Source organism: Anastrepha ludens, chromosome 4, assembly GCF_028408465.1.
Source record: "Anastrepha ludens isolate Willacy chromosome 4, idAnaLude1.1, whole genome shotgun sequence".
In the NCBI taxonomy this organism is placed as follows: domain Eukaryota; kingdom Metazoa; phylum Arthropoda; class Insecta; order Diptera; family Tephritidae; genus Anastrepha; species Anastrepha ludens.
This window is the reverse complement of record NC_071500.1, coordinates 118,059,148-118,124,575: the sequence shown is the minus strand read 5'-3', so window position 1 is coordinate 118,124,575 and position 65,428 is coordinate 118,059,148. Positions and strand designations below refer to the sequence as shown.

General features: G+C 37.3%; 1 protein-coding gene across 1 annotated transcript; it reads left to right on the top strand.

Moving 5' to 3' along the window:
- The first annotated feature begins 16,501 nt into the window (after positions 1 to 16,501).
- On the top strand, positions 16,502 to 52,099 carry LOC128861979 (uncharacterized). Its single transcript, XM_054100355.1, has 9 exons — positions 16,502 to 16,923; positions 16,993 to 17,806; positions 17,875 to 20,431; positions 31,375 to 31,754; positions 31,803 to 32,216; positions 34,563 to 34,704; positions 48,345 to 48,508; positions 48,567 to 48,733; positions 48,810 to 52,099. Exons 1-9 carry the CDS (start codon positions 16,600 to 16,602, stop codon positions 51,882 to 51,884), a joined length of 8,037 nt encoding a protein of 2,678 aa, XP_053956330.1. The 5' UTR covers positions 16,502 to 16,599; the 3' UTR covers positions 51,885 to 52,099.
- The last annotated feature ends 13,329 nt before the right edge of the window (positions 52,100 to 65,428 follow it).

The following is a 65,428-nucleotide window of genomic DNA, read 5'->3' as shown; positions in this document are numbered from 1 at the left end:
GTTCTGACACTGTCTGATTTGCAGAATTGATTCAACAAGTGCAAGCGATCATAGATGAGGATCCTTCAAAACCAATGATCCCTTCAGTTGCCCATGAAGATCTCCGATATAAATCCTACGTTATGCGCAGAAGATAGTTTATGTCAGAAGATAGGTTAATGTTGTTTATGCACATGAAATTTCCAGCTACTGTTATGATTTTAGGTGTTATGAGCAACAAAGGACATGCCATGTCACCATAATTCTTTACTCAAGAATTTTGAGTGAATTCTGCTGCATATATCGAAGTTCTAAAGATAGTAGTGAAACTCTGGGCTGATGGTGTACGCAGTGATAGTCAATACATTTTTCAGCAAGTCTCTGCTCCTTCACATAAAGGGATGCCGACACAAGATTGGTTGGCTGAAAATTTTCGTGACCACATAACACCGAATTTAGCTCCCCAAACGGCGGCCGCCGTAGCCCAATGAGTTGGTGCGTGACTACCATCCAGAATTCACAGAGAAGAGAACAGGTTGGAATCTCGGTGAAACACTAATGGCGGTCGCCCTCGGCAGACAATGACAAACCTCCGAGTGTATTTCTGCCATGAAAAAGCTCCTCATAAAAAATATCTGTCGTTCGTAATCGGCTTAAAACTGTAGGACCCTCCATTTGTGGAACAATATCAAGACGCACACCACAAATAGGAGGAGTAGCTCGAGTAGCTCGGCTAAACACCAAACAGAATTGTGAGCGCCAATTATTTAATTTACTTTTTTATTTATTGCTATGAAATATACGAAATATCTTTTCTCATGTCAATTACTATTCATATCGCATTATAGAGTAGACCTCCTTGTTTGGCCTGCTGGGTATATGAAAAAACACACATCGATACATATGCTGGTATGTACTTGAATGTCATGTGTTGTAAAATCATCATTCGCTTTTCACATTCGTTCAACCCCTGTGGCACAACATTGCCCTTTTCCGCTGCTATCCCATCTACACAAGTCAATAGCTTACTTGTTTTCGCTTTCTACATCCCGAGAATTGTAGAGCTTTTATACTTTTTAACTTTTCCCCCGGCCAGTTACTCGTACAACAACTATTGCTGCAAGTGGCTGCCACATTTTTGCCATAATAAACAACAATTCATTGTGCCGTGCATAACACAATAAAGTCACTTGTCTATATTTGACATTTAATGTTTTACAACCAACAACCACAAGCAACGAGTGTCAATCCTGGATCGCTGGCCCGCAGAAGCTGGGAGTGATTATGTACGTATGTATGTACGTACATATACAGTTACTTGTAGGAGGGTATTGTGTGGCTTTATGTTGGACAAACATAACGTTGTGCTCAAGTGCCACCATATGTACGAGTATTGTATGTATGTGTGTGTGAGCATTGTTGACTGAGAATCGTAATTGAGTTTGTCGCGTTTGGTGTTAATTGAAAAGTAATGAAGAAGTAATTAAATAGGGATAATTAAAAGAAAATGGAAAATGGAAATCTAGAAAAATGGAAAGTTAGAAAATTGATCTCATTTGATACTCATTTTTATGAAATAAACATAAGCTGCAATTTATACTATAAAGGGAAACGAATTTACGCTCTCCGTTATCCCTGAGGTTTTGATACTTGTGCTAAAAGTTATAGTGGGAAATACGACAAAATCACTTGTTACATTTCGATCACCATTAATTTAGTCTGCTTAACACTTTGACTGCCATGGCGCGTGGTTTTGTACGAAACCTAATGGTTCCTGGGGTGCCAAGACGCACGAAAACCCACGACCGGGTTTGTTTCACATTGGACCTTATCATTCGCTTTCCTGCTACACCACCTGAAGTTTTTATGTTGGTCCAATTTTCATTCCGCTTTGATGATTTTGCGATTCCAGTTCCGTTATACAGCGCGTATCATAAAAAAATATGTAATAGTTCAAAATCCAAAATGAACAGCAAGACAGATCGGGGATCGCTCAGAAATCAATATACAGTCTGTCTAATCGAAGTGTGAGCGGCAAAATTCATTCTTAGAGTTCCGTTGTAGAAAAAACTGAAATGGTGCTAAATAGGCGTGCCCTTTTTGCAACACGCGTTGTGTGATTTGTTAGTTTTGCGAGAAATTTAGCGTGCGTTGTGTTTACACATTCCGCGTATGAAAAACGATTTGAAACAGTGTTTCTGTGAACATACCTAAAAATCCAAAAATGTCACGTCTGCGGTAAAAATATTTGAAAAAGTTGAAGACATTCATAAATAAACGGACGTTAACGATTTCCCCGGAGAAGGCTAGACAAATACCTCGCTAAAGAAAGATCGGAAGATCATTGATTTTTTGTGATAAAGCCAAACTAATCGTTGCGTAAAGATGAAGCAGTTTTAGGGAAAATGGTGTTAATGTAAGCAAAGTTACGATTCGAGGTTGTTCACGTGCAGAAGGCCTCACATTTCAGAGTACATTAAAAAAAACCGCTGCTCTCATTATTGCACATGAAAACAGACATGGATTTGCTAAGAAAAATTCAGAATGGAATTGGGCAAACGCGTTTATTCACGAATGAATCTTCCTGCTGAAATACGACAACTTCAACGAACTGTTAAGCAGCCAGTTAAGGTTAATGTTTGGGGGTTTTCTTCGAAAAACCATTTGACCGATTATTTCAGTTTACCGTTTACCGTTTTTATAAATAAAATTTACCAAAAAGTATTATTATCTTCAGCTGAGAAGATACTTGGAAGAACTAGCCAACCTTGAATTTTATAAGAAGACAACGATCCCAAGCATCGAAGCTTTAGATTATAGAGTGGAAATAGGGAAATGGGATTGAAATGTTGGATTGACCTTCACATTCGCCTGGTGCCAATCATATTGAATATTTTTGAGCGTTAGTTAAGAAAAAGCTTGAGGGAAATCAATTATGGAACGCCAAAAAGTTATCAAAATGAATTCGGCTGATTTGGAGCCGATTACCTCCACAACTTGTACAGAAATTAACACAAAGTATGATTTAAAGATGTGCCACCATTATAGCTAATGGTGGTGACTATTACTATTTATAATATATTGGGTATTATAAAAAGATTATAAGCAACTTGATATAATCGAAATGGTCAAATAGTTGCAAGTTATGGCGGTCACGTTTCCATTAGACAATCTAGCATACCATTGGCAAAATACCAACCTGGCAAAAACCCGGCTTGGGCTCCGGTGAAGATTATTGTCAGATACGCTTGGCACTAATGTGTTAAAATTGTGTTGGAAAAGCAAGGCAAGCGCGTCTCAAAATCAACGAGGACAAACCAAAGTGTTGCTGTCGTTAAGCGAATGCAAATAAATCGCAGTTACATCTGTCTCAAAAACGTATAAAGCTTTGCTCATAACCTCTTATTGTTTGGCACAGCAGCTCGGCCGATAAGACATTTTTGGAGTTTTGACAATTAATATTGGAACTGGTGGAACAGTGAGCTGAATTTGTTTATCAAGGCATCGACATATATATATATATATATATATGTATATATACGTTTATACATTCATATACGTAGTTCAGTTTTAATATATAGTAGTCAATATATTACCTGGTGATGCCAGGGAGAGGTTCTGCCGTTTGTTCATTGACTAATTAAATGTCACCTTGATCTATTCAATGTTCATGTAGATACATATAAAAATTCTAAAATTTATTTGAAAACAGCATACCATAAAGATGTCTTAGTATTCCACAACTTAATATCAAACTAAAGTCCCCGTACAAGCGGAAGACGCCGGAAACAATAGCTGCAACTCTCGCCACCATTCCTGTACTAAAATAGTTGAACAACACCCATTTATTTATTTATTAATGTACTGTGTTAAATTAATGTAATGTTTACAGAGTTAAACCTTACAGACTAGTTGAAAATACAAAACAAGTAAAATAAAATTAATTCTGATGAATTGTAATGTCAAGTAGTTTAGCTGCGATACTCTGCGTTATCCCGATATCGTTATAATACCCCGATTTGTGCATTAGTACAATCGAACATATTTTCTTCGGCTCTAAGAGCGATCCACTTTAGAGGAACGATCTCCGTTCTCGCCGACTGTAATGCCGGAAAAATAAGCATTTTTTGGGAGTTTATTTCGGCGTGGGAGTGAAATATATAATATGATAAATTTGCATAACGATCTGTTCTTATGGAAGTCATAAATTGTAAAAACTATAAATTAATGTTAACTTTTATCCGCCGAAATTGTCAACCGGTTACGTGCCAACGTATCCAAATCTAGAACCTGTGCTGAACTAAACTTACTCTTCAATGCTTCAGATTTTGATTTCATGCAATCAAGACCTTTCTTAGTTAAATTTTGCGAATGTTTTTCTCCGCGTCGCATCAGTAGTATTTTATTTTAGCTCATAAACTACAATTTCTTGTAACATTTTTGCGCAAATGGTTTAAAACGGTTTTATGGTCGATATTGGCTTCTGGGCATTGCCATGACTACTAAAAGTACGTTCACACATGCATTAATTAACAATAAATTCACAAAATTAATGTACCCGTTCACATATGGTAGATTACCTGCAAAATTGACAATCAGCTGTCAATACTGTCGGGAAAGCTTTTCCTTCATACAAATTATCTTGGTGGAATATTTCGTTCTTTTTGGTTTATTTAATTATTATTAACAATATGTATAAAATACAAGGAGAAGGAATAGCTTATTTAATTGGCTGCTAATAGATAATAAACAGTTTACTGAGATTTCAAAAAATTATGACAGCAATATGCATACCATATTCGATATTACTTTTTATAATAAGTATTAAGAGGACACACGTTTTATCTGTTATATTTTTATTTATTTTTTTTTTTTAATTTTTTTTTAATTTTTTTTTTATTTTTTTTTCGTTTTTTTTTATTTTTTTATTTTTTAAAGCTTACATGATAATAAAATTAAAAGTAAACTAAGCAAATGCAGCGCTAGCAGCAGAGGCTTTCGGCTGTTACATAAATGCAGAGTTAATACCTAACAAACATTTTATTAGAATTACTATATGTCTACAAACTTTTTTTCTTTTATTTAGTTTTTACTTTGGCGAAATTGCGCTTTTTAATTACTGATTGGGAGTTAAGCGCGAAATAGTAGATCATCTACTTATATGTGAACGTATTATAACATGCCTGTCAACATTGATTATTTCTGTAATTTTATCGAGATTTTCTTTAACATCAAAAACCTCTGAACGGAACCGACGAAACCACAATTGCACGTTACAGTATCGATAGCGTAAACACCATTCACAATTTCAGCGGGTCTCTTGCATTTTCGCCTTTATCAAACAAAAACTGTAAAATGTACCGAATTTTCTCTTTGTTGACTTCCATTGTTAACACATTGTAACTTACAACTGAATGGAACAAACAAAAAATAGCAAAAGAACGTAAATTGTACATTGTTTGATCGATACTTTACGAGATATCAATCACTACAACCATCTACCGAGAAATTAATGGATTTCTCTGGTATCTAAGTTTCCGCCCACGTAAAAGAGGTATCGCTGCTGATACTATTTTTATGTTAGCTCTAGCAATATACTGGTGACTTGAAGGTGTATATGCGTTGACATTCGTTTGAAGTGTAAATATCCTTTTTATAAAATAAATAAATAATTGGCGCGTACACCCTTTTTGGGTGTTTGGCCTAGCTCCTCCTCCTATTTGTGGTGTGCGTCTTGATGTTGTTCCACAAATGGATGGACCTACAGTTTCAAGCCGACTCCGAACGGCAGATATTTTTATGAGTAGCTTTTTCATGGCAGAAATACACTCGGAAGTTTGCCATTGCCTGCCGAGGGGCGACCGCTATTAGAAAAATGTTTTTATTAATTTTGCTTTCACCGAGATTCGAACCAACGACCTCTCTGTGAATTCCGAATGGTAATCACGCACCAACCCATTCGGCTACGGCGGCCGCCAAAAATGTCTACGTTCGTCTCGAAAAAACAGCATTTGCGGGAAGTCATTCTTCATTATTACCTTTTAAAGAAAAGTGCAGCTGAGACGTGTCGTATATTGATCAATAGTTACGGTAATCACGCTCCATCAAATACAACTTTTAAAGAGTGGTTTCGACGCTTCCAAAGTGGCAATTTCGACGTGAGGGATAAAGATCGCAAAGGGGCACCGAAAAAATTCGAAGATACTCACCTACAACAATTATTGTATGCAGACACATGTCGAACCCTTGAACTCCTTCAACCATCTGAAAAAGTGGAGTAAAGTTGTAGCTTCCAATGGCACATACTTCACATAATATAATGTAGGTATTATTTAATTGTTTAAACAATTCGTAACTTTGGCTAAGAAAAGACATAAACTTATTCCCATATACCCACACACCCAATAATTATGGGCACTTTTGGTTTCCTCGATTCCATCCAGGTTTGATGTTAATGAAAATGTCGATAATGCCGAAAAAATTGCAGAAATAATCGTAGCATCGCCCAGGAGATAAAGATCGACCATAACATTTTACGCAAAAATAATACATTCTTTTTTCCCCAAGCTAATATATTCAAAGATACAGTCTGTTTTAAATTTATTTTGAACAAAAACTTTCAAAAATAGAAATTCTTACAACTTAATATACAATAATCTATAGTATTATTTTAAAACATGGCGCTTATTCTGACCAAACTACAACACTAAACTGTATTTGGGCTATTTTCAGAAAAATTTTATAGTAATAGACGATGCCCAACGCCATTTAAAAGAACACTATTACCCATCAAATCAACGAACTTTTTGACACAGATATACATTTTTAAGTGTTTTTTTTTTCTTTGTATTGTATTCTATGTGTGTACATTAGACTGGCCGTAACTTTTTTTTTGTGGAAATCCATAAATTTTCGGGTCTTAAAACATGAGGTTAGGAGTAATGAAAAACGGTGTAATTTTTTAACCCGATCCGATGATGCCTAACCGTGCCCATTTCATCCCAAAGTATGGGCAATTTCAAAAAATCACAATTTTTACAAAAATTTTTTTTGTTTCCAATTTATATAATTTAATTTAATTTAATATGTATATACTTAATATATATATAATTTAACTTTATTTATATAATTTATTTTAATTTAATAATACATATTTTAATTAAAGAATTAGATTGTCTATTTAATGAGAGATGCTTTGGTGTAAGACGGATACAATTGCCTGTAGTGCTCAACAACTTGCAGTAAGTACTGTTTATCTTCTTCATTATAAGTAAGCGATCTGTTGTAGTCTGTGATCAATTTCAATAATCTCTCTGCAGCGTCATTAACTACAGACAAATGCTGACAAATTCGTTTTCCCGCTATATAGTCTTCACTTTCTTGCCATGTTGAAGGATCTGATTCCAAAAAACTTGTTTCAATTCCTCTGCGGGTAAAGGATGTTTTAGTTCTTGATGAAATAAAATCAATCATATTCTTGCTGCCGTAAAGCGATATTTCTGACATTGTTGCAACAACTCTCTTTGGAACAGAATCTTCCTTCTGGTTATCGCTAGTAATTGCTTCCACCGTTTTACGCTTAATATGTGAAGGAATCTGATCATCAAAAAATGAAAGGCCAACCGCCTCTTCCGATAAATACCATAAATGATTTTTAATTTTATGTAACAAGGCATTGTATACATTCTTATCGAAATATACAATCACATATTGAATGAGCTTAAGGTCATTTTGTGGAGCAGCTATTGGATCCACACAACGAAAGCAATATGGAACGAAGATGGAGGTTAAAAAAATACAAACGCTTCTTAGACTCTTTATCTCTGAAGTCGTTAACACGAATTGCTCGCGAAACAGAAACATTTTGTAGCAATATAGGCACTTCGACATAAACCTTGCGTGTGATGTTGCACCAGGTGACCGTACTTGTGAAAAATTTGGTACGTCTTCCCCAACAAAGAGCAACGATAGTTGTAGTAATTCTTTATAATCGGCACGAGTATGGTGACCATTTAATGCAGTTAGACAAAAATTCTTAAATATTTTCACTTCAGCTATTGTAAAGACTTTCCGAACTTCATTTTCCGATATTCCACTTTTGAATGACTTAGAATTAATGTTTTTCCAGCTGTTAGAGAAACGAATGAATAAGGGAACTTCCGGTGCTGATGATTTGCCAAAATTTAGTTCGAACACTGCTTTGACTAGCAACTCACTAACATGGTGACGACAGGGGAAAGAAAAGTAGATTTCGGCCCAACCTTTTTTCAAACAAGAACGCTGCTCCATTATTAACTCCCGTATTAGCAGCTGTTGTATCAAATGATACAACTTCCACTAAATCATCGAGCTTCCACTTGCACAAAAAATTATGTATTTCTGCAGCTATTGCATCTCCCGTTGAACTTTCAATTTTTGGTATCCCCAGCAGTGTTTCCATATTTTCTCCTGCGACAACGAGAGGCAATCTATCTTTCTTTTCTGTGCCTCGGATTTCTGCAAGCAGCTTTCCATCCCAGTGAAGGACAAAAAAGTCGGGAATCTACAAACAAGTAAAAAGAGACTTCAAGAATCCAAAATCTTATAAACATATTCAGTAAAACCATTACATTGAATCCATTAATAATCTTTTGAGCTTGTCTGCGACGATAATCTCTCCTCATCGAATGTAATGTTGTTCGATTAAGAATTAAATCTTCCATTTTTATTGATGGCGTTCCATTAACATTTTGCATGGTATTTATGAAGGCAGCAACCGTTGCACTCACCAAATGCATGGCATCTCTTGTTGAGAGGTTACATTTGTCCATGCATGCAAGCATTCCATCATCAATAAAATTAATTTTTCCTCGATTTGCCTTTTTCGGTAGTAACTTAATGTTACTTCCGTCTGTATCTTCGCCTTCATTCACATATTTTGCTGCATTTTCTTCGCCAGCTGAAATATCCTTTTCAGCATCCTCGGTATCAGTGACTTCAAGAGCATAATTAGCTTCAAATGGGATCAAATATTAAAAAAAAGAACCAGTAAAGCTTAACTTTAATAAACTTACTATGAACTAAATGCTTTTCAACGCGCTTTCTTTCTTCTTCCATTCGTTACTCTTTGCGTTTTTCTTTTCTTGTGAGTACAGTATCGGCACTATACATACTACCTGGACGTCCTCTATTTCTTTGGAGCAAAAGAAAGTCTTTATCTTCCTGCATTTTCATCATACCTAGGGCATCCATGGCTGCAATGTCAAATATGAAGTTTTCAATTTTATCCTTAAACTCTGCTTCATTTTTACGACACTTCTCGTTAGGAGTCTTGGAATGTTTTTGTAAATTTCTCCATTCCTCGTAAAGATTTTTAAGTTTTTTAATACAATTTTTTTCTTGCGCCGTGAGAATTTTAGATTTTTTCCAAAATTCAATCGTGGCACCAATCGTGTATTTCATACTGCTTTCCAAAGTCAAGTTTTCGTGCCTCATTTTGTAAAACAATAATTGGAGCACCTGTTTCATTGATGGCAACTTGGCCCCCAAAATAACACTTTCACATTCACCCACAAGAAATATTTTTTGCTCAGAACGTAATCTTTCTTTCGGAATGCCTGATAATGATTTTGAACTAATTTTTTCACTAACTAATTACTTTTGTACTATTAAATGCATAAGACAACTGAAACTGAATAAAAATGCAATGTCATAGCCTACCAATTCAAATATCGAGAAAAAAATTCTCACTGAATAAGATTGCAATGTCAAAGTCTACTAATTCAAATGTCGAGTAAAAATTCAAAACTTTTACCGTATTCAGCGAACACAACAGTTGACGAATTGTTTAGTGATCACCAAAGTGTTTATTATGAAACAAATTTTTATTTTTATTATTATAGTGAAGTGTGAAAAATTATTTAAAAAGTACCTTTGCATAAACTTTAAAAATAATTATTTCATTTAGCAGCTGGCTCAACACACCGTTCATAAAACACAATTTCTATTACTCAACTGACGGTGACATATTTTCCAAGTATCACTAATCAGTTATGTGTGCTGAAAGCGCCTTTTGTCAGGTGGCTTTCGCGATATAAATTGGGCCATACGGCAATAAAGTAAACAAGATCATTAATTAAAATCGCATCACATCAATAAATATAAGATTCGAACAAAGAAATTGAAAACGAAAAAAATTAGTAAAAATTGTGATTTTTTCAAATTTTCCATACTTTGGGATCAAATGGGCACGGTTAGACATCATCGGATCGGGCTGAAAAAATATACCGTTCTTTATTGCATCTAACCTCATGTTTTACGACCCGAAAACTTTTGGATTTTCAATTTTTATTTTTCTCCATACAAGCTGCGGCCAGTCTAGTGTACATGTATATTTTTATGTATGCAGCCATTATCAAATCATATACACATGGTAGAAAAAGTCTGCGTTCACCCACTGTTATAAAGTATTAAAATAATTTAACGTGTTTATCTTAAAACTCTCAGTTATTTCTTTTCACTTATTTCAAAGAAAATTATTCGTAGAGGGTATGAACAAAATTTTTTGGAGTTTGAGCTGCGTCGTGTTCAGATAACGGGATTGTAGTACAGTTACTTAAATAGGCTGAGCAGAAAAAGTGTGCGTTCATTTCGAAAAGTGACGATTATTTGCATGGCAATTACGTTAAATTTAATTTTAAATCATTCATGTAGTTGACGCGGTTAAGAACAAATCTAAAGAGGGAAAAATTGATATTAGAAATACATTTTTTGTTACTATGGACCAAAGGCGAAAAGAAATAAATATTGGTGAAAGAAAATCATTGTAAGTTTGTGGCAAAATAGTAAGAGCTATCGGGAAATCGCGAAAATTGTTGGGAGGCAATACTCCTCGGTCCAAAGAGTGATAAACAACTTCAAGCAAACGAATTGTTTGGAGTCTAAGCCTCGTTCTGGGCGTCCAAAAAAACTGACGGAAAGAGAAGAACGCAACATAACTATTCTTGTGAAGTCTAATCCACGACTAACAGCAAGCCAAATTTCAAAAGACATAGAAGTAAAATACCAAAAGAAAGTACATCCAGATACAGTAAGAAAAATTCTAAAAAGAATCGGATTTCACGGCAGAGTGACCCGAAAAAAACCCTTCATATCGCGAGTAAATCGACCTAAGGGGGTATTCTAGTCTAGAAATTTGAAAAAATCGAAATTTTTTTTTTTTCAAAATTTGATAGTTTAACTATTCAAAAATATCTCCCTAAAAGGATTTTTCAAAATTCGAATTATTTTCGAAGCTACAACTATTTTAGTGACGCGACAGCTGGACTGGTTTGAGCGGTCGGCGAACTTTAAACGTGTTTTTCTCGAAACTACTTCTTTCGATACGGTCGGCACGATATCTCAAGTTCTAATCAACAGAATTTGTCATGAATATTCCTTAAATATATCTCTATCGTATGAAGCTCGAAAAACTGGAAATTTCAATTTTTTAATATGTGTAAACAATTCGAGAAAGTTTAAAAATAAGAGAAAAATCGACCTCAATTTTTTGAGTAGCCGCCATTTTATGGAAAAAAAATGTTTTTTCCGTTTGTTCTGGTTCATACGATAATGACATTCATATTAATTAAGAATTTGTATTTTTTTTTTTTCAGATGATCACAAGGGTAGAAATCGTGACGACGGGGACACTGCCTTTTTTCCCCTCTTCCACTTCAAGGACGCATAACTCCATGAAAATTCATTTTTTTTTTCAATTTTATTTTGTGTGCTCCTAATATATGAATAAATAAATGATAAAAAAATGTATCGTAGAAATATCAAAAGCTTTTTTTTTATTCATCGTCAAAAAATGCTCGAAATTCGGGCCTCTAGACTAGAATACCCCCTTAAGCGGATGGCTTTCGCCAAGGAATACGTAAACAAGCCACCTGAGTTTTGGAATAGTGTGATTTTTTCAGATGAGAGCAAGTTTTGCATTTTCGGGATAAAAGGTCGTAAAATTATTTGGAGGAAAAACGGAACGGCACTTGGAAAGCAAAATCTGGTACCTACGGTAAAGCATGGGGGAGGAGGTGCCATGATATGGGGGTGTATGGCTAGTTCGGGCGTTGGAAATATACAGTTTATTGAGTCGATAATGAACAGACATGATTATCTCGATATTTTAAAAACGAATTTGAGAGAAAGTGCAAACAAACTGGGACTCGGTGAAAGATTTTTTTCCAACAGGACAACGACCCGAAATACACAGCAGAGATTGTTAGGTTGTGGTTGTTGTATAATGTTCCAAAACAACTTCGCACACCCCCACAATCACCTGACCTTAACCCCATTGAGCACTTATGGGACGTTCTAGAGAAAAAAATACGAGAGCGTACAATAACTAGCAAGGAAATGCTTAATAACGCGCTCAAAGAGGAATGGGAAGCCATAGGTGCAGAAATAACAGCCAAACTAGTTGGATCAATGAAAAGACGCCTTCTAGAAGTCATAAAAAGGCGTGGATATCCAACTAGCTATTAATTTTAAAACATTTCTACGATCTTAAGCCTTTTATTTTATTATTATTGAAGTGAACGCAAACTTTTCCCGTTTAGTTTGAATGGCCTTTTTAAATTTATGTGATCTCATTTTAAATTTGATTTCGTTATTGGTAGCGAAATATGTGTGATAGCTACGTTTAAGTGAACTAAATAAAACTCATTAAAAAAAATTTCTGAAATATTTATTGTTTTGAACTTTTTCTAATGCAAAGAATATTTGCATAGGTGAACGCAGACTTTTTCTACTATGCGTATGAACATGAACTTTGAAAATTTTTTTTACCATTCTTCTTAAAATTTTTTAAAACGTGAAGATCTGTGGAAAAAAATTTTTACTTTTGCAAATCCAAGAAATTTTACGAATGACAAAAAAAAAATTGTATAATTGTGTTGGTGAATGGCACACGACTTATCATAAAACAAATACATCCGAATGGTTTGCACGCGGAAGTGTTATGCGGAGAGGCTCAGGGAAGGCGATTTCTATTGTCTCGTATAAATTTGCAGCTGAGCGAAACCACACTTCCTTTTAGGTTGAAGCGCCGCCAATTTCCCACTACAATAGCCTTCGCCATAACAATAAATAAGGCCCAGGGGCAAACATTATCAAAGATGGGCCTTCATTTAAAGGAGGATTGCTTTGCTCACGGCCAACTTTATGTTGCGTTAAGCCGGGTTAGATCCTGGAAAAATATACGCGTTCAAATGGGCAATAACGAAAACTTGACGTTGAATGTAGTTTATAATGAAGTAATTTAAAAACAAAAATTACTGATTTAACTGAAAAAAGTTTTAAAAATGTTATATGCATAAGGTCTTACATATTACATATGAATAAAAATATACACTTTTCTAATCATCATAACTTTTAATATATAAAAGTGTCACATATGCTGTTTACTTTCTGTGGGAAAAAAGCCCACCCGATTTTCGGGGCATCGAATCGTTTGTGACATTCAACACGCGTTAGTTTCAAGCTGGTTCTTGAGAGTAAAACAATCGTTCGGAGTTTGAATAATTTTTGTTTGCTTTCATCAAATAAAATCAGGGGAAAAGTGAAAAAGAATCTACATTTTCTTACATTGAAAGAAAGAGATGAGATTCTCCAAAAAATTGAAAAAGGCGTTAAACAACGAGATCTTGCATTCGAATACAAAGTTGATTTGCCGAATAAAAAAACAATCCCGTTCATTAAAAGAAAATGCATACAATTCATTTTCACTTGGAAATAAACGGAAAACTTTGCGGTTTGGCAATCATCCAGAGCTCGAGAAGCGTTTGTACCAGTTTTTCATGAATCAGCGGCGACGAAATGCTCCTGTTTCTAGCTAGATATTGAAAAGCAAAGCATTAAAAATATTTGATGAAATAAAAAAGGATGGAGAACAATTAAATGCAAGTGATGGATGGTTTTCGCGATTCAAGAAACGCTTCGGACTTCGCTATTTGACTGTGACTGGTGAATCATTATCTTGTGATCCAGAAGCCATTGAGCCATTTAAGGAAAAATTGACGGAGAAAATCGCTGAAAAAGGATATGTAACATCACAAATATATAATGAAACGGTTCTCTTTTAGAAACTTTTGCCAAATAAAACCTACGTTTCGAAAGATGAAAAGAGTGCTCCAGGCAACAAAGTTTCAAAAGATCGAATCAGTATTCTTTTGTGTGCAAATGGTGATGGCAGCCACAAAATAAAACCATTAACGATCGGCAAATCTATGAATCCGCGTTATTTTAAAAATTTTCGTCTACCGGTGAATTATGCTAGCAACAAGACTGCTTGGATGACGCGGGATATTTTCAAAAATGGGTTCTTGGATAATTTTGTCGAAGAAGTGAAAAAATTCGCCAAAGAAAATGATGTTTCACCCAAAGCATTACTCTTGCTGGATCAAGCCCCATCTCATCCGCCCGAAGAAGAAGTGATGTATTTTCCGACCAATTGCACAGCGATTTTACAGCCAATGGATCAAGGTGTTATTAACTTGACAAAAATTCAATACAAAACATTACTAATGGAAACCATAATTAGTGAAAAATATTCTTCGTTGCATGAACTATTGAAGAAAATTGATTTGAAAACCGCCGTGAGCATGTTGAGCCAAGCATGGGGGAAATTGCTCCCTGAAACGATCGCTAAATGCTGGAAAAGCGTATTGGGTATAAGCCCAACAGTTGACGCGATTATTGAATCTAATCCAGACGATATGCCATTGGATATCGAAATCGACGACCCCCTTCTTGTTGGAGGATTTCAACGGTTAAATGAGATGGTCGAAAACTATGTGGGTGAAGCAGACACAGATGAAATCCGCAATTGGGTTTTGGAATTAGGAATAGATGAAGGTGATAGTGAAGCCAATGAACCCGAAGATCCTACTCAAGAAGAAACAACCGAAAAAGTCCAGCATGAATCGATTTTTGGCTGTATCAATACAATTTTGAAATGGGGTGAACAGAACGATGTACTGTCATTCAATCAGATCGCTTGTTTGCATGATATCCGATCAAAAGCACTTGAAAAGTGTTACGAGAAAACGCAATCGAAAATAACAAAGTTTTTCCAAAAAAAATAATTGAATTTTGGAGCACACACTCATATGTCCTTCCGCATTGATCTCTTTGTATTAATTTCAATAAATATGTGTTCATTTTTCTTGAATATCGACCTTTTGAGCTCATTAATTGCATTGAATAGAGTTAAAATATTTTTCCCTAGGTATTCCTCGATCCACAGGAGAAATTCGCAAAAGTGCAATTTTTCGCTAAGTGCAATCATTGCTGAAATTTTCCAATTGTACTTATCGGGCTTCTACTGTAGTCGGAATGTTGCCAAAAGCGTGCTTTTCATGGAAGCAGGTGTTAGGAATTAAAAATACTATGGTTTATTCTGAGAAACTTTAAAACACAAAAAATATGTGGAAGCGAGTAGGCTTTTGGTTGATTACCATTCGGTGGGTCTTGGGATCAACATGAAACATAAAATCATACGTTTCTTCTAATAAAGGAGCCTCTGCAGTTAACAGCAAATCTCCGAGCATATTTCTGCCAGTGCTCCATCAAGATGCACACCATATATAGGAGTAGTAGCCTGGTTTTTCTTCCTTTAAGTTTTTTAACTTTACGCAGGTAGTGGGCCACATTATGGTATCAAAACGGCACTCTAGTGCTACCTGTAGTGTACTCGGTGTACTCTTGCCATCTAACCTACCTACCTAGCCTGGTACATACACCTGCCACGAATGTTTCTAACCATTTCAGTTATTCAAAACAACAAGTTATGGGATCAACAACCTCGATTAGCAGGTTTAGTATTAAGAATCAAACTAAATAAAATTGCAATGGGAGGGTGGTAAGGTAGTCGAATTACTTTAAACCGGTGTCTACTACTTTAAAACGGTGACATTGCAGAACAAATATAGTCCATCCTCTAGCCTCCTGTCTACGTTCTATTTTGGGTACTCGTATGCCCGCTTCCTTAACTTAACGATTACGCAAACAGATATGCTTTTGGAAAGTCAAAAACCTATTTATTAATATTCGAGTATCTTTTACGTATTTACATGTGTACATACATACATGCAGTGCATGCCAAAAATAGCAAGTCAACCCAAAGATCTTACGCATATAAAGGACGTCGCCCACCACGTACATCGTTGGAGGTTAAAATGTCTCTATTAGCGATAATGTTCCCTTCGTTCGCGACGTGCAATTTACATTCATACATACCTACCTATTGCACTTGAATACGGTCAAACTGGAATATTCTTATATATGCAAGCACGGCGATAAGACCGATCGGCAGTAAAAAGTTCAATGATTTGTAATTGTAAGTGATTCGAGGGTTAAACGAAGTAATCATTGGCATTAATTACCAAAAAATATAGCGTACATGGGTTCTGCAGTGAGATAATGAAATGAACCAAGCCAGCGATACAGCGATAATGCATAGCGAGCGTGCAAATGAATCTTTGGCTATATAAGCTAACTTTTAGCTGAAGTCCAGCACAGTTGTCTCCGGCACTGAGTGGTAGAGCACAGCGGTAAAACTTCCTTTAAAGTTTGTGGCAAAAGGTGTTGGAAACTTTCAAAATGAAGACGTTTGTAATTTTATTAAGTTTTCTTGTCTGCTGCGTAACAGCAGGACGTTTGGGTTTGACTCAAAAACTTTTATGGCTGGACTCTGTACGCCAAGGACAACAGGCTGCCCCACTTAGTGAGACACCATTATCGGCTTATTATGACAACAATAAGAAGCTATTTGATTCTTTAGATCAAGGTTACACATCTCAAGGTACGAACGAGCGTCAACAATTCCTGCTTGATGTCCTGCTTCAGGTTCAAAAGCCCTTAGTGAACACACAACTCATCGGACTCGGTCAGATATTGGTGACAGATCCCAATAAGTATGTATTGGTAAGTATTCAAGGATGTGGTGATTCCAATATTCATTTCTTTACTATATATTTGCTTGTTTTTGTCTAGCCAAACGATGAAATTCTACAGCAGTTTTTGCAACAAACCAGCAATCAGAATATTCTGGGACGCAATGATGTCTACAACCCAGTCGATATGTCAGATATACGTCAATTGGTGGGACTTCAACGTTTCTTTGTGCTAGCCCAGGACTTCACCGTTTTCCAAAAGAATGTTGTTTACGCGCGCCTTTATTTCAACCCCGTCATGTTTGTGGATGCTCTGTCGCTAGCGATACGTGACCGTGCAGATACCCAGGATCTTGTGATGCCACCAATGAACGAGATCTTACCACAGCTGTACTATGACAACTATGTCCTCAACTCTGCACAAAATGTCGACTATTACAACTTGATTAGCCAGGCAACTCGTACAAATGCAAAGCACAGTCTATTCGATGTGTTCGGCTTGGGTGGTTTTGGTTCATTATTTCAAGTACGTAAATATGGGCTGTTCAACCCATGGCAACAAAGACGTGTGGAAATAGCAAACGGCCGTGCTAACAGTGAAATACAGGCTCAAATTACTTTGCAAGTGGGGGAACAAGGTGGAGTCTCAACTGACCTAACAAATGACATTGAACTCAATGTGGCATTTAGCAATATTATCATCGATCAACTGGCGCAAACAGTCACTGAGGTCATTGAAGGAGAACAACATATTGGCGGTATAGGCAGCAATCAACAAAAGTACCAACAAGGGCAGTACTACCAACAAGGAGAAGGATCAGACAGTGGTATTGGAGTAGGTTATCGGGTTCGCCGAAACAAGCAAGACATTTATGAAGGTCAGACCAATGGTGAATCCTTGGATATACTAGAAGGTGATTTAAAACAAAAAAATCAAATCCAAACTAATTTTAATCAAACACTGAATTGATCGTTCTTTTAGGCATCAATGCTGTGTCAAAGCAAAATGTCGTAAACGCCAACGAATTGCCCCAAGTGGATGTTAACAGCCAACACCTTCTGCGTGTCGGACGTAGACATCGTGGAAATACTCCTTATGGTGGATACTCAAATTACGTCAACCCTTTCTATCGCCAACAAAATCAATATAGTTACAACGATCAGGAAAACGCTTATGAACGTGGACAAAACCAAGGAACTCAATATGGTTACAACAATCAGGCATATGGTTCATCTTATGCTCAGCCCAACAGACGTCAACAAAGTCAGGGAGCACAATATGGTTCCCCTTATGGTTACAAGGATCAGGAATACGGTTCATATTATGGTAGCCCTTATGGACACCAGCAAAATCAGGGATACTTTTATGGTCGTGGTCAAAATCAAGGAGCTCAATATGGTTACAACGATCAGAAATACGGTTCTTATTATGCTGCTCAGCCTTATGGACGTGAACAAAGTCAGGCAGCTCAATATGGTTCATCTTATGGTTACAAGGATCAGGAATACGGTTCATATTATGGTAGCCCTTATGGGCACCAGCAAAGTCAAGGGGCCCAGTATGGTTACCAAAATCAGGGATACTCTTATGGCGCTCGTCAAAACCAAGGAGCTCAACACGGTTCATCTTATGTTGCTCAGCCTTATGGCAGTCAACAAAATCAAGAAGGTCAATATGGTTCACCTTATGGTTACAAGGATCAGGAATACGGTTCATATTATGCCAATCCTTATGGACGCCAACAAAATCAGGGAGCTCTGTATGGCTACCAAAATCAGGGATACTCGTATGGTCGTGGTCAAAAGCAAGGAGCTCAATATGGTTACAAGAATCAGGAACAAGGTTCATCTTATGCTAATCCGCTTGCGCGTCAACAAAATCAAGGAACTCAATATGGGTACAAGAATCAGGAATACGGTTCATCTCACGCCAGCCCTTATGGACGACAACAAAATCAAGAAGCTCAATATGGTTACAGGAATCAGGAATACGGCTATGGCGCTAAAGGACCACAACAATTGCAATATCAACGTCAACAACAGCAGTCATATCGTGTGCAGCCATATGGACAGGAAGATGTTGTCAGTGTTAATGATGTGACCGCGGATAATGATGATGAAACTGTGGTGGCTCGTCAGGTACGTGACACTGGTAACCGTGGAGAAAGTGGCAGGCGTAATCGAGGTCACGACTCCAAACGCCACAATTATCACTACACAGAACAGTATCGTGAGCTCGAAAGTTTGCGTGGTGAAATCGTCCGCAGCATTGCTGCAACTCAGCAAGTGAGATACTCTCGTCGCGGGGAAATACTCTTACAAAGCATACAAGAGTTGGCTGCTAGGTTGAATATGCAGCAAATTGTTGAGATCATTGAAGGAGGCCGTAGCCAGCAACAACAACAGCAATACCTGCAGATACAACAGGAAATCGGTCAAATCATGCAGCAACTGCGAATACTCATTGATCAAGTCACTCAAGAGGCGGGCATAAGCGAAGGAAGCGAGGCAACTCTTGATATAGTTGCCAGTATTATTAATGGTAAGATCATACTCGAGCAACGGCAACTGTCCATTGCAGCACAAAGTACATTGCAAGAGTTGCAACAGCAGATACAGCGTGTCGTCGGAAATCAAGTTGCTCAAGTGAATGAGGTAACCCCACTCGTCTTGCTGGCCGGCAACTTACGCAATCCGGTTACTCAACAAACCATTCTTTCGCTTGCCCAGCTGATCGATGAGTACCGTCAGGAATTGCAACCATACACCAAGAACCAATTGGGCGGCAATGGTGATATTGCTGTGCGTAATATTTTGATCGATCCTTTGGTTACCTACACTGAAGTGGTGGATGCCGACCTTGTCAATCTTATCGACCAACAGCTATTGCAGTCAAACACCAACAACCTGCAGCGTCTGAGCCAGAAAGTGGTGGCCCGTCAACAACGTTTGAATTATGAACCATTCACCATTTCAATGAACATTGAATCCGAACTTCAACAGGATGTTAGCATTCGTATTTTACTTGGCCCACAAGTCGATTACACCGGTCGTCCCGTATCTTTGGCACAAAACCGTCAGAACTATATTGTCATTGACGCTTTCGTAAAACAATTGCAGGCCGGCGAGAACAACATCCAACGCTACTCACGTCAATTTAACGGATACAACAACGAAGTTTCCACCATTAGTGAAATTTATCGTCAGGTAATAACTGGACAGAAACAACAGCAACAGTCTGGTACTAATAGTCAGCTTCCCCAACATCTTTTGCTGCCACGTGGGACTACTATTAATGGAGGTTTGCCAGTGCAGATAATGGTTGTAGTGACTCCATTGACTCAGCAAGATCGCTTTTTGCTTGGAGAGGGTGTCAACGCACAACAAATCAGTGGTGTTGGAATCGCTGGAATAGGCGTCGACCAGTTGCCGCTGGGCTATCCATTGGACAGGCAAATCGTAGATGAGCAGAGTCTAAATGTACCGAATATTTTGGCAACCGAAACTGTGATACAGTATGACAGTCGTACTCGGGCTTGAGATAACCCCAGCGAACTTTGATGACTGAAATATTAAGATGGAAAGAATTTTTAAACCGATATATTTGCATACATTAATTTTTTATACTAAAATAACTGCTGATTTAAAATATTTTGACATTCGAAAATTAAATAAAGTGTTGCTATCCAAAGAACAAATGAGTTTTTGATATGTGGGGGGTTATGTTGAATTAACTAATTAAAAGATGGCACCGCTTGATATTTGAATGAAGAGAAATGTAATGTGGCGTGATGGTCGATAGGCTCTCAGTCATGACCAAAGTGTACCCAGAGAAGCCAAGGAGCAAATATAATTTTTTGCTTGCAATCTCCAAAAATACTACAAAAATTTCATAGCGGCTTCACAGGTAAGCATCGATTCGCAGAAAGAATAGATTATTAGTTTTATTTTTTACTCGTACGACTGATACCCAACATGCAAAAGAACCAGTCTCGACGTTTTTTTTATTAGTGTAGTCCCCATTTATTTTATACATCTCTACATTGACATTAAGTATGTTGTTTAATAATTTGGTCAGGATTTATATACCTACAATGGCCAGCGCCAAAAGTGATAAAATTAAAATAAACGAAATAATATGCAATTAAATAATATACAGTACAAGATTCACTTTACATAATTACCATAATTACAATTGTACAACAATATAACAGCATATGCTGTTACATATTTTTTTTACATATTTTTTGTTTTCTAGCTTTTAGGTGCTTGGTCGAGTTCTCTTCAGATGTCTGTTTGTGTTTTTTTCCCATTTCAAGAAGTTTGTTAATTTCTGCATTACTGTGTGTGTGTATTTTTCCAAAGTGCCTTGTTGTTATCTTTTTGATTTCTTCGTCTACTGTTGCTTCATTAAAAGTCCTGTGGATGGCATCATTTTTCATGTACCTTTCAGACATGGTCCGAATTCGAAGAATCTTCGATTGTCGTCGTTTACTATATGAGTTTTTTTAGCCGTTCCCCACATCTGTAGTCCTTATAGCTAGGTTGGTTTAATCATAATTTGGTACACTAACAGCTTGTTCTGTATAGTAAGTTTGAATTTTGTGCAGGCTAACCAATGATTGGCTGCCGCCGTAGACGAATGGGTTGGTGCGTGACTACCATTTGGAATTCACAAAGAGAACGTAGGTTTGAATCTCGGTGAAACACCAAAATTAAGAAAAACATTTTTCTAATAGCGGTCGCCCCTCGGCAGGCAATGGCCAACCTCCGAGTGTATTTCTGCCATGAAAAAGCTCCTCATAAAAATATCTGCCGTTCGGAGTCGGCTTGAAACTGAAGGCCCCTCCATTTGTGGAACAACATCAAGACGCACACCACAAATAGGAGGAGGAGCTGGGCCAAACACCTAACAGAAGTGTACGCGCCAATTATTATTATTATTAGTAATCAAAAGGTAGCATTCTCTTTATTTTGTGAAGTAAGCCTTTGTGCCACACTTTAACAAACGCTTTAGCTACGTCCAAAAATACTGCGGCACAGTATCGATTGTTTTCATGGTCTGATTGGATTTTATTTGTAATTATATGGATCTTTTGGATAGTCCAATTTTTTTTTTTCTAAATCCAAATTGATTATCCGGTATTAGATGTTTTTGGTCTAGAAATTGGCTTAGTCGATCATGCAGTAATTTCTCAGCAATTTTTTAGATATTGTCGGTAGTAAGTTTATTGGTCTATATGATGACACGGGAGTTGGATCTTTACCCGGTTTTGGTAATGAAATAATCTCTGCCACTTTCCAGAGTTTCGGGAAATATTGAAAGCGTAACAGTCTAAGCGAAAGTCTAAACTCATTGTGAAAATAAGTCAGAGGTGTGGCCAAGGATGAAGATTACCAGGTTTGGTTGATCTGCTGTTGTGAAAAACGTAATTTAGCAAGCAACTTCGGCTGCCATGCCACCGGGTACTTGCAAGAATTTTATACTTACCATGTTTAGTTATGGCGAAAAACAAAATAGTGCGAGCAAGTTCGGCGGCGACGTCTGAGGGCCTTCGGTAGCCGATTTCTGCCAGCTCGTTTCACATGTATTCACACATTCCTCCAATCAGTCGTTGCTTAGACGAAGTAACATGAGTTTAGGCTACGTTGTTTTTTTTCGTACATCGCCAACACAACAACTCAGTTTTTTCGTAAACATACCGCTGTAATGACCGTTGAGAGCCGGTTAACAGTCTAATCTTGGCCACACCTCTTGAATTTTTTTTCACCATGGAAGTCCAAAACTGGTAATCTATTTTCATCTTTTTTTGCAAATTCTTAATACAGAATGTAAGCAATCATAGTAATAAATTGTTTAATAATTTAAATACAAATATGATAAATAACTCTTTTTTCTTTTTTACATTTAACAAAACTTTAAAATATTAGATATAATATAATATATTATTATATTATGGTATTTGTCTCTGCTTCAACCAACTGCCCAATACTCCTTAATCCTGTCCGCTCTCTTATGCTACGTAGCCTTCCAATTCTTCGTTTGCCTTCGATTTTACCTTGCACAATTCGTTGCAACAACTGATATTTAAGACCACGCATATCATTAGTAAAGGCTCTTTATCATTAGTAAAAGCTCTCTATCCTTTCAAGTTTCGTTAAGACTTCTTTGTTACTAACTTTATCTGTCCACGGTATTTTCATCATCTGTCGATCGCACCACATCTCTAACACCTTTAATTTGTCAATATTCGTAACATAACATTTACGGTACCGAAGGTGTAATTTCATGTTCAATCTTTTATTGGAAAGAACTTTCATGTAATTGAAGAAAGCTTCCCTCGATACCTCCATCCGACAGCAAATTTCTCTGTCATTTGTCGCTTCGCTAAGTTAACATCCTAGGTACTTAAATCGCGATGCTCTTCGGATCGGAATGCCATTTCATAAATGTTTAAATTGGTGATTTGTTGAGAGCTTTTTGAAACAACCCTGAATTTGGGTGCTAATAGTTACTTAGGCCGTTTTGCCAATTTTTTATATTTTGCAGGGGTAATCCATTATACTTGTATATGATCTATATATTCAAGGTACCGCAAATTAATTATTTGATTATTTGTGTGTTATTTAATAATATATAAAAACATTGTCTTAGAATTACGTTTAGAAACCTCTTTTCTTTGCTGGCATCCATTTTACTTTAACGTTTCTCCTTAAATTTGTAATAATAACACAGGCCGACAAAATTTAACCAACATTCAGACCCAGAAACCAGACTATATATTTCCGAAGGTTTATGATGCGCTGAATCCAAATCTGGCCTCAGAATTGCTCTATTAGTTTGAGTTTTCGAGATATCCTAACCTAAAAGTGCAAAAAACCCCATTTTTGCCCATATTTGAGGTTATGTAGCCTTGCAGATGTTTTCTTTCACCAAAATTAAAGGATGACATCTTTAAATACAATCCTTCTTTTTTCAAATGGCGTTTTGTTTGCTCAAATACCATTTTTTTTCGCAGAGATATCACATTTTGAAATTTTCATGTTTCGAAATTTTCCTACACCTGAAAATCGATTAAGATAACATAGACATGATATATTCGATTACTAATTTTCTTGAATTGAGTCTTATTTTTCTTAAAATTTTGTCTCACACCATAAGTGTGCTGACTCACCACATCCCTACACTATCTAACCTTTGGGTACCGAGTCACACACAGCCCTAACCCCTAGAAACCACCCCTATCATACCGCGAGCAGGCTAACCCACATAACTGCAAGCAGGCTTTCCCACAAACTCCAAATTTACATACTATTAATCCATATATTTCAGGCCCTCAAACCCAAGAAAATTAGTAAGCGACTATATCATGTCTATGTTATCTTAATCGATTTTCAGGTGTAGGAAAATTTCGAAACATGAAAATTTCAAAATGCGATATCTCTGCGAAAAAAAATGATATTTGAGCAAACAAAACGCCATTTGAAAAAAGAAGGATTGTATTTAAAGATGCCATCCTTTAATTTTGGTGAAAGAAAACATCTGCAAGGCTACATAACCTCAAATATGGGCAAAAATGGGGTTTTTTGCACTTTTAGGTTAGGATATCTCGAAAACCAGAGCTGATAGAGCAATTCTGAGGCCAGATTTGGAAATATATAGTCTGGTTTCTGGGTCTGAATGTTGGTTAAATTTTGTCGGCCTAGTTCCATTAAACACGAAAGATACGATTATCGTAAAAACTCAAACTAATAAATTAATTTTAGTTATCAATCCGAATTTTGCATGGACAGAGAAGCAGATGTTAGTTTAAATTATTTCGGATACTTTTCCTTGTAGACTAGTGTAATTATTGATAACACAAAAAACACAGAGTTGTGCAGTAAAAAGTATATTTCGGGAGAGACATTTTGTATGGGTAACCTCGCTTTGTAATTAAGGATTGGGAGATAAGCGTGAAAAGTAGATAATCTAGTTATATGTGAACCTATTATAAAATGTTTTCTATAAAATCTTTTATACATCAAATTATTCAACGTATGATCATTAAAACCGCATGGCTTACAGAACTTACTAAGAACAGCTTTCGGCTCTGCTATAGAATTAACGTAGTCCACTTTCGAAAATATAGCAATCCTATACCGAGCGATCATATCTTCAACATTATTTAAGCTAAGATTTTAAAAGTGTGTACAGTGTTTTAGTAGTGGTTGGTTTTATCGAATTACGTTGATTAACACTAACTACATGTATCTTAGAGTAAGTAAAGAGCTAAAAGTTGTTGCACTCATATAATATTGGGTTGGGGAATAAGTTCATATCGTGCGTTGTTTGGCAAAGGGTAAGTATTCATTCGATAGAACTCTTTCTGCCCTACAAAACATTGTTGATTGTATTTTTGAATCATTTAATTTTTTATTAATTTTGAAGCTTAGAAATGGAATATGCAGGAGGCAAAAATCAACACATGAAATATCGACACCTGCTCATCGAGGTCATTTGCAAGCGAGTCTATAGCAGGGAAATAGTTTGCAAAGTTCAAGTCGATGACACGCCCCGCAGTGGAAGACCTTCTGTATTCGTGAAGAACGTCTCAAATAAATTTTGAAGGACAACGATCGCCAAAGCAGTCGTGAATTGGCGATGAATTGGTGAACTGAGCTCATAAAACGATACTTAATTCCCTTCATTCAATGGGATTTACCGAAAGATTGGGAGTCTGGGTGCCTCACTAGCTCAACGAAAAAAATAAAGAAAGTTGTCTTGAAATTGCTTTTCAGCATCTCGCCCGTCATTGAGCAACACGCCTATACATCAATATGAAGGAAAGAAAGGACTGGGAGTCTTCAGTAGATCGCCAAAGCGGAGAGTCAAGCCGGATCTTCATCCAAAGAGCACTAGGAAATGCTCGAAAATAATGCCACGGTCAATAAGGAGTTCTACATTAGCCAGCTACACCAGCTTCTTTAGCGCCGCACTCCAAGAGTGTGAATGGGAGGTCCTTCAGCATTCGCCGTATTCTCCGGTCCTTGCACCGATTACCATCTTTCCCGCTCTTGTCAAACCATATAAAGGGCGTTTGCTTCGATAACAAAGAGATCTTTAAAAACTGGCTCAATAAATTCATTGACACCCGACCAGGCGATTTTTGGCGGAACGGCATCAAGAAATTGGTAGAGAGGTGGGAAGAGGTTGTAAACAGCAACGGCGAATATACAATTGATTAACTTATTGATATAATTATTGTTTTTTGTTTAAATAAAAGTCTTGGGTAAATAAGCCATTTGGCGAAACAGGGAGTAAGTTCGTCCCTGTTACGCCAAATGGCTTATTATTTTAACTATTAATTTAATTTAATTTTAATCATTATTGTCATAATTTGTTAAATTCCATAATTTCTCATACCTATCAATATTAACCTTACTGTTTTCTAAAAATACTGTTGAATTTTTGTATACGAATTTAAAAATAGCACTATATATGTATAAACACCTATATCACATAAACGTAGCAATACATATTTACTCTAATTACATAAATTTGAACTTAATCCGTTAGTCTAAGACACTATAAAAACTTGAACTCAGGAATAAATAAATCACTTCTAAAGTTACACCGAACGCGCTCGCATTTCATTTAACAGGCAATTGTATTCGCGCATTTCCCACGTAAAATAATTTCTCATCTTAAAAACGCTTAAGATTTTTCATGGCTCCCGAGCAGTGACTAAGTGCGTGAAAACATAATTGAATTTAAAAATAAACATAAATAATCCGTTTGTGCGAAAAAATAAATTTGGGGAACATAGTCAATACGGAAATTATTTCCAAATACAAAAAACAATAAACATATTTATAAAAACAAAAAGTGCTAATTAATAGTGCAACAACAATTGCCTGCGCGTTTTATATTTTTGCAAGTCTGTTTTCGCGTCGAGTGACAAAAGCAAACAAAGAAACAAACTATCATAAAAACCACCCCGACTAAAAGTTCAGTGACTAAATCAAATATATAATAACAAAACAAGAACATAGTCTACATACATACATAAACATATAAGGAGAGAAGCGGTATCAGCGGCAATACAGTGTCGTGTTTATGGAATGGGACATAGTGAAACAAAATTCTTAAATTATAATAAAATTAAACTAATATACAACACATAAAAGTAAAAACCACAAATACATTGACATAAAACAATAAATTAATAAATAGTGGCGGTGAAAAGGCGTGCCAAATTATCATTTGTGCTTAAGTAAAAAACAAAAAAAAAAACGAATATAAACGAAAATACAAAGTGCTAACAGTTAGAACAGTGCGGTATATATATGTATGTATAAACGGTCACAGTGGTACATAAATGTTTTCGGCCAAAAATAAGGCAATTTTAAAAGTTTAAGAAACCCTGTTAAAAAAAGAGAAAACTGTGAGCTTTAAAAAAATATATATATAATAGCAAACCCGGCCCCCTTCGCTGGGCACACTAAAATAGAATAGATATGGTTTAGAACAGAAAATATATGGTTTTCATATTATTTATTTCTTTATTCTTTATTCAAGCGCTTTGGCATAAACAATATTTTTTGTTTTTCTATTTGTTTTTGAGTAAATATAAAATATAAATTGAAAATCAGAAAAAAAGAAGATTGTTTTTAAATTTCAAATCAACGCATATGAATAACTAAGAAACAATCGTCTTTTTTCCTGATCATCCATGAATTTTTCGTTTCAATTTATATGTTTTATTAAGCATTGGAGCTTTTTTAACCATTATCCATTTATATTTTTCAAAAAAAAAACGAAAACAATTTTTTTTCCACGAACACATAATTTCATTCGGATTTCACATTAAATTCTCAAATTTCGTAAGAAGTTATTCACTGTTCCAAAATCCATTCCAAAAAAATTCACAAACAATTTTTACATATTGCACTTACGTTTTTTCCTTATGGCATCCAAATCAGAAAGAAATATTGACACATTGTAACTCACACTGTCAATTTGACAGTTCAGTTCCGCCCCAAGCGATAAAAAAGTAAGCGACATTATGGCTGGTTCAAAAGAACGCTGTACCCGTTGCCAGTGCTCTGAATTACAACCAAACTTTACGAAACCCATTTTCAATACTTACTTAACAATGTGCGTAAGTTTGGTTTAATTCGGTGCAAAGACACGGCGGGTCCACGTTTTGGCATATATTTCCAGACCCTAGTCATCAATAGGTATGAAAATTAACCCGTATTAAAGCACTTATCCACAGCTCTCATTTGATACCCATATTGTACATACACAACCAAATGTTACCCGGGTCCACGTTTTGACCTATATCTCGAGATCCCAGTCACGGAGCGGCATGAAAAATACTCTCTACTAAAGCATTCACCAACAGCTTCAATTTGATACCCGTATTGTACAAACACATTCTAGGGTCCACGTTTTGGTCTCTATCTCGAGACCCTAGTCACGGAGCGGCATGAAAAATACTCTGAACTAAAGCATTCACCAACAGCTTCCATTTGATACCCATATTGTACATACACGTCCGAAGGTTACCCGGGTCCACGTTTTGACCTATATCTCGAGACCCTATCTACCAATAGGTATTCAAACTATACGGAAATCATCTTCAATACCTACTTAACAATGTGTGTAAGTTTGGTTTAATTCGGTTCAAAGACACGGCGGGTCCACGTTTTGGCATATATTTCCAGACCCTGGTCATCAATAGGTATGAAAATTACCCCGGATTAAAACACTTATCAACAGCTTTCATTTGATATCCATATTGTACAAACACATTCTAGGGTCCACGTTTTGGTCTCTATCTCGAGACCCTAGTCACGGAGCGGATGGAAATACTCTGAACTAAAGCATTCACCAACAGCTTCCATTTGATACCCATATTGTACATACACGTCCGAAGGTTACCCGGGTCCACGTTTTGACCTATATCTCGAGACCCTATCTACCAATAGGTATTCAAACTATACGGAAATCATCTTCAATACCTACTTAACAATGTGTGTAAGTTTGGTTTAATTCGGTGCAAAGACACGGCGGGTCCACGTTTTGGCATATATTTCCAGACCCTAGTCATCAATAGGTATGAAAATTACCCCGTATTAAAGCACTTATCAACAGCTTTCATTTGATATCCATATTATACATACACAACCAAATGTTACCCGGGTCCACGTTTTGACCTATATCTCGAGACCCTAGTCACGGAGCGGCATGAAAAATACTCTGAACTAAAGCATTCACCAACAGCTTCCATTTGATACCCATATTGTACATACACATCCGAAGGTTACCCGAGTCCACGTTTTGACCTATATCTCGAGCCCTATCCACCAATAGGTATCCAAACTATACGGAAACCATCTTCAATACCTTCTTAACAATGTGTGTAAGTTTGGTTTAATTCGGTGCAGACACGGCCGGTTAGCGAACACACACAAAAAGTTGACTTTATTTTATATATAAGATTTTTTTCAGTTTGTGTCCGAAAAATCCAAATATCTTACGGAACCCTATTTTTTTCCAAAATAAAATGTAATCCATGTTACTCTTGGATAATGTAGTTTTCGAATGGTGAAAGAATTTTTAAAATCGGTCCAGTAGTTTTTGAGCCTATTCATTACAAACAAACAAGCAAACAAACAAAGTTTTCCTCTTTATAATATTAGTATAGATATATAAATATATAAATAATATTCGGCCGCCGTAGTTGTTGTTGTTGTTGTAGCACCACACCCACACATGGCACCCTAAATACAAAAGGGTCACAACTCAAAATGTACTTCTGCTCAAATATGAACGAGACGTTATCAATAAAACGGTCCGCGGATGACATATGGCAAAAATAAATTTTTTGTTTTTTGGTAGGACTGTTATAAGCTTACATGGCAAATTTCAGCGTGATATGTTACATAGTTTGTTTTCTGTGCTACTGTAAACAAGTCAAGCTCGAGTGTGGAAAATTTTGAGTTGTGCCCCTTTTGTATTTAGGGTGCGACATGTATGGGGGGTGTTGCTGGAGTGACAGTCCTTGGCCGGATATATATATTAGTAAATCTGGGTCATTCCGGTAACTTAGATCCGACTGTCGGGGGAAATATTGTATATATATACATACATATATAAATAATATTCGGCCGCCGTAGTCGAATGGGTTGGTGCGTGACTACCATTCGCAATTCACAGAGAGAACGTCGGTTCGAATCTCGGTGAAACACCAAAATTAAGAAAAACTTTTTTCTAATAGCGGTCGCCCTCGGCAGGCAATGGCAAACCTCCGAGTGTATTTCTGCCATGAAAATGTTCCTCACAAAAATATCTGCCGTTCGGAGTCGGTTTAAAACTATAGGTCCCTCCATTTGTGGAACAACATCAAGACGCACACCACAAATAGGAGGAGGAGCTCGGCCAAACACCTAAAAAAGGTGTACGCGCCAATTATGTATGTATGTAAGCGGTAATTGGATACCGCTAAAAGTTCATTCGTTGCCCTCATCGCTATCACTGTCCGCTGTCATAGTTCTCGCAGTTACTGCCATACTCGCCGCTCCTCTCACCGCTGTAACCGTCACGGCAACTCTACCGCAATTCCTACCGCTGGTTCTGTCGCCGCCAGGAATGACCTGCACCTGCATCCTCTGCAAAAGGAAAGTCAAGGCTTGCAATAAGCCTATACAGGTAACAAGTGCCATAAATTGAAAGTTGTGGTTGTTGTTGATAAAACTCTCAATTTTTTGCATCACCCTTTCACTTTCTTGCATATACGTATGCATTCATATATATGTACACACTCCCATATGTGTACATGTACCATGTACATACAAAAAAAAAATAATTGGCGCGTACACTTCTGTTATGTGTTTGGCCGAGCTCCTCCTCCTATTTGTGGTGTGCGTCTTGATGTTGTTCTACAAATGGAGGGACCTACAGTTTCAAGCCGACTCCAAACGGCAGATATTTTTATGAGGAGCTTTTTCATGGCAGAAATACACTCGGAGGTTTGCCATTGCCTGCCGAGGGGCGACCGCTGTTAGAAAAATGTTTTTATTAATTTTGCTTTCACCGAGATTCGAACCAACGACCTCTCTGTGAATTCCGAATGGTAATCACGCACCAATCCATTCGGCTACGCGGCCGCCATATATACAATCATTTATACAAATATACGTATATAAAACTTCGCGAAAGTGAAACAAGGGTACGTTGGGATTTGATAATTAAGGGTGTGACCTTAAACGCGAAATCGTCAATAAATTTAAAAAACAAAATTATATAAATTGAATACTTTTTTTCGAACACTAAGTTCAATTAAATTAAAATTAATGTAAAGATAAAAAAATGTATTGTAAATACGGATTATTTACTAGAAAACAATTCAAACAAAAATCTCAAATTTGTGGAACAATTTTCGTAGTATTGTGCTACTGTGCTTGCATTTGAACACATTTTGAACTCGCATAGCGATAAGCTTATGAAGTGTCAGTCGAAAATTGAAGAAATCGACGAGGAAGACATAGTCCGTGAGGAGTTAGAGGACCTAATAGTGGAAACTAAGGCCGTTATAAAATTTATTCTGGCGAGAAATAAATCGTCAATAGCCGAAACATCTTTTGTTGCACCTCACAGCTCGCGACTACCGAAAATGTCGCCACCTAAATTTAAAGAGGAATATTCAGAATTAAAAAATTTTATAATTCTGTTCGAGAGTTTAGTGCACAACGATCCTACAATCCCAGACATTGAGAAATTTAATCACTTGGTTAACTGTCTGTCTGGTGAAGCTTTGGGAACGGTAAAGGCCTTCCAAATGTCGGACGAAAATTATTCGAAGGCGTTGGCTAGTCTCAAAACAGTTTATGACAATAAATGCTTAATATTTTTTGACACAGTTTCCAAACTTTTTGAACTGCCAACTATCCCAAAGCCATCTGCGCTTTCATTGCACACAATGATCGATACAGTGTCGGCTGTTTACGACTCGTTGCTGTCGTTAGGTGACGAGGAAAACATCATAATTCATCTGGTAATGTCGAAAGTTGACCCCGTTACTCGGTCAAAGTGGGAGGAACAGTTGGATTATGATAAGCTGCCATTATGGTGTAAGTGTGAGGCAGCATTAAATAAACGCTACCAACATCTATCTGCCGATAAAGCCTCAACGTCGAGGCTAAAGCCGTCAATCAGTCACAGCATACAGAAACCCCACCTTCATGCGGAAAGGACAAAAGCTGCCTTAGTGACTTCAAATATAAAACAGCCGGTGTGTCCATACTGTCAATCAAAGGATCATAGTACACCCGCGCGTAATACTTTTAAAACTCTCTCTGCTCAGCAGCGATTTGAGTTTACTAAATCAGTCCTCTTATGCATAAATTGTTTGCGGAAGGGGCACTCAGTTTCAAAGTGCAAAGCGTATCGGCTTGCAACCGTTTGCATCACACGTTGCTGCACCTGTACCCTGTATCCTTCGCAACTGCACCACAACTTTCGACCTCGCATGCCATGCACCCGACGAGTACGCCAGATCGGGTTATGTTGGCTACAGCCGTAGTCAACGTAAAAGGTAGCTCCGGAGAGTACCTTCCTGTACGAGCCTTGCTGAATTCTGGATCCCAGGTGAATTTCATGACAGAGGATTTCGCGCAGAAATTACGAATTCGTCGCGAAAGTACGACCTTAAATATTATCGGCATCGGAAATGCTACCAAAAAAGTAAGGACGAAATTAAATACGTTTGTAAAATCGCGGGTCAATAATTATGAGTTTTCGGCACAGTTTTGGATAATGCGATCCATTTCAGCCAGCAATCCAGATCGTAACGTAAATATTAATGGCTGGAAAATTTCTAAAAACATTAGCTTAGCGGACCCAGCTAGCGGCAGCCTTCTGAGCCACTTCAAACCTTTCGACTTAACACCGTAACATACGGCACTGCGCCTGCTCCATTTCTCGCTACACGAGATAATTTCGAATCTCTAGATCTTATTAGAAGTGAGGTAGTTAAAATATTAAACTCGGCAGGATTAAATTTATCTAAGTGGTTTTCAAATCACCCATCATTTTTCGATTGTGAGAGTTCTGAGAAGGCCTTAAACTTCAATCACACAGACTCCACTTGGAATCCATTGGTTGCCGAAGGAAGATTTGACAACTTTACCAGTTTACGAGCCACTAAGCGAAACATATTATCAGTTTCGGCTCGTCTTTTCGATCCTCTTGATTTACTTGCCCCACTAGTTACCAAAGCAAAAATCTTATTGCAAAAGCTTTGGCTGCAAAAACTAGATTGGGATGAGTCGATTCCATTGCGCCTCGACACCAGCTGGGAAAATTTCAAAGCCAATCTACTGCAGCTACCATCAATAAGCATTCCTCGGTTTGTACATTCTGAGTCGAGTGCAAGCTGCCAAATTCATGGCTTTGCCGACGCCTCAATACGAGCATATGGCTTCTGTATATACATACGTAGCCAATTGGCTGATGGAACGAAATGTACGCTGCTTACTGCAAAGTCTAGAGTGATTCCGCTGAACACTAAATCTCTTCCGCGTCTAGAGCTCTCGGCAGCCCACTTGCTGGCCAAATTATGGTCACGAATAGCGCCAATGTTGAGTCGGCCAATTGAAAATATAAACTTCTGGACAGACTCCGAAATTGTTTTGCATTGGATCAAAATGCATCCATCTGTACTACAGACCTTTGTTGCAAACAGAGTGTCCGAAATCCAAGAGTTGACGGCGATATGTGCCAACTAAGCAAAATCCTGCGGATCAAGTGTCTCGGGGTTGTAACGTGGACGAATTGAATAATTCTAACTGGTTTAGCGGTCCACAGTTCCTCATAAAAGACCCTGCGTTATGGCCAACAAACACCCACTTCCAGCTCTCTCCAGAAGACGAAGCATTAGAGAAGAAACGGAACGCAACAGTTTTAATTGCTCAAGAAAATGAATCGCATCCAATTATGAAAAAAAGAGTATCTTCTCATCAAAAACTGCTTCGAATTGTCGCTTACATATTAAGATGGATAAAACGCATTAGAAACCCATCTGCGACATTCACACAAATACTGACGGCTGAGGATATTAAATTAAGTTTCCTCAAAGTCATTCAGGTGGTTCAACATGTTGAAGAAATTATGAAACTCACCAAAGGTACCACCCTACCCTCAAGTTTGCAAAAACTTAATCCGTTTTTGCACAACTACTCGAAATTGTCGCTCTCGTTTAATTTACTCCGAGTAGGAGGCCGCCTATTAAATGCGCTTCTCCCATATGATCTCAAGTTACCACTGCTCTTAAGCAAGAACTCGCACTTCGTTATCACATATTTACAGTACCTACATTTTCGAAATCACCATGCTGGAGCAAAGGCATTGGTAACGCTTCTCCGAGACCGCATTTGGCTGGTCAATGCTCGAGAAGCTGCAAACCTAAATAATGGGAAAATTGCCTGCCGATAGGCTTCGTGCTCTACGACCCTTTCTAATATGTGGAGTAGATTTTTGTGGTCCCGTATGTACTACATTAAAAATACGAGGCCCCCAGTAAAAACATATATCGCAGTGTTCGTTTGTTTCACTTGAAAGGCAGTACATTTAGAACTAGTAATAGACTTGTCTTCTAATTGTTTTATTTTCGCCCTAATAAGGTTCATTGGACGCCGAGGAATGCCGCCGAATATATACAGCGACAACGCCACCAACTTCGTCGGCAGTGAAGTCCGCCAAACATCTTCTCGTGCGCGCAATCGGCAACGCGCTGCTCACTGCCGAAGAACGCTGCTCGTCGAGGTTGAGGCCGTACTCAACTCGCGACCTCTGGTACCACTGTGTCAGGACCCGAACGATGGAGAGGCCCTAACACCAGCGCACCTACTAGTTGGGTGTCCCCTTCGAGCGCTGCCACTAGCCCAAGTATCGATGGACCCAATGCGTTGCTGTGACAGATGGCAACTTGTCTGTTGTCTCAAGCAACAGTTTTGGCGACTGTGGTCCAGGAACTACCTGTTGGGCCTTCAACAGAGAAGCAAGTGGTTGCATCCGAAGCGCAACCTCGAGCTGAACGACATCGTCCTGGTTCAGGAAGACAAAACACCACCGCAGCAATGGGTGCTCGGCCGCGTCGCCGCAATCGTAACAGGAAAAGACGGCAAGGTCCGCGTAACAGACGTGGCAACCAAAGCGGGCGTAATTAATCGCCCCGTTCACAAGCTCGCCGTACTGCCATTAGACGTTGAAGGACCATGAGCCTGTCAAGGTAGCCGGTGTTACGCAAAATTGCTTATAATTTTAATTATTAATTTAATTTTATATATTTAATTTAATTTTAATCATTATTATCATAATTTGTTAAATTCCATACTTTCTTGTAACGTATCAGTATTAAGCTTACTGTTTTCTAAAAATACTGTTGAATTTTTGTATATGAATTTAAAAATAGCACTATATATGTATAAACACCTATATCACATAAACGTAACATAGCAATACATACAATATTTACTCTAATTACATAAATTTGAACTGAATTTCTCATCTTAAAACACTTAAGATTTTTCACTTCTCAACCTAATGATAAAGAGCAAAATAAAAAATCTTTTTAAAGATTGTAGTTTTAGGTTATTTTGACGTGTTCCAAATTGATTTTGCACCATCTTGGATACATTTTTTTTTGCTTCCAAAAAATATTACACCTGTCTATATTAACAATAAGTAATTTGTTTAAAATATATTTGGATAGTTAAGTGATACTATAAGGCTATTGCACTTCAGGATCATTTAGAAATATATAATTAATTTGTAAAATATATACTACAATAATTTAGGTAATTACATACACATATTTCTTATTATTGTATTACAAGAGGTCAGTTGGGGTTTTTCGTTTTAGTCTCTTCTTATTGAATTTTTCCTCATCGTCGGATTTGTGTGTGTCAGAAGTCTGCTTATGTGCCTTCTGGTCGCAATTTGTATTGCTGACGATTTGTACAGTTGACGACTGTATCGATGTTTAAGTCGCGGTGAATGTCAGCGTTTGGTATATACATATGTACCATGGTGCATTTGTTATTGTCCTAAGTATCTTCGACTGGGCATGTTGCAGTATTGTCAAATTGGATTTAGACGCTGTGCCCCAAACTTCTATACCATATTTCCAAATTGGTGCAATTGTCGTTTTGTAAATTAAGGTTTTGTTTTGCAGCGAGAGCTTTGACTGAGGTCCTAGCAGCCAGTACAGTTGTCGAATGGTATATGGTTCTTCCAGTTTAGTTTAGAGTCAATTGTAGTGCCTAAGTATTTAGCTTTCGTATCAGTAATCGCGTCAGAGTTTCCAATCTTTAATGAGTCAATGGTTACCTTTCTGTTCGTGTAATTGACTTGAATTGTTTTGTCGCCATTAATTTCTATGTTCCATTTTTTGAACCAGTCCAGTGTTTTGTTGAGGTCGTTTTGTAAATTTGATTGTGCTACTTTCGGGTCTTTATGAGATGCCATTAGTACAGTGTCATCTGCAAACGTTGCAATCATGCTATTTCCTGAAGACGGTTTCGCTAAATCTGCGGTGTAGATAAGATACAGAGTGCCTTGGGGAATTCCTGCGTTCATAGGCTCAATGTAGGAACATTTGTCGTTATATTTAATATAAAATTTTTTATCTTGGATGTATCTTTTTAGCACTAGAAAGTAGTCGGATGTCAATTAAGATTGTAGTTTGTGGATGCCATACTTTGTCAAAGGCTTTAGCTACGTCGAGATATACAGCCACGCATACTTGTTTATTGTTGAAGTCTTTATTAATTTTATGAGTCACTCTGTGCACTTTTTGGATTGTCGAATGTTTTCGCCTAAATCCGAACTGATTTTGGGGAATTAAATTTATTTGTGATCAAAGAGTAGCTTCTCAAATATTTTTGATATTGTCGGCAGTAGACTTATTGGTCGGTACGACGATGCAACGTCGCGTCTTTATTGGGCTTTGGAATCGCAATGATTTCGGCAATTTTCCATATCTTTGGGAAGTATTTGAACTTGGTACTTAAAGTCAAAATTAATTGCTTTATCTCTGTTAGTGAAGTTTTTTTGATGATTTGCTCGTTGTATGAGTCAAATCGAATTTGGTGTTATTTTCATTTTGAAATATATTTTTAAAATGTTGAGCTAAATAGGTCGCTTTTCGATGATGTCGGGCCCATTGCCCATTTGTAGTTCTTATTGGTGGGAGGTGTATTGTAGCTCCGACCATCTTTTTTTCGCCTTCCACAATGGAGGCTTGTAGATTTTGTTGCGTCAATATTTTTAAGGTAATTGCTTAGTTTTTTGTCTTTTTCATGCTTCAATAGTTCTTTAACTTCTTTAGTTAATTTGTTAAGTTGTTTTTTGTCATCTGGAAATCTTGTAGGCTGCCATTTTTTTCTCAGTTTTCTGTTTTGTTTTAGTTTCTTTTTTATAGCGTCAGGAATGTTATATTTTGTAGTTTGTGGAGGTAGAGTTGGTGTAGATCGGCTTAGTGACATAAAAGTCGTGTAATTAAAAAAAGCTATTGCAGTTTTAATATTGTTGGTATTTTTTAATGGGATTCTCCTGTCCAGACTTTGTTCCATTATGTCCATAAAAGCCTCCCAGACTGTTACATGGTTATAGGGTGTCCGACTAGGTGTTAGTTGTAGGCGTTTTTGAATTGTCAGGATTATTGGTGAATGGTCAGACAAAAGTTCAAGGCATGATTTAATTGTCAGCATTTTTAAGTTTCTTGATTTTGTTATGAAAAAGTCCAGCAATTCTGGTACTTTACTAACACAAGTTGGCCAGTAAGTGGGTTCCTCTGTACTTATAAAGTCGCAGTTCAATTCTCTGATGGCGTCAAGCTTTTGCTTTGGAATTGGTCAGTCTTGAGCCCCATGTCATGTTCTCTGCGTTGAAATCACCCCCGGCTATAAATTTGTTTCCAAGTGTCTTTAGATAGCCGACATAATGGTTTATTTTATTAAATTTTGGTGGACAATATGCAGCTGATATAGTCAATAGGCCATGAGTGTCATTAATTTGAATTGTCGTTGCTTGTAGGTGATCCATTTTGAATTGCTCCATTTCATTACATATTGTATAATATTTTGCCTTAATATAATAGCTGTGCCTGTATGTGCTGTGTTATGATGTTCATCATGTTCGACATTTGGTTGATTAGTTGGCTTATAATTGTTTTCAATTCCTGTATATCATCGTTTTGAGGCGTAGTATTTGTTTTATTTGTTACTTTGTTATTTGTTGACTGTGTTTCTACTTGTGCATAAGTCCCTGCAGTTTTTCTGGTGTATTCGCTTGTGTCGTTTTGCTGGTTTGAACTTGTCTGTGTAGGAGGCATTTCCTTCCGCAGAGCTGGGGAAACGTTGCACTCTTAGGGATTTGTAAACCATGCAGCCTTGCCTCTCTTTACATAGGGCAAATTTGATGTTATCGTCATTTATGTCAATGCTACAGTTCGCAGTTTTGTGCGGGCCTGCACGCAGACTGGACTTCTTGTGCAATAATTTTTTGTATGCCTATATTTCTGGCAATTGATGCACTGAGGCAAAGTCCTTTTCTGATGCGGAGGTTCAAATTTTTTTTGCAGGGAAGTAAGCTCGTCAAGTTGTATATATCTTTGTTATTTTCTTTAGGTTTAAGCTCTATAGAGAAGATAGAAAGAGGTTGTTTTGTCCCGTTGATGTCCCAAGATGTTGTGTATGTTAGTAACTATATGTCCGTATTCAGCTCATCAGCAAGCTCCGATATAATGTCATCTGTAGAGTTATGCATATTTCTTAGTATAACCTTAAATCCTCTGTCTTCCTTTGGACGAAATGTATAATCTTGTGTGTTTCTCTCTTTTGGTCGTTTTATGGTAGATGTGTAGTGTGTTCATTCTTTTGTCTGTATTTTTAATTCATTGTTACTAAGCACCGTAAGCTCGTAGTTATTTTGAATGCTATCATTCAAAGTCTTGACTAATGTGCTTAAGTATTGCACATTCTGCACAAATATTGGTGGTGGTTTTGGTATTTTTATTTGGTCGACCACCTTCGATGGTGGCGGCCTTTGTTGCCCTTTGTTGGTAGAGTAAGACATCTTCGAATGATCTGGGGCTAATGAGCCAGGGAGGGAAAGTTTCAACGACTCTTTTCGCTCGGTAAAGAGTTATGAAATTCTCCTTGGCGAAAACGAGGAACTTGATATAGATGATAGTATCCTCAGCTGCGTTTTTCGTAAAATTGCATTGTTGAAGATGTTTGCTAGCGCCATATTTGTGGTGTCGAGTTGTTTTGCAAAAACACGAGATGTTGCATTGGTAACTCTATTGGGGATTCTCGGTAAGTGCTCTGACAACATTAATAAGTGTCGTAGGATGTATATAACTATGTTTACAGGACAGATACTTAATGATATTTAATCTAGTTGCTAGGGAATTTCTAATATAATTACAATGCGGCTTAAAAGAGAACTTAGAGTCTATAATTAATCCTAGCAACATTAAGTTTTCTTTGGGTTGAATAGCATAGTTGTCTATTCTCAGTGATATGTTGCACGGACTCCTCTTTCGGCAGATATGTAAAAGATTAGTTTTCTCTAGAGAGAGTTCTACACCAGAAGTTATGGACCATAATGAAATATCGTTGAGAATATCAGTAAAGATATTTTCAACACTAGATATGTTATTGGCTTTTGTATATATGAGTACGTCATCGGCATAGATTTGATGCTCTATGTTCTTGTATTTGCATAGGAGACGGCTCAATTCATCAAAGGCGATGATAAAAAGGAAGGCAGAAAGAGGTGATCCTTGACGGGTACCATTTGATAAATTGCAGGTAGATGAGAGTAAGCCATTGACAGAGACTGAGAGTTTCCTATTAGTAAGAAAAGATGTCAAGAAGTTTAGCATTTTAGGACCAACTTTCTATTTTTGTAATTGTTTTAAAACGACATGAATTCCAATGCGGTCAAATGCTTTTTGGAAGTCCAATGAGAGCAGGGATACATGGCTTTTACTAGACAGGGCGTTTGTTACAAAATTGTCAAGGGATAGCAAGGCATCAATTGTGCCATGTCCTTTTATTTATTGTTTGTGCCAGTCACCTGGTAAATTTTTAATACATAATATTTGCTCATTGTTCATTTACTAATTTTTAGGTTCAAAAATTGCATACAATGTTTTTGCGGTTTCTTTGGAAACGCAACAAATTCAAATCAAAAACTGAATGAAATATTCGCAGTGAGTTTGGAGTATCCGGTAAGATATTGTCAGTCGTTTTTTAGTCCACAAGAAATTAGAGAGGACTTTTGCAAAACATTTGAGTGAGTCGTGGAAAAATCCAACGTGACACATAATGGAAAGAATAATGAGATGGCACATATCGTAGTACCGTTACTTTGCACTCAACGAATTTGACAATGAGTTACGTGGTTTTAGCAGCAGTATGGTCAGCTTACCATTTTCCTAACTTGATTTAGCTTTTTTTTGTTATTTAGTCTCGGGGTTTTAGTTTTTTCTTCATGACATTTTTCCAACCTGTTCTAATTAAAAGTAATGTTTATAATTTTGTAAAATATACATTTTTTTAAAATGAGTTCAATAATTCATTCAGTTTTATTTACCTTTACTTATTTTAACATCTGATCGCATTGCTCGCGATTGCTGTTGTTTTTGGAGTTCTTCTCCTTTCAGCAGTCAAATTTCTCTCTCTCTCTACTGCAGTGTTATGGATATGTACAATTTAATTTATGGGCTTTTTTGTTAAAAGAAACTCTTTTGTTAAGGGAACGACTTATTTGCTATATTTCAGGTTATGTAACAAAAAGAGGTACTCTTTTTGTAAAACTGTCGTTTTGGTTTTTTGATAATTTTCTGGTATTTTGTTGCTTATTTTTACTCTGAATACACCCTTGATGCTCTATGTCCCACTAAGGATCGAGGAGGGGACGAAACGATTACACCTCTATGGCTTTAATTGCCCTTCGGTAAATTCAAACGCTTTTTAAAATGTGTGAAAACGTGTTCAATGTTAAAACGAGTTGAGAGAAGGGCATTTAATATTCTTGGATTAACTTAAGAGGAGCAAAAAATTAAATTTGCACTTTCAAAATATCAAACTTTATAAGAATCAACAAATTTGCATTAGCACTAAAATCTTCTCCGAGTGACCCTTTTTAACATTCTTTTGTTTAATAATACATTTTATTTTAACTTACAGTTTCGGTAGCTTTAAATTAAAAACAAAAAGAAACAAACACCAAACTTAAAAATTTTCGCATTTTGGTTATAAAAAAGCACTAAAGTTATTGTGAAGAGCAAATGGTTGGCAACACTGCACAACTTGGCAAACGTGACGACAACCACTTTCTGATGGGCGCAATCTTATTTCTATCATTTTTGATCGTTAAAAAATATTTGTGTTTGGTATATACATACATATACATGTTATATGCAAATACATATGTTTCTTTGAAATATATTTATATTCGTAAAGACGGTCCATAGATACCAAAATTATGGCGGAAGTGAGACTGGTAAGTGGTGTAAACAAGAATGTTAATGAAACATTGCATTCCATTAACATTCTCTGGTTAAAGTTAATGTGCAGTGTATTGCCAATAAGTGTTGCATATCTTTCGGCACACAGTAAATAATCACGGTGTGTTTGCCGTACTCAATAATTACAGCAATACCGCGACCCTGTTATTTCTTTGATGGCCTAATACTCGGCAATATTGCAGACGTTTTTTTATTATTACTTATTAAACAAAGTACAAAATACAATTCTTAATGTCTATAATAGAGTACAAGCAGCTTAGGTCATATTATGCAGAAGTTATTTCCCAATGTTGTTTAAAAATTTGGAAGTATTGACCAATAACTGCATTTCATTTAAACTTAATTTTGGCCTGAAAACAATGAATAAACAATATTCAACTTCAAAGTAAAACTTATTAAATAATATTCCACATGGAAAATATTTATAATTGCGCTTGATTAGCCAGTGATAACCATCAGATTGTCAACATTTCACTGGTAGAATGCATGAATTTGTCGTTTTTACAGAAATTTTGGAACAGAACGTGATGTCATCTCATAAAAAGTAACACTGCCACAATTATTACAGCTCAAACATATCCTCAAATAACTGGGCACATGGGTAGTGCGAAGCCTATAATGCTTATAGTATTATTGGGCCAACTTATCAAAATGTTTCTCGACATGTTAGCAATCTGTGCGCAATCAGCAAACTTAACCCTAATCTCATGTCGGCCATTTTCAGGATTTAAATTATAGGGAATAGGCTGTCAACAGCAGCCTGGTCGAGCATTCCCATAAAAAACGCATTGATCATCTATTTGTTTTTCTGGCACATTTGTGCGACGCGCAGCACTGATCAAACACATCCATGCCACTTTTAGTACGATTATAAAAATCGATCATTTCTGGTTTTGCAGTCTCTTCATTAATTTTTGCGGATCTGTGAATGTGGATAGTACCAAAACTACTTTGTTCCGCTTAAGACACCAAGATAGAAGGAGATTGGTACCATCATAAGCGTAGCGTGAGCTTCCTATTGTTGTGACGCGTTTAAATGATTCCGGCAATTTAGATTTATTCTTTCTGATGGTACCTATCATCGTAATGTTATGATCTTTTAACATTGTTTTGAAATTCTCAACCGATGTAAACCAATTGTCACACGTAAAATTGCGATAGGTGCCATAAATGGGACTTTCCCTATGTGCGGAATGGCATTGAATAGGTAAAATGTTTTGTCGTCGTTTATCGTCACAATTTTTATGCCATAACGATCGCGCTTGGATCGCGTTAAATCTTTCACGAAATCCCAAAAGTTGTTAATCGGTGGTACATTGTTTCGATGAAATATAATTGACTCGACAATTTTTTATGAAAATATCCCAAATTTCTCTAATTGGCGCTAAGTTATCAGATTGTCTTCGAATTGCTCTTTTTGATTTACATAACCGTAATCGCGTGGCAATAAATTCGAATCTCTGCATACTCATTACACTTCGATACATACTACCACCATATTCATAAGACCACATGTCCTCCGTACTATTGCGATTATCTCTTTTCATACCTGCTAAATAAAGTAATTCTATAAACGCATGAAGTTCAACAAGAGTTGTTTTTTAGAAAGCAGCACACACTTCATTTTCACCTGCCGTTTTGTTATATTTATCGATTTCTTTATTCGTATATTTCAAAATGATCCCCACAATATCATCTGGACCAAGCGTCCAGAGGGGATTTAGCTGTTAGGGCACGATTTTTTCTACCCGGCAAATGGATTTTCAGGGACGCACGCCGAACTCGTACTGTAGGTAAATTTAACGTCCATTTATACCGATGTTTCCCATACATATGTACATCGTCGTTGTCGAGTAGACGTTAATGGTTGTGATTCTGCTTCTTCTCCATCTGAACTATGAGCGGATTCAGATAATTCTTCTATATGAAATTCTTCAGCGTCTTCTTCACTACACAACTCTTTTTGTTCTTGAAGAACATTTTCTTCATCATCATTTGGATCGCTTCCGAAATATTTCACAGGTTCTCGATGACGAAGAATTCGCTCAATTTCAGCGCTTGTTCGGTCTGGTATTTTATACTAAAACAAAATCGTTTATGTTTGATAATGAAAATTAGACATATTTTGCACAAAAAAAAATTTCACTTATCTACAGAAAACTACCGAATCCTATGTCGATGGGTCGTTGACGTCCGCTTGTAAATTGCTTGCTCTGGATGCTCAACATAAACTGTACTACGAATTCGAAATTTGGACTAGACTATCCTTGTGACGAATACTTTTTAGGAGTGGGGATAACTCCTTCTCTAAATCGTTCGCATTTCTCGAGAGAATAACGATGCCGTCAGAGTAGGCACACATTTGGGTTGTTTTAAATAACAAGTTACCACCTTTGTTGACTTTCTTTAGGATGAAGTGCAGCATCGAAATGAATAATAGCCTTATTAAATAATTTGTCTGGTATTCCAATCACCATTCGCGCTGTAGACGAATGGGTGGGTGCGTGACCACCATTCGGAAAGAAACTCCAAATGATAGAAAACAGGCGTAGACAATGGCAAACCGCCGAGGGTATTTCTACCAGGAAAAAGCTACCCATAAAAACCATCTGCTGTTCGGAGTCGGCTTAAAGCTGTAGGTATATACCTCTATTTGGGAAAAAGGGGAGGAGCAGATCGGCCAAACACTCAAAAAAACATAAAAATTCAAATTTAATAAAGTTTTTGAGATCATAGCAATCCATTATGAGACCGTTATTAAAACGTTTCTGCCTTTGACAAATATTGCACGTGTTTATTTGTTCTATTATTCCACTTGAAATCATGCAGTTGATTCGAAATTCGTATGTTTTAAACTCAATTTTTAGCTTCCATATAAAATCGCAGGTGAATATAAGTTTATTTTGTTGTTGCTTTCAGTGTTAAACTCAGAGGTGAACATTTTTGCTTTTAAAATATCTACATGTGTAGTTAAGTAAGTGCCATGATATGCACTGATTATTGTTTTCAGTTCAATTTGATAAATATTATTTATATATTAAATCGGTCGCAGCAGCCGAGAAATTCTCGGGAACTACAAACCGATGAAAAGCGCGCATCTGGGAATAAAATAAATTGGCAAGAGGAGACAGCATTCTATTCCACTTCCCCGCTCGCTATCTCTATGCTCAATTAACTTGTTAGCGCTTGGCGAAAAGAAGAAGCCTTTAGAGTCAGTAATCGATGGCGTATGCGAAGTGTCATCCTGCCAAATTTAGACCATGCGGCATTCCGCTATGATTCTACAACTGATTATAGTGCGGAAAGATCCATCTCGATTGGAAAATTGGCCGTTGCTTGTCTTCATTATAAGGCACTTAAATTTGCAAGTGAAGCGGCAGGATTATGTTGTGCGATTGGTAAAATTAAATTGCCGTCATTGATTCCCTTACACCAGCCTTTGCGTACATTGGTATCTGGGATAGGAAGTGATTTGAAACAAATGCGATACTAGCGATACTAACGTGAATTTCATTTCATGGATATTTATACCGATGTAGAATAGAGGAAGAAAAATTTGTTGTTACATATTAAACCAAACCGCAAATGTTAATATTTTCCAGTTTATCGCTTTTCATTTATTTAAAATAATTTCCTATTAAATTATAATGCATTTCATACAAATGAAAAAAAATCCCAGCGCTTTTAAGCAATTGTAAAAAATAAATGCGATTTTAGAGGGACTCATTTTTCGTAGAAGTATTTCTAATCCCATCTCTAGCACACCACATGTTTTGTGCTGCTTCTGTGGATATTGCTTGATGCTTTATTATTCCGAGTGTTGTTTTAGCTGCATGAGAGCTGTCGATATCGATAACTATTGTTTGACAGCTGAGAATGGCAAACTGTGTTGATATTTCTGTTCAGTAAGGTTTGGCAAGTCTTGCCACCATTCCCGCCACACGGCCAGATTCCTTGTAAAAATACTCAAAAATTTGACCGGTGCAATGGACCATGTAACTCGTATCCGCAGCGGACATATAACCGATATATTAAGACCCGACAACACTTAATCTACTATATACTAATACATATATCTTTAAAAATGAATCCTGACAAAAAGATGGAATTAATCCGGAAACATTTTCGTCAAAGTTATTTTTCACAACTTTGGACGTGGATTAACAAGAATGCATCGATGAATTAAACATATTTTACGGCGAGCAAGGCTGACCTAACCTAACCAAAGACAGACTAGAATGATATTCGCCTTAAATCCTTCAATTGTTTTTGGAATCTGAATTTCCACATAACTTTAACCCTTCAGGACCTTTGTTGTTTTTAAGGACTCGCAATGTAAAAATTTGTTTGTTAAATAGAATAGGAAAAAAGTACAAAAATAAAGATATATCCTGAATTGTATTAACGAAACTTAAGTTTTTTATTTTATATTCAAAGGACATACATACGCATATACTACTAATTCAGAACCAACAAAAATTTAAGTACTTTAATGTAAGCAAATGCAATAATTTAGCAATTTTTGGGAGAAACCCCACTCAAAGTTAAACCAGGTGATAAACGATAAAATCATACTGAGGAAAACTCGTAATAACTTTCATGATATCAATAAATTACAATATGAAATAATGAATAATAATAATCCTTACAATTTCACGGGAGATCTACCGTCGCGTTTTCTCGAAAATCATGAAAAATTATTTACGGCAATATTCTACCTAGGTGACGAAATACGATACAGACATGTTAAGGGTCTTTCAAAAGTGACGGCTAGATGCCAGAAATAATTCCTAGACGGTACCTTCTTTATGTCATCTGCGACATATCTGTAAAGAGATATACAATTTAAGCCATGGATATTTATACGAAAAAGCTCCTCATAAAAAGTATCTGCCATTCGGAGTCGCCTTAAAACTGTAGATCCCTCCATGTGTGGAACAACATCCAATAGGAACACCACAAATAGGAGCAGGAGCTCGGCCAAACATAAGAAGTGTACACACCAAAAATAAAGCCATTTAGCTGATTTTTTCATGTAAAGGCCAAAAATGGTGATATTTGGAAATTGGGGGACATCAGAATTCGTTTGAGAGGTACGGTTCCTTCGGCAAAATTTCTTATTTTGATTCCTAGAATATGATTTTCACAGAGCAATGAGCGATTTTTTTGCCTCCCCACAAATCGACCCGGCCTAATATATATATATATATACTAGTACTAGTACTGCCATAAATTTTGTTACAAGTTAAGTATGTTTAGATATGAAATTATAATACCTTTTAAGTAAGTTAGATTTATTTAATCATGTAAATATTAAAAAAAAAAATAAATTTTCATTCGAAATGGTCACCATTTGCCTTTACACAAGCTTTCAAACGATTAGATAATTCAGCTATTGCAGCACGAATAGTTTCCATGGATATTGACGTCGCTGGTCGAGCCAAAGACTGTTTGGACTCTTCAAATTTCTGTGAGGTCTTCGACAGGCCATGTTCTCCAATTCTGGCCACAAAATATAGTCCAATGGATTCATATCTGTATTTCCAGACGGCCAATCTTTTGCGGCTATGAACAAAGGAATCTTGTTTTCCAGCCACTGCTGGGTGATTTTTGCCTTATAGGCTGAAGCGGAACCTTCTAACGCTCTCCATTGAAGAGAGGGCTACTCAACTGCTTCACCACTCCTTCTAAGATATCCTCCTGGTACACTATTGCCCCGTCTTAGCCCCTTTTTTGCAGAAATGAAGAGATTTAACGCCTTTAGAAGACACTTTTCACTAAACCAATACGGCTGGATGGTGGCCTAGTATAGATTTCGTCATTTGCTTATTAAAAACTTCTTCTCTTTCTCATCTGTGGAAAGAATATTGTCAAGGCCGTTGACCGCGAGCCACCTGCTTGCTTCTGTCGAGTCTAATTTTCTTCGAGTCTAATTTTTTTCTTTTTGTCAATTGACAAGCAGTTTGACTATGTGGAGATCATGGAGTCTTGACTTGGATCTGGACATGTTTTTCTGCTTTTAAGGATTTATGCGAATTCTTTCTCAAACAGCTTTTATGGCTGGTTCGAATCATGCGAGGACGACCAATACTTTTTCTGTCTGTCACTTCAGACGTTTGGGAAAAACGATCGTGCGGTAAACAAACATTCTCGAAATAGTACAATAAGTTTTTTCAACAATTCGTAAATCTCACTTGCATTTTTTCCACACTTTGTAATGCAATCACAGCAATGCGATTTTCCTTAGCTCCCCACTCCATGCTAACAAGTGAAATTTGCCACGAAACTGAGTATAATTTATGAGTAGACAAGGCATACGAACAAAAGAAAAAATAACGGAACTTTTTTCTGCGAATTTGTTCTCGCCGTACGCTTCTAAAATTTGTCACAGTATTTATGGCAAGACTAAGTATACTATATATACTCGTATAACGAACATCTCTATGTAACCTTTAGATGACGACATACGAAAGGAAATTGCATAATTCAGGAATCCCAAGCAAGTTGTATTTTATGCATTTTTTCATTTTTAAAGTTTGTTGATAAGAACGCTCAGATGAAAGCCTATTATTTGCTATCGATAATGTCTTTGACATCTACTTACGTACGTAGTGAAATTAAGTTACGAAAATATTTACAAAAATTTCGCTAACATTTTTTACGCTTTAAATGTGCATCTCAGCGGAAAGATAATTTTATGAAGTTACATTTAATCAAATCATACCCGTATTTATTGATATTCTTATTTATACTTACCTATTCACATATACATATATATAACATGTAAAAACAAGACACCGAGTTTGTATAAAAGATCCGAGATCAGTCGTCAGCCATCAGTTTATATCTCGCTTCGTAGTTAAGTTGTCCAAGTTCTCAACATTTCGAACAGTTCAAGTAATATGAAGAGGTTTATCTTAACACTGAGCTGCTTGATCAGCGCAGTATCAGCCGGTGTGCTGGACTCTCCTGGTAGGCAAAGTGAAGGTAGTGTGGATCGGAATAAAAACAACATTAGGAGTATTGGTAATATGTTTGACTTCATAACTAATTCACATCCTCAAACTTTTGTTTTTTTACTTAGGCACGCAGCGCCTTTCTCAAATGACTCATGAAGACCTGGTGCATCAGAAGTTTTTACTAGACATTCTCCAACACGTCAATGAGCCCATCAACAACGACGAAGAACTCCCACAAATTTCAGAATTTCAATTGGAACAGCTTGCGGGCGATCAGCAACTTTATGACGGGGTAAACCTAACATTATCCAGATTATATCTGCTCCTCACTGAGATTGGTGTGTACATTCTTCTTCATTTTCCTCCAGGGCATCGATAACCAAATGGCCAATGTGATCGAAATGAGTCGTAGCCAAGAGTTATTGAGCAAAGAAGAAGTGTTCAATATAGCCAATGATGAACATATGCATCAAATGGTTGGGCTGTATCGTCTCTTCGTCCGTTCTCGCGACTGGAATACTCTACAGCGAAATATACTCCACGCTCGCATTCATGTGAATGGTGTTCTCCTGGTCAACTCACTGCTCTTAGCCATCAGAGATCGAGATGATTCTCAGAACTTGCTTATACCTGGTATACATGAAATTTTACCCGAACTTTATCTAAACGAAGCTGTAGTCCAGGGTACTGGAGACATTGATTTGAATCAGTGGACTAATTCTCGCCCGAATATAGAAACTGATCACACGAGCATACTAGAAATGATTGGAAGAAATAAACTTTTGAATAGAAAAACTCATAGAGTGGGTTCGATGATGGACTGGAAACAGTTATGGATGCCGTGGCATGAAATGCGAATGCAGATTCAAGCGCAAAAAGTTGGTGGTGTGAACGTTCCCAAGCGCATTTGGATTCGTGATGACGATCGTATTGTCTTGCCAGTAATACCGCCGATAAATCTTGTGAGTAAGGAAAGAGAGATTCGACTACTTACAGAAGATGTTGGTTTTCAATCGTTTTTGCACTTCTTTATTAATGATTTGTGTATAAATGAGAACGAAGTCATGGAACAAAACAGACAGCAACCAGCCATGGGATTAAATAATGCTAACTTGGCTCGAATTGGCTTGGAAAGAAACGTAGGATCGATGTTAGAAAATGAAATTCGACATCGCAATGACGAAGTTAACGATGAATCTATGAGAAATACCGACTCTGTGATCACCAATACCAGCAAAGACCAAGTTTTAAACATTGGTAGTCGTAGGTGGTCCAAAACGAATGCCGACATCCATACGCTTAGTAGCGCTAATTCGGCAAAAGGAGTCATGAATCATGAACAAGCAACTGACGATCAATCTTCCAACCCTCGCTGGCAGCAACAGGTATCGTCATTATCGGGCGACATTAGAGATCGATTTGTAGGAGCCCAACCTCCTACAATGGTCATTGACGACGTTAATGAGCGTCAAGTCTTCAATACTAATATGAATAGCAAAGATGAAGGCAAAGTGAGCCTTGACATGGATGTCGGTATGGGAATGCCAATGGACTGGAACAGACAAATGGCTATGCATCGACAAAGGGTTAACCATGTTCAGAAGAATAAATTGGACAAGAATTTGCCAGAAATTGATATCAACGATGAGCGCTTATTGCACGTCAGCCGTCGACGGCTCAATCAGTTAAAGTGGTCCATGGAGCAAAAAGAACGTCAACAGCAGACTGAAGTTGACGAAAGAGGTAGCCCCAGAGTCAATACGCAATGGCTGCCACTTGATAGGTTCAGTGGAAACGGGTTAAGTGCAATCCGATACAAAGTTATTGATGCTGCGATTCGAAATGAAAGACATGTAGAAAATCCAAGGATATGGGCGACGGTTGCTCGTGGTATGGGAAACATTGGAATTCATGTAGGGCCCCAGTTTCGCAAGCAAAGTGGAAGCAAAAGTGATGAAAAAGATGGTGGGGCGGTAAATAACGGCCGCCGTCCAATTATTCACTGGGACAATGAGCGTGACCTTAGCACACAAAATGCTGAGGTTAGAACAGGAACCGATATGTCGCGCCAACGTACCCGTCGCAGTATTAAAATCGGTGAGGTTGTGAACCGTCAACGCAACGTCGAGCAAGCACGTGGAGGAGAGTTGCTATTGCATAACCTTCAACAGTTAATAGCTCGAATCAATCTGGAGCAGATTTCTCTTGGTCTAAATGATGCACTTCCCTCCCGCTTTAACACACAACGTCTCACAAACGCTGCAGATGAACGGTTCGCGCTGCGCTTAAACGATATGCGGCAGAACAACCGCCGCCAACGAATATTCCTCGATAGAATCAATGAAGTTGAAAAGCGTCTAAATTTGATAATAGAGCTGGAAATCGCTCGCACCATTGAATCTAAGCGAGTGACAGCTGTTCGCAATAACGGCGATATCGATCGCATTATTGGGAACGCCCTTATGGGTAAAGGGGTCCTCGGCAAAGATGTGAGCATTTTGAACGTTTTGCGTGAGATAAACTCCCAGACTGAGGACATTAATGGCGACATTCAGAAAATAACTCTTGTTACTATGAATATAAGGGATCCAATTGTATTACACTTACTGCGTCGGATAGTGCGCATGGCTGATTTACAACGGCAACAAGCGCTAGGCAGCTACCGCAAAGAAGAAATTGAAATGTCTGGAGTTGCCATCAATGATGTTGAAGTTGGCCGGTTACGGACCTATGTTGACACCACCGATGTGGATCTCATCAATGCTCTCGATGCGAAGCACACACTCACTCCCAATCAGGGCCCAGCGAACTCTCAACGAATGCTTGTTACACGTCAACAACGTCTGAACCACCAAACGTTCACCATCAACGTTGATGTTACCTCAGATCGCAATCAACGCGTAGTCGTGCGTACTCTTCTAGGGCCGAAGACTGGTGTCAATGGTCTTGGCTTAAATGACCAACGTCAAAATTTTATCTTGCTGGATACTCAGGTAGTTGATCTTCACAACGGGCACAACCAGATTACACGCAAATCTGGCGACATCAACTGGACCTCACGCGATACAACTCCATTTACCGAAGTTTACAAGCGCGTCTTGCAGGCTCTCAATGGTCAAATGAACATAATCTCAGATCAGTTACAAGGACAAACTTGTCGCTTCCCTCATCGCCTACTGCTGCCACGCGGTAGAGTCAATGGATTGCCTATGCAAATGCTTACTGTTATCACACCAGTGGAAAATGGCGCCCCTACAAGACAAGCTCTTGAGATGAGTAATAGAATCTGCGGTTTTGGAATGAGCAATCTGAATACGGACCGACAGCCACTAGGTTTTCCGCTGGATCGCCCCTTGCAGGACATGCAACAGATTACATTACTGCCCAATGTGCATTTAATGGACGTTCAGATCTACCACGACAATCAGTTAAAAACCCCATAGCTTAATGAATGACTTAGAGAATATATTGAACGTTAACGGTTGTATCGACATTGTCAATTCCGAAAGCTGGAACCGAATATGCTTGAAATGTGATTATACACAAATACATGCATATATATAATATGTAAATATGTATTTGTGTATGTATGTATGTAATAAGTATGTAATTGTCTTTAATTGATTTTTTAATAAAGAAATAATTTTCTACTGCAAAATCGAAACTTTTTTCCTTCATATGTACGCACACAAGTTGCAAGCATAAATGTGGTGGAATATTGGAATAATAACTGTTTGAAATTAAGTGTAATGGAGCAGAAATTCATTTTTCCTTGGCAGACAAAAACTCATTATTTTAGCAAACTCTTGAAAATAATGGAAATTTACGACCATGGCTGATGTTGAAGTTACATGCCTACGACATGAAGCTGCACCAACTACGACAGATAGGCTATCCAACTACAACAACGATTTCCATTACCTCACTACTCTACTTTGCCGCACAAAGGGAAGAAAGGTGTGAAATGATGTGGGCTCACAAGGCCCTCAAGCATTTTGTCTGCATTACACTGTGGGTAAACGTGAAAGAATTCATTCCTATAAATACGACTCCTGAGTATGTACGGTTAAAATTCTCGACAAGGTTGGGACAACTTCCAAATCCACAATTTCTTGTTCTTAGTAGTCGCTGATCTAAAGTTGCTATTTTTAACTTATTCTTTATAAATGTATATGTAAGTAATTAGACATGAACATATGAACCATTGCTTCATTCAAAACCTTGTGCCATCTGTCTCTATCTATGGCTACCTCCATCCATCGCCGCACATTTAGCTTTTCAAGGTCAACTTCTACGTCTTCGAGCCATCTCTTACTGTCGCGTCTTCTTATTCGGCCACAAACAGGGCGTAATTTAACTACCTTTCGAGTTGTTCTCTCCTTGGGCATTCTAAACACGTGTCCCAGCCATCTTATCCTCTGAGATTTTATAAATCTTATCACAGTTTCGTTTTTTGCTAGTAGTTGCCGCTCACGATATTATCTAATTCGATAGGTACCGTCTTGTAGTCTTACAGGTCCATATATTTTTCGCAATATTTTTCTTTCAACTACGATTAGCTGAGTAATGTCAGTAGTTTTTAGCGTCCATAGTTCGCAACCACAGGTAAGCACGGGCGGATCAAGTTTTTGTATGTCCTTAACTTTTGGACGCGAAATATTAATTTAGACTCAAGTAGCTTTAAATTAAAGATGTAAGACTTATTTTCTGCTAAAACTCTACCATTTAATGTCAATGATGTATCCTTATTGGCTGATATTTTGATACCCAGATATGTAAATTCTTGTACATCCGGTTTTACTAAATAAAAAAAAAGAATTTCAAATTTTAACATCACTAGTTTGGGCTATAATTCCCCATGCGGGAATCCACTTTGTTTCTCTAATATGCGGTGAAATACTGTACTGCAGTAAAATTTTGAACTGTGAAAGCTTTTTTAATTAATACTAGATAGGCCCTTAAATTGTTTCAAAGCGAGCTTAATTCTATTTAAAAATGGAAATGTCGCGAGAAAATGCAAAATTCATCTCGTTTAATATCTCGAACTCGTTTTCTTACACTGTTTGCTAAACATAGAAAAGTTAAAAAAATCATAACATTTAAAGATAAACAAAAGGTTTTCCCTATGGTGCTTAAATTTTAACTCAACCATTGCAAGTCATTCTTTTTGTTCCAGCCTAGCGTGACTATTTGTTCCCCATTGTGGAGGAAACAATCCCATTGAGCAAGTCCTCACCACAAGTCCATAACGCCTTTGATTGGATTAAACATAAGCATATCGAAACTACTGCTGAAAGTTCGACACAAGTTTTCAACTAATTCTCTTATGCAGTGAAGACAAGCTACCTGACGAACGCTAGGTTTAGTGTTTCGAATACCTTTTAAATGTCCCACGCTTCCCAGAATTCAGGGTTCTCATTGTATATGCGCTATCAGAGACATCCACACCAGCCGAACGAGTTTTTTCGGCAATTAAAAGTGACTGGGCGATCGAATAAACCGGATTAGAAGGTAATACGCTGAAGTCTATTTGGTCACTTAACATAATTTGGAACAGAACTGCTTAGGCATTTCAAAGTAAAACCAGATTTGTTGAAGAGAATTTCATCGCAGTGGAAGTATCACTTGGTCGCTTCGACATCGACTACTCTTGGCGAAGAAAACTTTATCCAGCTTCCATAAAATTGTATAATAAGAATTTATTTTAAGTGAACTACATATGTACATACATAAATCTTATTTTGCTTTGAAACAATTGTTGTCATCAATTATTTTTTGACGTACGATTTTAATAAAAAAAGGGCTCCCTCTCTTTTGCCAAAAAAATTGTTACACTATCTTAGCTCCAATTTCCTGGTAAGTATCTTAGCAAAGCTGGCCAAACTGGTACTTTGTAATTCGGCAATTCGTAATTTTTTCTTTCACGAATCTGCCTTTAGATATGTATCTTTGAGCGCTTGCCAAATCATCATACTTTTTTTTTGACAAAATAAGAGACTTTCGGTCTAATTACGGACTAAAACTGAGAAATATTCAGAAAAAGTCTTAAATTGAAGAAATATATACGCATTGGTACCACTGTTGCGTGCTAACGTTGTGCATTCTATGGCCTTTGTATGTATGTATAAATATGTAAAAAGAAATATATTTAAGTGCACATAAACAGTGCTTTTCAAAATTGTTCAAAGTTGGTATTTTTTCCAAACGGTTGGGGCTTTGTTACGACCTAATTTTACATTTAGAGTGAAACATCGCTCTAACATTGTTGGAGATGGAGAAAATTGCGTTATCGATAGTTTGGATACATTTTAATATCATACATTTTCAATCTAAGGGAATTTTAAGAAATTTCAGTTTTTGTTTTTTGGTTGTCATGTTCAAATCATGATAAAAAAGGCAGTTCCATATTAATTTTTGGTTCCCATATTAACTACCTGACAATTAGCAGATTCTGTCATACCGGATAGGAAAAATCGTGTTTTTTTATTATTAAATAATAAATGTTAACAAAGTGTGCTCATATGATACATTCGATAAGTCCAATTTTTTACTACGATGCAAACGATGGTCATTTGGCTTCAACGTAACCCAAGATTCTTACGTAAAATTTTCGACGTAGTCGAAAACAAATGCCAACAAGTTGAGAAAGACGACGAATTGATATTTCAGCTTTATTTTTTGCGCTTTAGGATTTTGCGAACAGATTTATTTTTGACGTGATGACGTCTTATAATTCGATTTAGCCGGCTGCACGCACGAAAAAATGCGTCGTTATCTTGCTCAATCGTCGTTATCTTGCTCATTCGTCTTTATATTGCTCATGCGTCGTTACCTTGCTTGTACTGCAAGCGAGAGCTCGGAACGAACGACAAAGAGCACAATCGGCCCCCGCGTTCGGCAACGTTCGACATCTGGCTCTCTCCTACTTGAGTGAGCATATGTATGTACTACTGTGGGCAAAAAGTAAGGTGAATTTGGTTGTAAAATGAAAAATCTTTATTTATTCTTGTAAATCAATTTCATCCCCTTCAAAATAATCCCCTCTCGATGAAATATACTTATGCCAACGATTTTTCCAATCCCCGAAACATGCCAAATAGTCCATTTCCGGTATAGCCATCAGCACCTTCTTCGATTCAGCTTTTATCTCCTCAATCGACTCGAAACGCGTTTGGCAAGGTCGAAGGAATTCATAGTGCACCACAACGCGAAAATCGAAAAAAAACTGTCATCATGACCTTTATTTTTGAACGACTTTGACGTGCTCTCTTCGGTCTGGCCTCGCCTTTAGCACGATATTCGCTTGATTTCAGGGTCGTAAGCATAAATCCAAGTCTCATCTCCCGTAATGATGCATTTGAGCTTGTCCTGATAGTCTGAAAGCATTGTTTCACACACATCAACGCGACGACTTTTTTCCAAGAAATTGAGAGTTTTCGGTACCAAACGAGATTTGACTTTTCGTAGGCCCAAATAGTCTTTAAAAATGGTTTTCACAGATCCTTTTCTTTAACAGTCAACCGACGATTTTTGAGCACTAACTCCTTCACTTTATTGACGTGTTAGTCATCTGTTCACGTCGATGGTCGTCCGGAGCGCTCCAAGTCATCAACACGTTCTCGACCCTCTTTGAAGTCTTTGTACCACTTATAAACATTTTTCTGTGACATGGTCGAATCACCAAATGGCTTCTGCATGCTAAACGTTTCCGCAGCCGAAATTTCATTCCGCAAACAAAATTTGATGGCACTTCTCTGCTCAATCAAATCAGACATTGTAAAAATCGAAAAATGCACTCTTGGTCGTTTGGTAAACACAAGCGTAAATATATTATATTACTGATAATGACATTCACATGAAAGTTGGCCCAGATGTTATTAACAGTGCTGCCAACTCATGAAAAAAATAACTAGAGCGAAATTTTAGTCCCGCGAACTTTGACAAATAAATTCACCTTACTTTTTGCCCACAGTCAAAAGGAGGTATGTGAGGTTTGCTAAAAAAATAAGGTGAATTTTCAAATTTCGCGGGCTACTTGAATTCGAATTCCGTTTATTATTTTTTTATGTTGGTACACTTGTCTCGAAGATACGTTCACGGTATTAACAATAAGGCATGTTTATTTTGTTTGTGAGAGGCATAAATGAGACAAGTGTTTTGCGTGTTCGCCGATTTTCTGCTACCGACTTTTGGCTCTTCTGGACTCTTCTATTGGGACGATTTGACTTTGGTTTCGATGTCATAACCATATACTCATGATTCGTTACCAGTTATGACCCTTTTAAGCAAATCTGGATCATCGTTGAGTCATTCAACAATTCCTGAGCGATGCTCATGCGACGTTGTTTTTGGTCAAAACTCAGCAACTTAGTAGCGAACTTCGCTTCCACACGATTTCCGAAAAGATTGCATGATATGAGCCAACCGACATACTGATATCCTGACATTCTCAGGAACTTCTCTAATTCCATACAATTTTCTTCACTTACTCAACATTTTCATCGGTTGTTTATGAGCTGGGGCATCCAGAGTGAGCGTCGTCATTCATATCTCTCGACTTTCTGTGAAAAGCTTGTACCACTTGTAAAATTTTTTTGTCTCGTATGCCACTGTCAACATTTCAAGTGTTTTTTAGCACTTAATTCCATTTTTTTACGCAAAATTTGTTGCAACTTCTTTGATCAATTTTTTTCCGATAGCAGAAAATCGCCGAACTTCTCTTCTTCTTAATTGGCGCGATAACCGCTTACGCGATTTTGGCCGAGCTTAACAAAGCGCGCCAGTCGTTTCTTTCTCGTGCTAACCGGCGCCAATTGGACACACCAAGTGGAGCCAAGTCCTTCTCCACCTGATCTTTCCAACGCAGAGGAGGCCTTCCTCTTCCTCTGCTACCACCAGCTGGTACCGCATCGAATACTTTCAAAGCCGGAGCGTTTGTATCCATTCGGACGACATGACCCAGCCAACGAAGCCGCTGGATCTTTATTCGCTGCGCTATGTCTATGTCGTCGTAAAGCTCATACAGCTCATCGTTCCATCGTCTGCGATATTCGCCGTTGCCAAATCGCCGAACACACATACTAAAAATGCTATATTGCTAAAACCCTGAACACATGCTCGAGACATAAAAAAAGTAAAAATCGGAAGTCGAGTTTTGAACAAATCTCGTACACTTCGTATACACATTAATACGTTTTGACTTAAATTATTTTTTTATAAAAATATAGATCATACTACATCAAGAACCATATAAAGCAAAGTTACGAAATTCGGCAAATTTTCATCAAAAATTCAAATTTTTTACTCAGAATTTTTAGAAAAATTGTGTTGATTTTTAACAATTTTTTCTGCTGACGGTGTTGAGTGTTTTCTTCCATATAAAAAATTTGGAGGAGGCATTAAATGGAGAAAGTGCATAAAAAACTATAAAAAAACATAGGGCGGAAACAAAAGCTCCCCAACGATTTCTGTCAGCCGCTATATGTCTAATTTTGTTGCAAGTAGCGGTAGAAAAGTTCTCAATCGGGATTGTGCGCATCCAAGCTTGTCGGGGCGTCCTCTGCGCCGGCTTCATTGTAGGTTCCATCAAAAAGCCATTTTCGCAACACTCTCGCCTTCAGTACGGAGAGTATGTCCAATCCAGTTTCATTTACGTCTTATAATTTCAAGGTTGATTGGGCAGCATAGTATAATAATATATATATACATACATATATACAATTGGGGCGTACACCCCTTTCGGGTGTTTGGCCCAGCTCCTCCTCTTATTTGTGGCGTGCGTCTTGATGTTATCCCCCAAATGAAGGGACCTACAGTTTGAAGCCGACTCCGAACGGCTGATATTTTTTATGAGGAGCTTTTTCATGGCAGAAATACAGTCGGAGGTTTGCCATTGCCTGCCGAGGGGCGACCGCTATTAGAAAAATGTTTTTCTTTATTTTGTATTTCACCAAGATTCGAGCCTACGTTCTCTCTGTGAATTCCGAATGGTAGCCACGCTCCAACCCATTCGGTTACGGCGGCCGCTGTAATTGTGTTGACAAAATTGGACACAAATAGGCAAGGTAAGAATAATGTTTCTTATGAACGTTTTTGTGAGTCACGGTATATAATCATAAGTACACATGTGCATCATACATTTATGAAGTGTAGATCACGGAAGGGAGTGATTATATTTTCATTTTAAATTCTTCACGGAAAATTACATTTTGAACGAGCCACGGCAGGTAACTAGCAGGATGTACAATATGATACATACAATGTATACATACATACGTACTTAGATGCAACCGCTAGAGAAGTTTCAATCCACTACGAATATTATACATAAGAAAACTTAAAAAAGATGAAAAGTGTTGCAATAATGCACAAACACTAATTTATGTCAGAGCCAGTAAAAAAAACAAAGCACCCAGTTTTCAAAAGAAATAAAAAATATGTCTTCGGTCTACTCTTTTCTTAGCACTTGTATTATTTAGTTATATATAATATATGTATGTGCATTCACATATATAAAATATTACAAAAGCAAAATACGCGCATACTTATTTATAATACAGCTCAAAATTTAAGACGCTTGGTATACATACACACATAAATATACATATTTCTTAGAATACTCCATGTTTTTAAAAAAGTTTCCAAAACCCAAATGTAATATTTTAGTAAATGAAAAAAATGTGGCCGAAAGTTAATTTAAATTTGATACACCTGTACCTCGCTTTACACGGTAGATACGTTCCTGACAAAACCGTGTAAGTCGAATAAAAAAATTGTATATGGAAAAACCGTGTAAAGCGAAAAAGAGTATAAATAAGACTTTTAAGACATTATTGAACTTAAAAACATAGCTTTATACAGTTAATAAGACATAAAAGAATCATTTAAGTCAGAAAAAACATAAGAATAGGTAAAACAAAAAAATTCATTCCATTAAAAAAAATATATGTTTTTCATTATAATAAATAAAACAAAATTTAATACTTCTGGCTCATCCCTATTTTCAAGCAACCTTAATCACTATCACTTTCGACTATTAGTTTTCTCTTACGAAATTATAATATTTGACTCATCGCTGGATAAAATAATCTCATTGGATTTTTCTTCTGCATTTACTGAATTGGTTGTAGTCATTGTTTGATGAGCATTTTTTTTTTTGAAACAATGCTGAAATAAGCTTTTATTGCTTATTTTTATTTGTCATATCTTTCTAGACTTCTTTATATTGTTTTAATAGATCATTAACACCTCGTTGAAATTTAAGACCACGATCCAAAATAACATCTCCTTCTTGAAAATGGTTTCCTAGTTTTATTCCTAGTACAAGTCCCTCGTGAACAAATTTAGCTGTGAATACATTGGATTCATTGTTTCCGATGTCAGATTCAAAGTCATATTCAACACTATTCTCCTCACAACTTTTAACCATTTCAATTAAGCCGTCTGGATTTAGTTCCTGATCTTGCATTAATTCTTTAATATCTGCTTGAGTTATATCGTCAAAACCTTCTCCACCCAATTCTTGACGCAACTCAATTATCCGAGAATACTCTTCCTCCAAAGCTACGCTACTATTCTCACCATTAAATATATCAGGCCATAAAGACTTCCAACAGGCATGCGCGTTGATTTTTTAATCTCGTTATATGACAAGCTTATGTGCTTGAGACAATCCAACATTGTAAATTTTTTCCAGGCATCAATAATTGAAAGAGTTCCTTGAAAGTCGAAATTATCCCTTGGTCTAGGGGTTGTAAAAAAGAAGTCGTATTTGGAGGTAAAAAAACAACTTCAATATTTTCATGCTGCAAGTCTTGAGGGTGTCTTGGGGTATTATCAAGAATTAGAAGGACTTTAAAAGGTAACCCTTTTTTGATTAAATACTTTTTCACATCTGGCACGAAAATATTATCGAACCAGTCATTGAATAACGTTGCGGCAACCCAAACTCTTTTATTGGCTTTCCAATAAACGGGAATATTGTTAATATTCAAACCTTTAAACGATCGTGGTCGGTTAGCTTTACCAATGACCAATGGCTTCATAATATGATCTTCAGAAGCATTACTACGAGTACAAAGAAGAATCGTTATACGATCTTTGCAGCCTTATGACCGCAAACTTTTGGGGATATTTTTGGGTTTCTTCCAAATTAGCAGATGCTTGTGCACCTTTTAATTTTAGACTATGCAAAGAATGTCTTTGCTTAAATCGTTGGCACCAGCCACGACTTGCGTTAAAAGCCACCTTATCGCAGAAATGGAAGGCATTTGGTTTTGCAGTGTGTCATAAATTATTAAAGCCTTATTTTGTATGGCATTCGTGTCAATTGGAATTCTTTTTTGATTTTGGTCTTCTACCCATATCATTAGAGCCTTTTCCATGTTTTCCATAGTAGCATTTCTTACTTGTGAAGTTGTGCTCATACTCGAATGCATTCCAGCTGCTACACTTTTTCTAATTGAGTCTTCGTTTTTCTTTATGGATCTTATTGTTGCTCGTTCATTGAATAAAATTTAGCAATATCCACTATTCTTTCTTTATTTCTTAAGCGGTCCAAAATTTCAATTTTAGTTGCGAAAGAAATAATTTTTCTCTTCATGCCGGTTTTTTTAATTTTTGCTTTTCCCATAGTAAATATTTTTTTGCTTTTGCATTTAAAGGTAAATTCCCTCTTTGTTTTTCTTTAATTAAAGTACATTATCAAAGTATTATGACAGAATAACATGTGGTATTGACAGATTTAAAACAATGTCAATGGGACTTTCTGGCGGATTGCTTTGCGCAAATTGCGCATAACTTGCAGGTAATATTCCTTATTGACCGTTTTAACCTCTGGCAAGAACTCATGATGCACAACGCCCCTGTAATCGCAGAAAACGGTAAGCAAAACTTTTACGTTCGACCGAACTTGTCCCGCTTTTTTCGGTCTTGGTTTTTGCGGCAGCTTCCATTGAGATAATTGAGCTTTGGTCTCCACATTATAACCATAAACCCACGATTCGTCACCAGTTATGACCCTCTGGAGCAAATTTGGGTCGCCGTGGTCATTAGCAATGTTCATACGATGCTGCTTTTGGTCGAAATTGAGCAGCTTTGGTACGAATTTTGCGGCGACCCGTCTCATGCCTGGGAAGTATTCAAAGGGGTGCTAGTCTCTGCATAAGCGGGCCACTAAAGACTACGTCCACGGCAGCAATGAATGTTATGCTGCACCTATTACCGATTGAGGCCTACAGCAAACAGCTGGCGGCGAAATCGGCACAAGAGAATCTTCCAACTTAGTCCCTAACAGAAGAGGTCACGCAAAAATACTAGACGAATACCTCTGCCTACATCAAGCGACAGATGTTTGTAGCTCAGTGGAGTTGCATTTAAACACATCCTTTACCACAACTTTCCCAACGAGAGACGATTAGGACAATGGGGTAATGGACAACAAAAGCGGAATCAGCATCTGTACTGATGGTTCCAAGCTAAATGATCAAGTAGGCGGAGGCCTTCATTCTGAAGGATTGAGTGCCAACATCGCATTCCGGTTACCGGATCACTGCAGTGTATTTCAAGCTGAAATTTTGGCTATCAGGGAAGGCCTGCTAGCCCTAAATAAAAGAGTCCTCATCACAAAAGATATTAACATATTTTCAGATAGCTAATCGGCCCTGAAAGCTTTAAAATCGCCTAATATTAACTCGAAGACAGTAAAAGAATGTATCGACGTTTTGACAGAACTATCACAGTACTTTGTAATAAACCTGCTCTGGGTGCCGGGTCATAGAGACATAGAAAGCAACTGCAAAGTAGATGAACTGGCGATATTGGGTACCACATTACCGATCCAACCAGACAAAGCAAACATACCTATAACTTTTGCAACTTGCAAGATGCTTATAGAGAAACACACTATCAGTGCTGTCAACAGGCTATGGTCTCAGTCCCTGACCTGTGCAACTAGTAGGATGACGTGGCCGGAATGGAACAGGGGCCGCACAAACCGGCTGTTGAAACTAAACAGGAAAAACATGAGAAATCTTCTCGGGGTCCTAACAGGAAGCTGTAACGACATTGAAGAAGAAGATACTATATAACACTTTCTAAGCGGGTGCATGGCTCTGGATAGAAGAAGGTTCAATATTCTAGGAAAAAGCTCCCTGAATAACTTGGCAGAAGCAACCAATATAAAAATAACAAGTCTTGTTAGATATATCAACCAAAGGTTGGTTCAATGAGGACGATGTAGAGTGACGAGAGGGGATAGCCCCGGTGGCATCACAATGGGTCTACAGCAGACCTAGGTGAGTCAAACGACAACCACTATACCTCCCTACCTCAGGTCCAAATCATTGAAAAAAATCGAATCGCACGAGCCAATCGATATATATAGGTCCTCAGCAACTTCTCTAACGGCGATTCGACGATTGGCCAATACCATTTTCTTCACTTCGTCAATTTTTTCGTCTGTTGTTGATGTGCTCGAGCGTCCGGCTTGCTTTTCGTTCTTCTCTTCATCTTCTCGGCCTTCTGAGAACATTTTGTACCACCAATACACGTTGCTTTGGTCTAAAGTAGCTTCTCCGCCTGACACAGTCAACATTCGGAATGCATCCGCGCACTTAATTTCGTTTTTCACACAAAATTTGATACATGTTCTTTGATTCATCTTTTAGAATAGGTAAAAATCGAAGCCGAAACACGGGAAAGCCAGGCAGCTCTCAACAATTAACTGAACATTGAAAATGGCCGAACTCGTCGGTAAGTGAGAGACATGAGTACCAACATATCGCCACAAAAAAATCGAAATTCGAATATACGTAACCTGCGAAAACTCAAAATTCGCGATACTTTTTGAACACACCTCGTATACTATATTATAATTCAAACTATTTTAATCCGTAAAATATATATTTATCAATAATAAATCGCAAAAAAATTATCTATGATTTTATAATATTATTTATGATTTATATTGAAATATGTACGAGTGATTCATTTTCCAAAAAACGATACTTTATGACAAAAAAAAATATTTTCATGGAGTCTGTTATGAGGAATTAAGTCCTTTCTTAATCCTACGAAGTCTTGTACTTTTTCGAGTAAAAATATGTTATTTTATTCAGGTACCAAGTATTGTAGAAGTGACAAAATTCATGTTCCCTACATTTACTTATAGCATCGAATCTGCAAAGTTTAGAGCTCAGATAAAATTTACAACGAAAAATGCAGTATGCAGAAGGCAGATAGAAAGATTAATATGAGTACGGTATTATATGTATGTATGTAAGTTAACTCATGACTCCCACGCCGACGTACGTTCCATGTAAACATCACAATAACAGTATAAGAATTTGAAACTCACATTCTCGTCGGATAATAACTTTACCACTTTTCAACTGTTATCTATACTTTACAACTAGTTTTTATATATGGTTTCGTAAAATAAAAAAAAAAAACTGTTTTATTATTTTTCTTTTAATAGTTAGTAATAAGTTAAATAAAAAAAAAATAAATAATTGGCGCGTACACTTCTGTTAGGTGTTTGGCCGAGCTTCTCCTCTTATTTGTGGTGTGCGTCTTGATGTTGTTCCATAAATGGAGGGACCTACAGTTTCAAGCCGACTCCGAACGGCAGATATTTTTATGAGGAGCTTTTTCATGGCAGAAATACACTCGGAGGTTTGCCATTGCCTGCCGAGGGGCGACCGCTATTAGAAAAAGTTAGTCAATTATATATTCGCAAATCAGCAAACCTTTTGCCACCTCTCGATCAATTTGCTGATGCCGTTCCGCCAAAAATCGCCTGGCCGAATGTCAGAAAAGTTGTTGAGCCAGTTTTTAGGGATCTCCCTTTATATGGTTTGACAGGGAGCGGAAAAGATGGTAATGGGTCGGTGCAAGGTCCAGAGAATATGTCGGATGCTGAAGGACCTCCCATTCAAGCTCATGGAGTGCGGCTTTAACGACTTGTGCACCATGGGGCCTGGCAATGTCGTGAAGGAGTATGGTTTGACCGTTTCAATCAGGTCTTTTCACGCGGTGTAGCTGAACAATGTAGAGCTCTTTGTTGGCCATGACATTCTTTTCGAGCATTTCCCAGCGCATCATGCCCTCCCACAAATCATGATCTTCTTTGGATGCCGATCCGCCTTGCCTCTCGGCTCTGACGTATCTCTTGGAGCGACTCATCCTTTCTTTGCTTTATATTGATGTATAGGCACCATTCCTCATCTCCCGTGCCGATTCGATACAAAAAGCGTTGTTTATGACCGCGTGTTGCTCGGTGACGGGTAAGATGCTGAGAAGCAATTTGAAGGTGACGTTTTTTTGTTTTTTCGTTGAGCTCGTAAGGCACCCAGGCTCCCAATTTTCCGATAAATCCCTTTGAATGAAGGTGATTGAGAATCGTTTTATGGTTGTTCTATGTTTTGGTGACCATTCTCCTTCAAAAATGATTTGAGACATTCTTCTTCGAATACAGAAAGTCTTCCGCTATGGGACGTGTCATCGACATCATAGTCGTCATTATGAAATTTTCGTGGTTAATGGAAATAACAGTTTTCTAAGTTTTACTAGGCCTACAGCTTTTGCTAGATCTCCATTAGAGTGACTTGTTGGGCGTTGTGTTGATTTTATTTTTGCCACGCAGTGAAGTGACGTAGTAAAGAAGTGATGAGTAAGAATAAACAGTTCTAAGTATTTGAACAATGAAATATTATTTTCAGTTAATTATTATGTGTTAATTAAAAATTAATGAATTTTTAAATACGACGATAAGAAAGAGTATACTCGTAGCTTGCTCTTATTTGTTATTCTTCTTGTTGCTCTTATGCCGAAAAAATAAACTACCTGACGATGCCTTACTGAATTGATTATAAAATTGTTACTGTAAATTAAAGATGTACATATTACCGTAATATGTGGCTTAATACGGGCTCAGTGATATGAAAGCACTTAAGAGATTATTATGAGAACGAAAATAGCTACAGTATTT

What these genes read in the sequence shown, in the direction of transcription:
- LOC128861979 (XM_054100355.1), top strand. Translation starts at nt 16,600, where the DNA reads ATGAAGACGTTTGTAATTTTATTAAGTTTTCTTGTCTGCTGCGTAACA. An exon ending in GACAGTCGTACTCGGGCTTG is followed by an intron (nt 20,432 to 31,374) that starts AGATAACCCCAG and finishes GAACTCGCATAG; the next exon opens with CGATAAGCTTATGAAGTGTC. An exon ending in GGATCATAGTACACCCGCGC is followed by an intron (nt 32,217 to 34,562) that starts GTAATACTTTTA and finishes CGCCCTAATAAG; the next exon opens with GTTCATTGGACGCCGAGGAA.